Here is a 72,089-nt window from a genome sequence, read left to right as displayed (position 1 = left end):
CTATTTTAAGATACTTTTGAAAACAAAAATGTGAGGAATAACATGCTGGTCATCTATGCCCCCATTCATTATGAAGTTATGAACTTATGTGCTATAAAAGGAACCCAGACTACTTTGGGACTAAAAAGTTTTCCCCCCTAAATTAATCTAGTTTGATTATGAGTTGAATATTCTGAAATAGTATTGGTCAATTCAGGAAGAAACTTCCATAGAGGGGAAGAGGCATGGTTTGCTAAAGTTCCCACAGACTATTCTGTATTCTAAGTATTCAGCCACCAGTTTTTAAATTTACTTTGTTATTCTAAAGGTGATGTACAGAGGGCTCACTCTCTCACAGTCCCTTCCCATCTCCACCTGTGAGTTGTATAGTTCACTATCATTAGTGTCCTGTGAGCTCCAATAGTGCACTTTTGTACCTTTTTCCCTCAAGTTCTGTGCCCTCCCAAAGATAGACACAAGAATAAATCACACAGAAAGAAAATAAAACAGAACCAGCAACAAAAACGGAGATCTCTTGTTTCCATATTGTGGAGCTCATTTCCATATATAATTTTATATAAATATAAAGAGGATCATAGGCATTGTGCCTTTGTGTTTCTCCCCTTAAGAATATCCTCTTTTGGTCTCACTGTGTGTGAGAGTCTAGAATCCTGTATGATTTATCATATCCCAGTGTATTTTATATTTAACTTCTTCGGCCACCATTTTTAACCCAGCTTGATAAATCACTGTTTCATAAAACAAGTGATTTAGACCTGCAGTCTCTCAGGCTCCATCTTCTACTCCTTCACTTCATCACACTCCCAATATTTGGGAAAGAAAGTACTGGCCAAGCACTCATGTGAACTCATTCTATTGCAGTCATGTGATCAGAAAAAAAGGAAGTAATATGGTTATACTAATTTTAAGTCCTCATTTCTTCATCCTTTCCCAAAGCTGTTACCACTTTACTGTTATAAATAGTCACTGGTCAGGAAAATAGCAAGACTTCTGTGGGCCAAATCAAAATTTCTACTGAAAGTAACGTAAGTTGCTGATGTAAGATGGAAAAGGAAATTTGGTGATATCATAGCAGCCATTGCCAAGGATATTAAAATGTTTCAAATTTTACTTAAACCCTGCCTACTGCTATTATTTTGGTCTTCACTTATTTTACTTTTATATTAGATTAGTGAATAAAGTAGTTCAAGATATTAGTTCATGATTTCATATTCTCAATAATTAATTTGTATATTTACTTTTTTATTATGTTACTTAACAATAGATAAATGTCCCTATTTATCTGGAAATTCTCCCTGTTAAAATACAGAAGGAAGGGGGCTGGGAAGGTGGCTCAGTGGTAGAGCGCTTACCTTGCGTGCTTGAGGCCCTGGGTTTGATTCCTCATCACCACATAAGCAGAAAAAAAAAGCCAGAAGTGACGCTGTGGCTCAAGTGGTAGAGTGCTAGCCTTGAGCTGAAGAGCTGAGGGACAGCGCACAGGCCCAGAGTTCAGGTCCTATGACCAGACCCAAAAAAAAATACAGAAGGAACTATCCTTCAGTTATTCAATATCAGGAGACCATGTTGTTGACTGGCAGCTGAGGGGTCACGCCTGTAATCCTAGCTACTCAGGTGGCTGAGATCCAGAAGAGTGAATTTTGAAGCCAGCTTGGGCAGAAAAATCATGTGGGAACAATGAGGCATGACTCAAGTGATAGAATGCAAGCTCAACAGGCAGGCTATCCTGCTTTAAACCCTGATGGAAGGAAAAAAAATAGTCACACAAAAATATCCTGTGTATATTTGCATGAAAATGCCTATATTTGCATGAAAATAAAGCATAAATGAATTTTTCACTTACTAAATCCTTACAAGAATGCATTATTAATTGCTAAACACATGAATAATTATTGAAAGAATTAAATATCAAAAACAGAAGGAAATATTACTTCTAAAAACATATTTATGGTATAGATTTCTGTTTTGTTATTTTTATTTTATTTATTATTCTCTAGAATTATTATTAGTATGATAACATAAAATAAGTGTATATAATTTGTAAGTGTATATAAGTTGAAAAGTCTAATAATTCAAAAGACAAACTTAATGTGTTATTTTTCTTTTGTAGATACTGGCACAGAAATCAGTGAAATCGAAACAATATTCTCTCTTTTTCCAAAGACTATTTCAACCTGTTATATTAAAACTATTACTTGCTCTACACTGAGTAGCTTGTGATACTATTTTTAAACTTGACTTACACTAGAATGATATTGGTTTTATTTCTTTGTAAAAAGAAAAACCTACTTCATAAATATAAAGATACTGATAGGAATTAAAACAAATTTAAATAAATGATATAAAAATATCTTCTGAGCGTTATATAAAAGCAGATTACAGATTTTTGTTTCCAAATTCTTTCTCCTGCATATACATGGAAAGCAGTTAAATTACCTTCAATCCTGACTCTCCCAGCTCCTTTAATCCTAAAATGTATCAACATCTTTGGGAAATGTGTTTATTTCCAAGTTATATAACACTTTTAGTTCTAGGAGCTTCTTTGAGCTCCTTATAAATATTAGCTTATCAAGCTCTTATAATTATGAGATAAATAATATTTTTCACTCATTTTAAAGATTAGGAAACTGAGTGGAAGAGAATACAAATGTTTTGCCAATGATTACATAGCTAGAAAGTGTCAGATGGCAGATGAGAAAGCATATTAAGAAAATGAGGAAAAGAAAGCAAGCCAACCTAAAGTTTGGCATGTTGATTGTTTGGTTGCTGCAACACATTACCACAAAGTTGGTGGCTAAAAACATAAATTTATTTTCTTTTATTCTTTTCTTCTTCTTCTTCTTCTTCTTTTTTTGTCAGGCGTGGGGGCTGAACTCTGGGCCTGGGCGCTGTCCCTCAGCTCTTCAGCCTAAGGCTAGCGCTCTACAGCTTGAACCACAACTCCACCTCCAGCTTTTTTTCTGCTAATGTGGTGCTGAAGAATAGAACCCAGGGCCTCATGCATGCAAGGCAGGCACTCTACCACTGAGCCACCTTCCCAGCCCCCATAAATTTATTTTCTTACAATATGGAAGCCAGAAGTCCAAAATCAGATTTCCAAGGTGGAAATCAATGAGTAGACATCATCAGTACAATAGCATTGTCTTTTTCTCTTCCACTTTCTATGGCTACTAGCATTTCTTGGCTTCAACCCACTTTCCCTTATTTATTTATTTCTGTATTTATTTATTTATTTTATTTGTTAGTCGTGGGGCTTGAACTCTGGACCTGGGTGTTGACCCTCAGCTCTTTAGCCCAAGGCTAGTGCTCTACCACTTGAGCCATCATGGTTTTCTGGTGGTTTATTGGACATGAGTTTCACGGACTTTCCTGCCTGTGCTGGCTTTGAACCGAGATCCTCAGATCTCAGCCTCCTGAGTAACTAGGATTACAGGCATGAGCTACCAATGCCATGCACTTGCCCTTATTTAATAGACATGATTTTAATGTAAAAAGAGAGATATCTGAGACAAACTAGACTGGTAAATATACAGCCAATCTCTCTGCATCTCACCTCACATTCTATTTCACCCTCCTGCCCAGCACATGGCTATCATTTCCTTGTCAGGTAAGATAAAATTCAGGATTCTGACTGCCCACCCTAACATAAAGAGACTCTAACCATTCCTGAACATTGAGGTAAGAAGATGGATCATCTAAACCCTAGATTTACTGTTCAATGATAAAACTCAGAAAGGATAAACACTTTCATTTAGGAAATCCTAAATATGGTGATTTAAAAAAATCACTGAACAGAGTAGAGACTCAACTAAAGAGAGAAACTTTATGATTTCTTGATCTGGAAATAAGCACCGGATTTACGGTTTGCTCTAGTCATACTTGAAGTGGATCTGCCATCCTAAGTGTCTCAAGGTCCACTTTCTGCTCTGAAATTCAGAAGCTCAGGGAAATAATTGTTTTATAGGGAACAGGGAATTGTTACCTGTGGGTCAAGGCTGGAGAAAATGAGGACTGTTCAAAGATGGCAAATTTGCAATCTGGTAACAATTACTAACCATATTGTGCTCTTGAAATTTGTTCAGAGAACATACTATTAAGTATAATCATTCACTGCCCCAACTCCTGTCAAATGCAACTGAATGGTGAAAGGTCAAGTAGCTTTGTTACAGTAATTATTAAGCTATGTGTGTATGTTCATCTAGTGTGTGTAAATGTACCAAAATACATACATTAAAGATATAAAATTGTCACTTATCTCAAAAAGATGGAAGGAAAGGGAAAAAATAATAGCCTATTCAAGCAATAAGTGAAAAACAGCTAAATATATATTTTACCAATAAAGAAAAAATTGTTAAAAGTCTCAGATAGACAAAAAAGTTTCTCTGGTTTGGTTGCAAGATTTCCTTGGCAATCTAATTCAACAGACATTCTGTAGGCCTCTGAATCAGTTTGTCTCCAGTAACTTTCATGTGCAAATACACTGAATTGTCCTTTTTCTAAAGATAAAATCTGCTGTTTTCTCTTACTTTAGTAAGTTCAAAAACTTCAGTAAGTTTCAAAAATAATATATGGCAATATAAAACCGTGTGCCAGTCTTTTTCTGAGTCACTTTATTCTACTAATTAGAATTATTTTGACTCGATTCCTGAGCCTTTTAAATCATTTTACTTATTGCCTGAGTAAGGAGTAAATAGAAATCATTTCCTCACTTGATAAAGTCTCAGCACTGTAATTTATCTATTCATGTAATATCTACTTGTAAACCAAACATTCTTAAATTCATTTCTTCAGTTTTCATCATGTGCTCTTAGTCTCAGCTAACACAAAAGAAATGAGTTATATCTTATTTGAGATGTGGTCTCCATCTGTATTACCTTCAAGAGTCAAATCAGTTTATATGGTAAAATGCTCTGCCAATCTACCCTCTATTACCTATGGGGTTGTAAATCTTTATTTATAAATATTCATGCATTTCTTCCATTGTTTGAGTAAATAATACAGAATAAAACTGGGTTCTGTTATATTTAAGAACAAATCACATTTTATTTTTGTTGAATTCTATTATATCTAAGAACAAATCACATTTTATTTTTTTATTTGTACAAACCAGGCAAAAAAATTTCTCAGGTGCTTTATGAAAATTCTAAATCAAATGAACTCATAAAATACTATAATCACTTTCCTCATCAGAGATCTAGGTAAGATAGAGCTCTTTAAATAATGTTAGGTACAGTGATACAAGACAATATGTTGGAAATGAACTGTACAGTGGAGGTGGGGGTGAGGGGAGAGAAAGTGGGACAAAAATGAGGGGGCAGATGACAAGAAATGTACTACCTTACTTATGTAACTGTTACCCCTCTGTTCATCACCTCGACAATAATTTTTTTATAGTTGCTGTTTTCTTGAACATAATTATTCTCTTTTTGTTTGGTTTGGTTTGGTTTATCAGTCATGGGGCTTGAACTCTGGTCCTGGGCACTGTCCTTCAGCTCTTTAGCTCAAGGCTAACACTCTACCATTTGAGCCACAGTGCCCATTCTGGTTTTCTGGCGGTTTCTTGGAGATAAAAGTTTCACAGACTTTCCTGCCTGGACTGGCTTTGAACTGTGATCCTCAGATCTCAGCCTCGTGAGTAGCTAGGATTACAGGCATGAGCCACCAGCGCCTTACTGACAATAAAACTTCTTTAAAAATAAAATAAAAAAGGTACTAAAATGAGGCTTGGAAGGTGGCTCAGTGGTAAGCGCTTGCCTTGCATGCATGAGGCCCTGGGATCGATTCCTCAGCACAACATAAGCAGAAAAAAAAAAAGCCAGAAGTGGCGCTGTGGCTCAAGTGGTAGAGTACTAGCCTTGAGCTGAGGAGCTGAGGGACAGCGCCCAGGCCCAGAGTTCAGGCCCCACGACCGGATCCAAAAAAAACAAAAAAAAAAGTACTAAAATGAGTAATTAGCATATAACCATAATTTCAAAACTGTTTGATGGTGTGTATCACATGTGTTTCATACTCTCCAAGCCCTTGTACATTAACTAGCACATAAAGCTATTGTCCTGGTTCTCTTCGTAAAGCATTTGTCTTTACCCCACAAATAAATAAATAAATAAATAATGTTAGCTAACTAGAGCACCACTATTTCAAGGTTTTTCAATATTTAAAATAAGTTTACTTCAGTATAATTATTACTTCAGTATAATTATTTTTTTCTCTTTGTAATCCTATGTTTTTATGAATTTTAATTTTTAACTTTTTACTTATTAACATGTAGTAATTCTACAAAATGATGGATCATACCATTTTCTCTGTTTATTTCCCTCTCGACCCCCCTCCCCAACAAAGTTGTATGGTTCACTTCCAATACAGTGTCTAGTGAGTATCACTGATGATTTAGCTCACCCTTTGCCCACCATAATCTAGGTTCCACATATGCGAGAAAATATAATTGTCAATCTGAGTCTGGCTTACTTTGTGTAACATGATGATGTCCAGTTCCACCTATTTTCCTACAAATAACATTAAGCTGCTTGCTAGCTGAATAACATGTATATGTATATGTATATGTATATATATGCATATGTATATCTGTATATGTGTGTGTCAATATGTACATGGGTCCATACACACAAATATCTTCTTTATCAGTGGGTAACTAGACTGATTCCATAACTTAGCCATCAGGAATAATACCATGTTAAATATGAATGTGCAAGTTTTGCCATTATATGCTGACTTTGATTCCTTCTACTTTTTTATTTTTTCAAGAACCTCCACATTAATTTTTATAGTGACTAGCTAATTTATTTCCCACCAAAATTATATAATGGTAATCTTTGAGTTGCATTTCCCTGATAGGTAATATGCTAAATAGTTTTCATATATGCATATATAGTGAGACACCATTTGTACTTGTTTTAAAACATGCAGTCACACACACACACACACACCTGTGTATATATGAGAAGAGTAAAGAGAGTTGCACAACTCTTAATCCTCTCCTTTGTTCTATTACTAATTGAAATTCTAGAGTCTCTTCCTGCATCAGAAAAACAAGGGGAAAAAGTCTCTGAAATATGAAGATATGAAATAGTTGTAAAGTTTAAAATTTACTAATCAGTTAAAGTGTTGAATAACAGTTATGTGAAAACAGCCTAGAAATTGAAACTGAAAAGTTTACCATGGGAAAATATGAGATGTCAAGAGACTTAACTTGATAAAAGTACTTTCTTGTGTGTGTGTGTGTGTGTGTGTGTGTGTGTGTGTTTGTGTGTGTGTGTGACAGAGAGAGAGAGAGAGAGAGTGAGCATGCAAGTGCACATGCACATGTGAGTATGTATGTGGAATGTTCTGGGTCTTAAACTTAGGGCCTGGGCACTCTGAACTCTTTTGCTCATGGTTAGAACTCTACCACTTGAACCATAGCTCCACTTCAGGCTGTTTTGGTGTGAATAGGAGATAAGTGTGTGAACTTTCTTCCTAGCACGGCCGATCTCAGCCTCCCAAGTAGTTAAGATTAGAGCCATGAGCCACCAGTATCCAAGTGGAAAAGAATATCTTAAGAAATATGATAGCTGGCATTAAATACCTGAAAATTGTATTTTCATACTCATATATGTATTATAACTATTTTATAATAAATCACCAGAACATATGTCTCACAGTGGGAAATGGAAGTACACACTTGTTACCCAAGCAAATGGGAGGTAACAATTGAGAACACTGTGGAGCCATTCTAGCAAAAAAAAAAAATACAAATGCAAATCTCATGAGACCCCTTCTCTACAGAAAAAGTTGGGCATGATGGCAAATACCTTCTAACCCGGCCACAGCAGGAAGCCAAAACTAGGAGGATCACAGTTCAGACTATCCTTCAAAAGAAAACAAAAAAATAAATAAAGGGACCCTATTTTCAAAAATAAAGTAAGAAGGTCTGGAGGTATGACTTGAGCAGTAGAGCTTTTACCTAACAATCATGAATCCCTGCTTTCAAATCACAGTATCACCAAAATACTTTTGCCATAGATCAGAAAACTTTTGGCTGTGTATATAATGAACACATCTCCGTAAAGCGGAGTTCAAATATTAAGTCCAAACTTTTTCACCAACTTTTCACTCCCAGCATATAATCATATATTTGCAAATCCAGTTCGATTTACCTTCACAATACACTGTTAGGTGCTACAATTTCAGACCTTCTCCATTGCTGAGAACCCAGCTCAGGATTCACGAGAGCATCCTTCACAAGAGCAGTAGTCTCCTAGCTGCTCTACCTGCTTCCATTTCTGCCCTCCCTAACACTCACACATATGTTATCCAATAGACAATCACAGTCAGGTGTTAAGTCAAATGTCATTCAAATCAGATCATTTCTTTCTTTTTAAAAGCCTTTGGTTCTTTCTCATTTTACACAGACAGTGTCCTGAGCCCCGCAACATGGACACAATATATCCCTGCTCCAATGATTTTCTTGACTCCACTTCTCTCCACTCTCTCCACATTTGACTTTGTTTCATGACTATGTTTTTCTTAAATATGTATATAATGTATATATAGATATATGACCTATCTCATAATCTAACTATATATAATCTACATGACTATAAATACCATATATATACATATATATACACACACACTATATACTTTACTTAAATAAGTCCTTCTCAGCCTATTTCTGTAGGAAATAGAATATGTTCTTTATGGAAATGTTTATTCTCTTCTAAGCTTTTTATTTATTTGTTTTTGTCTTTGTTGTTGCCTTTTTTCAATAGCCACCAAATATGAGCCTCATAAAGACAGAAATTGTTTGCATCTTGTTTACCATTTTATCAGCAGGGTACCTGGGTGACACTAGGTAAGGTGGTAATATTGTGGGGAAAATAAGAAGAAAGGAAGAAACTAAGGAATTAGAGTTGAAGAAAGCAAAAAAGTTTACAGACAGCATATTTCTAACTTGAAATCATTTCTTGGTAATGTCTCTCTATGAAATATTTTTGCAATCTCATCTTGGACAAAAATATAAATTAAGTATATCACGAGGTCATAGTTTTAAAAGATGTGAAATTAACTTAGGAGAAAAATGGTTAACTTGAGGAAAGTTTGTTTCCATCGACTAAAGTAAAATAGGGAATAATTTTTTTATTTAGCTTGTAATTGAAATGAAGACCAATGGTAGTATTGCTCTTTCACATATATTCAATATTCACTTTAAAATATTATATAATACATTTGCGATCACATTTGGCAGTCAGTTGTAGTGATTATGTTGTCAAGATTCAGGCTGTTTCTTTGGTATAAATTAAAGTTTTATGGAAGAATTTAGAAATACTAAAAAGATAAAACATATCAGGAAGAAAAAGATGAACCAAAGTGGAATTATCAAGAAGCCGCAAAGGTTTGTCAAAATATACTCATCGATGGGGCTTTGTGTGCTTAGTAGTATCATATTTATTTCATTTGTGTTTTTGTTGAGCTTTTAAAGGAGTAATTTTATTCAGGAAGCCATTTGACCTTTTTAATAAACACAATATTTTATCATAGAAGAAGATTCATATTTTTACTTTTATTACCAAATACTGTGAAATGCTCTAGTACCTCAAATCATGATCATAGGAAATGTGAAAGGTAAACAACAGCAAATTGAATTTATGTCATTTCCAAAAACAAACTGCTAAGATGAAGAAAATAAAATCATACACACAAGATTAGGGAGCTGCTTCAATTACTCTGTTACTTGTTGCACTGAATTTGTCACAAATCTTGAGTATACATTTTAAAGACTCTTTTTTTTGTTAGATCTACATTTTAAAAGTCTATATAAATGCTATAAATAAGTGATATGTAATTATAACCATTTTATTCTCAATTATATTCAAATGCTATTTTGTGTACCTCTTCCATACTTGTAGACTAAAAATATCTAGTGATTTAAAGTAATTCTCTTTGCATATTCTACTACTTTCTCTCATGCATTCCTTAATGCTTTTCAGTCTTGTCTATTTTTATAGGTTTTCTATAAATAAATATTACTATGTATATTCTTTCAAGCATGTTTCTTTTGTTAGTGTGTCTCCATGTCTCATAGTATTCCATTTTGCCATGGAAGAATGATGTTACACCATTGCTTGTGGAAAGTGTCTGCCTCTTTATAGACATATAACTATTCTTCTTGGTGTTTAAGGAATATTAAATCAAATCCATGAAATGCTGTTGTACTCCACTCAGATTGACAGATGATACACTGCCTATGTTTTCCTGCTATATCTTTCTTGTAATGGGAGGTCAGAGATTTAAGGAAGTATACTGACTGACTTATTTAAATGTGTATCAAATGAGAAAACATTTGTGTCCCACATGAATGTTCATAAAGATTTCTAGCGCATCAAGTGCTCCTGGAACCCATTGTTTCTAACCAACACAGTATTGTTCAAGTATTTATATATACAGAGTGGCCTTGATAAGAGCGATGAAGTCTAGAAATGGATTTCAAATGTGTACTTTCTCATGTGAAGGCTGACTTCATTTGGCCATTTCTCAAGTACCTGTAGCATAGATCAAAACTGAGCCCTTGCTTATAACACAGTTCACTGGAGGAACCAACTAACTTACCTAAGGTTAGTTCAACTTTTTTTGTTGCAAAGGATCAGTATTTGTTCTCACAGAAAAAAAAAATCTCATATTCCAAATAAAGATTTACTTTCCCATTCACACCATTTTGGCTGTACTTCCACGCACCATGCTCTTACAGCATGCCTAAAAATATTCTGTATAATATTATCTGTTATTGTCCAGGAATTCATCAAATGCAGTGTTAAAAATGAACTATACAATTTGTGGAGTAGGAGGAGTTGGGAGGGTAATAACTGGGAGAAAACAAGAGAAGCTGTGATACTGCTCAAAGAAATATACTCATTACCTGACTTACGTAACTGTAACTCCCCTGTGCATCACCTTTATAGTATAAATAAAGTACATTGCCCATGTAATTGTAACCCCTCTATACGGTATTTTAACAATAATAAATAAATAAGTAAAGTACAGCAATATACTCATGACTTAAGGATTAATAAATCTCGTGTAACTGGTCAATTGATGCATCTTCTTAACATAGCCACATTTTCCTACTCTGTTCATTTACACATCAGTAAAAATGCATCATTATTGATTAAAAATGTTTCCGTTGAATTGAAAACTGAGATAGTGTCAGGTCATTGGGCCACTCCAACAAGTGAGCAAATAAGAACAAAGAAAGAAAATTCAGGTTGTACCTAGACAATGGCATCAAGATGGAGTCTGATAGTGCTTCTCTGTTTGAAAGGAGAACTAAGCAGAAAACTGTGTCATTTGGAGAAAGAGAGAGAAAAAAAAAAAACAGTGAGAATTCTGACCCTCCAGTTGATGATGCAATTTTGGCTCTCTGTTCCAATGAGGTATAGAGCAGCAATCACTTGAAGTGTATGGTAGGAAACAAAATAACCAGAAAAAGAATAGTCAGGCTTCACTGGCTGAGTACTCCAGAGGCTAAGATCCAGAAGATCATAGTTAAAAGCCAGCCCAACAGAAAACTCCGAGACTCGGGCTGGGAAGGTGGCTCAGTGGTAGAGCATTTGCCTTGCATGCTTGAGGCCCTGGGTTCAATTCCTCAGCACCACATAAGCAAAAAAAAAAAAAAAAAAAGAAAACTCCGAGACTCCACTCCAAAATAACCAGCAAGAAGTTAGGCTAGGGGAATGGCTTAAGTAGAATATGCCTGCCTAGCAAATATGAGATGCTGAGTTCAATCCTGAATATTGAAAATAAAAATCTGAAGTCACAGCCACATTGGCTATTTCTGTCTTGTCAGCCTAGGTACTGGGGGCAGCAAGTGTCCCAGGGCGGTCCTTGGATTACATTTATTTCCTAGTTGATTTATAACATCACATGATTTAAATACTATTTATGTTGTTAACTTAAGGACTAGATCTATCAACTGAATTCAAGACTCATATATCCAAGACGACTACCTGACTTTTCCACTTAGCTATCTCCTAAGCATCCCAAATATAGTACCTGTATAGAATGCTAATCTCTTGATTTCCCCATATGCAACCTCTTCCTTCTATCTTTTCTCCAGTAAATATCAAGGGTTTCTTTCAACTTCTGAAAACTATATATTTGTGCTGTCATGAGGGTAAGAATTTCTATAAAGAATTCTCATTAAAAAAAACCCTGGTCTGATCATTCAACACATCCAGTCACCTGAAACTCTACATTATCTATAATTCACTTATATGTTATCATACCTACACTGACACCACCATGGATAACATTTCTCATGTTTTTATGCAACAGCCTCCTATCTTACCTGCTTCTAACATTGCACACCACATACCCCAGTTTGTTTGTTTATTTGGTTGTAGGACTTGAACTCAGGGTATGGTTGTCCCTGAGCTTCTTTTTGCTCAAAGACAGTGCTCTACCATTTAGGCCACATCATTTCGGCTTTTTCTGAGTATAGTTTATTGGAGATAAGAGTCTCATGGACTTTTCTGCTCAGGCTGGCTTTGAACCATGATCCTTGGATCTCAACTTTCTGAGTAGCTAGGATTACAGGCATGAGCCACAGGTGCCTAGACATTCTTTTATATTTTTAATGTAAGACTAAAAAATGGTCATTCAACTATATTCCTCAGATCTCATCATTTAAAGATACCACAGAATGCCATCAAATCCTATTCAAATCATTATAAAAATAAGAAGTTACAAAAATTGAACATTCATAAAGGTGGTTTTTGAAATGAGTAAATAACACTTGCATTTTACTGAGGAAATATTTCACTTTGTATAGAGAAAATGACGTAGCTTTAGAGATACTTACCTAAAATAGCATAAAGTGACATTTCAGTTTAGATTTGCTATTATTCCACACCATAATAAAGGAGATTAAATTGTCCTGAGATAGATAAACATTGTGAAAATGTAGTTATTTGACGGAACATCTGAAGTTCTAGTCATGCTTCAATGAAAAGATTAGCACAGGACAACGCACACTGAAGTATATTAAGAATTTAAACCATGGTAAGGGTAAGTCTCAGATCATACAAGAAAGTCTCTGTTTCACAAAGCTTGGAAAGATGATAATACAAAGATTTCCCTGTTCTGTTTTCTTTTTGGCATTTTCACAGAGGGAAAGTATTTATAGGTCAAGACTGAACACTCAGGTGTTTGTATAAGCCATCATATTTATTTAAATTCTTTTTTTAATTTTATTGCTAATGTGATGTACAGAGGGATTACAGTTACATAAGTAAGGTAGTAAGTATATTTCTCGGCTAACTTGTTACCCCTTCCCTCATTTTTCTCCTTCTTTCCCTTCCCCCCACTCCCCCCTGCAAGTTGTAAAGTTCATTTCCAAAATATTGTCTTATAAGGATCGCTGTTGCATTGATTTCCCCTTTGTCCTTTGTCTCACCATTTTGTTGTTCCCCTTCCCTTCCCTAATTCAGATAAACATATATACAAGACACAGGGCACCAAAATCAAATACAGTGACAAAAGGAGATAAAACAAATGAAAAAGAAAAAGAAAACTAACTTTACACAGTATATTAAAAACAGCAACAACAAAGCAAAACCTCTTGTTGCCATATCTTGGAGTTGATCTGAAAAGTAGAAGAAAATGCTGAAATCAGAAAACAAGTTTCCATAGGATCTTAGGAAATATTCTTCTTAAATGATCAACCATTATTGAGTGTATGTAATTTCAATATTCATTTTGGTTGGGATTACATAATCTGAAAAGAATACAAATATTACATTAATACCATACTTATAACAGTACATAGCATTTTATTTGACAATAAAGTAGCCAATAACTGTTTAATGATTGGTTCAAGAAACTTACTTTGCCTTTCTGTATTTTTCTTTCAAAATGAACTGATTGTTATTGTATGGATGCATATTATCATTTTACCTGTTGTTTAATGATCAAATGAAGATGAGGTATTATTTTATTCATATAAAATTAAATCCCACAGTTGACAATCTAGAGCTTTATTTGTACCCTATAAATTGTCTTACCTATTGTCACTAAAATGTATTCCTTCTACACATTAACATTCTTTCTGCTTTATTTATATCATTATTGTTGATGATAGTAGATAACTTATTTAAGAAAAAAAACCTTTATTTGTCTTATAAAATCTTATACTAGTTTAGATACTTATGGGTAAATAAGGATAATTATAATATTTATTTCACCTAAGACACACTATTACAATTATGTGCAACCTTGGTAAATCAGATAAATAGACAGACAGACAGACAGACAGACAGACAGACAGACAGACAGACAGACAGACAGACAGAGAGCAGCCATTTAAGCTAAATTTGAGGAGCTTAACAACAGTCTTAAACTGTAAAACATTTTTGCCTGTTTGTGCTTTTCTGTATAAAATAGCTTTATTTTCAATACCAAATTATAGTCTAAAGATGCTTTAAATGCCAAAGGCACTAACATGGATAAAACATGTATCAAAGAATTGATAAAGTTTGATTATCATTGGATTAATTACATGCAGAAAAAATATTGAGGAAGTCTAAACTGAGGAAATATGGATTTTACTCTTACCAACACTATATATTTTAAGGTGTTATTTAATTATTTTGATTAGCAATTCAAAAAATAGTCCTAAGTAACTTAACTTCCAGGGACATAGGACAAAAGCATGCAAGGAAGAGTGGCTTTCAGATAACCTTGTTCCAAACAGAAATGACTATATAAATAGAAAATATTAGATAAAGTATGTTCCTTGGAGGTAATATATTATTTTCTTTAAGTAAAATTTTAAAAATAAAATAAAACTTTGAAAATAATTTTGCTATTCCCCTTCCCCACCCCAAATTAGGTAAATGTCTATACAAGATGCAATAACAAAATGCTGAAATAAGGACACAGGATGACCCATTGCAATAACGATACTCATAAGACACTATGTTGGAAATGGACTTTACAGCTTGGGAGGGGGGAGGAGTAGGGAAAGTGAGGAGGGAAGGGATAGTAGGAGAAAAACAAAGGAGAGGGTAACAATGCTCAACAAGAAACGTATTTGTTACCTTACTCATGTAACTGTAACTCCTTTGTGGTGCATCTTTATAATAAAATAAAATTGAAAAAAAAAGAATTTTGCATACCTATTAGATTATGATAGATAGTCTGACTGAAACTAATGCTGGGCTATTTATACATTACAAAACATTTACTGATGGTTCATGTGGTTACAGCGCTGGGATAATTTGTAGGAACACAAGTGTGTCTGCTTGTGACACAATCCATAACTCGTGAAAATATACATATGCCAATTTCTTAAAGTAAAAATCAACAAACATTTAAAGAAATATTTTGAGTGTGTCATTTGAAGGATAATGATATGTAATATTTTGAGGGATGATGATCCAAAGCTTTCTTTCTCTTGTGAGAAAATTAATCCTTGATCATCTAAAACAGGAAGAAAAGTCCCTTTTAAATAGAGAAGCAATCTGCTTCTCTATGTAACGATCTCAAATGTATGTTTGAAACGGGTGAATGGTGTTAAAGGTGACATCACACAAAAATTGTCGTGTTCTAGAGATGTTCACCCACAGCAGCCAATCAAAGATTGGCTAGGATAGGATTGGCTAAGATAGGATTGGCTAAGATTTAGGCTAAGACAGCATTCCCACACAGATGCTTTAAACTTTTAGCCTCTCAGACTGAAATTAAGTCATGACAATTACAAAGACATCATTTATGTCAGAGAAAGTCTCTTTGCAAAGCTGTAATCTTGCCCAAGTCAATTTTAGTTAGTTTTAGTTCACTTATGAGTTTAAAAGAATAGTTTGACCAAAAAATCCAGGTATCTACATGAAATATCTTAGGTAGTTAAATTTTACATTATCTCATTCATGGTCCTTATGATCAGATGATTTTCTGTAAATATAAATTCTCTAATTAATTAATCAGCAAAAAAGCAGAAGTAGCTCAAATGGTATAGTTCAAGCCTTGAACAAAATAGCCAAGCAAGAGCAAAAGGCCCTAGGTTCAAATCCCAGTGCTAGCCAAACCAAAACAAAATAAAATAAAATAAAACCATAGAGTTAAATATAGACATTTTAGAAAAATCTATACCTAGAATTTGTATTTTATGAATGTTAAATTTTCCCTGACTTTAGTGTTTTGTAGTTTTTTTTTAAAAAAAAAAAAAAGCTACTATCAATCTTGCTAAAAATTTCCCTCCTAACCCCATTCAAAAATTAAACCATCCCTGATGGGTGAATATTTGGAAGTTAGGAAAGTAATAATACTAGGAATAGAGTTAGAATGTAGCTGCTGAGAGAAGGGAAAGTATGGGAGGAGAAATCGTATATGGAAAATAAGGGAAAGAGTAGTGGAATGTAATAGAAGCAAGTACTTAATATCTATGTGTATGTATGTCATTTGGATATTGAAGGTTAAACACCAGAGACAGTAAATAGGAATAACACAATGACAGAGAGTTAGAGACTAAGCTAGTAGGGAAAGAGAAGAAAATAAGATATGCAGGGCAGAGACAAAAATGGAGCTAAAATATAAGAGAAATACAATAGGCTTATTATAATTCTATTATACTATTATAATTATAATTCTATTATCTTTGACAAGATAAGTTGCAATAAAACAAATACTAAAATGATAAAACCAGAAAATCTGCAGTTTTGCTTTTAAGAGATTTTTACATATTTTATAATTACTACAATATATATGAGGACTTTTTTCTTCACAGAAATAGCATCAAACTCTATATAACTGGTCTTTCATCTCTTAAAATTTTGTATATTTTTCTTTCTCTTCTTTAGTAGGCTTAATTTTAAAAGTTAATGATTTTCTATGTGAACTATCCTCATTTTCTTTTGATAAAAAATATGTAACTGTAAAAGAGTATTGTTATAGTTTAAAATATGTGGTGGTATTACTTCCTTGAAATAAATATGCTTAATTTGAAAAACAACTTTATAAATTGCTTTATTTAACCATGCACTTTGATTTCCTAAACCTTCTTTCTAGGATAATTTCAAATGCAGTACTCAATGTCTTACTATACTAAGGCCAAAAGAGCTCAATCCTTTAACCTTCATGCAGAAATCATTTCCTCTGACATTTAATTATATTAATTTATCCCAAAGATATGGCATGAAACTGAAGAGCTTCTGCATGGCAAAGGACATAGCTAGCAAGACCAATAGAAAGCCCACAAATTGGGAGCTCTTCACTACTCATACAATGGACAAGAGTCTCATATCTAAAATATACTTAGAACTCAAAAAATTAAATCCCCCAGCAACAAATCCTCAAAGAAACAACTGCCTGATAAATAAGTGGGCTGTAGATTTAAATAGAAATTTCTCTGAAGCGGAAACAAGAATGGCCAATAGACACATGAAGAACTGTTCAACTTCTCTAGCCATAAAAGAAATGGTCAGATAAGATGATGTTAGGCAAAATGAACCCCAAAATAAGGACACAATTGGTTTTTCTTTGTTGCTGTTGTTTCTAACATATTTATAAGCTGATTTTTTTTGTTGCTTTGTATGTCCCTCCCCCACGGTATAACCCCTGTTTTCATTGTATTTGATCTTGGTATAATTTGTGGAGGGCAAGGCAAAAAACAAATTGTTTAAATAGGGATACAGGTGGACCCATTGCAACAATGAGATGTACAAGACTTTATGTCGAAAAACGAACTTTACCACTTTGGGGTGGGGTGGCGAGGGGTTGTGTAGTCGTGGAGATGGGAAGGAAAATCAAAGGAGGAAGCAACAATGCTTGATAAGAAATATACTCATTACCTTGCTCATGTAATTGTAACCCCTCTGCACAGTATTTTCACAATAAAAAAAACTTATTAAAAATGGCTATAATCAAGAAATCTAATTACAACAGATGCTAGAGGGGATGTGGACAGAAGGGAACCCTACTGCATTGTTGTTCAACCACTTTGGAAATCAGTATGGAGGTTCCTCAAAAGACTCCACATAGAGCTCCCCTATGACCCAGCAATCCAACTTTTAGGCATTTACCCAAATGTTTACAAACAAAACCATATTAAAGCTACCAGCACAACTATGTTTATCTCAGCATTATTTACCATAGCTAAGATATGGAACCAACCCAGATGCCCCTCAGTAGATGCATGGATCAAGAAAATGTGGTCTATATACACAATGGAATTCTATGCCTCCATCAGAAAGAATGACATTGCCCCATTTGTTAGGAAATGGAAAGACTTGGAAAAAATTACATTAAGTGAAGTAAGCCAGGCCCAAAGAAACATGGGTCCCATGATTTCCCTTATTTGCAATAACTAGTATATGTCTGAGACAAACAGAAACCGTCAAAACCAATGTACCTATGACCATATAAGATGATGTTAAGTGAAATGAACCCCAAGAGAAGGACACAAGTGATTGTTTTTCTTGCTATTTTTTAAAGTATTTAAAATGTACTATGTGATTTTTTGTTTCTTTTGTATGTTCTTCCCTCACTATATAACCCTGTTTTCACTCTTTTTGATTCCAGAGTCCTGAATCTTATATATACATTTTTATAATGGGGGGGGAAGGGAAATAACAAAATGCTGAATAAAGGATACAGGCTGACACATTGTAACAATGAGATATAGAGACAATATGTTGAAAACAAAGTTTAGTACTTGGGGGGGGGGGCTGATGAGGAGGTAGGGAGGGAAAGGAGGGCAGGGGAAAAACAAAGGAGGAGGTAACAGTGCTTGATGAGAAATGTACTCATTATCTTACTCATGTAACAGTAACCCCTCTGACAGTATTTTTACAATAAAAACATATATATATATATATATATATATATAATTTATCCCAAAGCTTTCTCATAAGTCCTGCACATTTACGAATCTAGACATGGTAAATATTTGGTTTTTATTTGCCTAATTTAGAATGTGATTACCCTTGCCACCTTAAGTCCAATTACTGAACATGTCAAGAAAATACTTGTACATAAAGGACAATTACTACTCATACAACTCCAGAAATAATTAGATATGGTGTCCGCAGGCCCACAAACCCTTCCATCCCAATGTATATTCACTCTGGTATTGCAGTCCTCTGGATCTAGTCTCTCAAAGGTACATGGTAACAAGAGTGACTTCTGTCAAAGCACTCTGTTCTTAGTGCAGCTTAGACTTCTACTTCTCACACCTTGGGATGTTTATTCCTTAGCATTTATTCATTTAAGTAGATAACTGAGCATTCCTTTTTGAGGAGAGGCAACCCTTTTTCAGGGACAAAGTTCTAATATCAAAAGAATATGGAATTTCAAATGATCTCACATAAATGAAACCAAAATCTTCTGGGAAAAACTGGCATCATTGAGCAGGTAGTAAGTAGAATGTATGACAGAAAGAATTTGATCATTGCAATCACCAAGCCATGTGGAAAACTGGTAAAAATTATTCTTCAGTTTTGTTTCTGGGTATGCATACAGGTGGCTGGCTTCTGATGTGTCTTCTTAAGCTCTACTATACTCATAATGCCATTCATTGTCTGTGAAGGAGTTGAAGTCACTTGTTTTATTTGAGATGGATTCACTTCCCCTGGCTTCTCTTCCTGGATTTATTTCTTTTGGCTTGTCTCTGGTTGGCAGAGTACTTGTATTCTCTGTATTCTTGTTTGTGAATACCTTTATTGATTTCCATTGCCACGTCTATTTTCCTTGTACTAAAAATTAATCTCTAGTATGTACCTTAGGTGAATTTATCCTTTGTTGTCCAAAATGACCTTTTCAGTGGAAATTCTACAGAAGATAGATGCCCCTCTTAGTATTTTCTTAAGGCTTGAGGAATCACTTTGTAAGCCTTGCACATTGCATTACTGCTAGCATTTAACATTATAAAAAAACTGCATATTAAAAATTATTCCTACCAACCCAGATGCCCCTCAGTAGATGAATGGATTAAGAAAATGTGGTATATATACACCATGGAATTCTATGCCTCCATCAGAAAGAATGACATTGCCCCATTTGTTAGGAAATGGAAAGGCTTGGAAAAAATTATAGTAAGTGAAGTAAGCCAGGCCCAGAGAAACATAGGTCCCATGGTTTCCCTTATTTGCAATAACTAGTATAAGTCAAGGAGCAGAAAAGGTCAAAAGCTATGTCCCTATTACCATCTAAGATGATGTTAAGTGAAATGAACCCCAAGAGAAGGACACAAGTGTTTTTTTTCTTTCTCGCTATTTTTAATGTATTCAAAATGTACTATGTGATTTTTTTTGTTTCTTTTGTATGTTCTTCCCCCACGATATAACCCCTGTTTTCACTGTCTTTGATTCCAGAGTCCTGAATCTTATATATACATTTTTATAATTTGGGGGAAGGGAAATATCAAAATGCTGAAATAAGGATACAGGTTGACCCATTGTAACAATGAGATATACAAGACACTGTAGTGAAAATGAACTTTTCAACTTGAGGTAGAAGGAGGAGTTGCAGATGTGGGGAGGGAAGGGATGGTAGGGGACAATCAAAGGAGGAGGTAACAATGCTTGATAAGAAATGTACTCATTATCTTACTCATGTAACTGTAACCCCTCTGTACAGTATTTTTACAATAAAAATATAAAAATTATTCCTGTGAAATCTCCTGTACTATTAACATTGGCCAATGAGAATAATTTAAAAATTATATACAAGATGCAGGGCACCGCGATCAAATACAGTGAAAACAGGGGTTATACCATGAGGGAAGAACATAAAAAAAATCACATAATACATTATAAGTACATTTAAAAAACAGCAATAAAAATAAAACCTCTTGTATCCCTATCTTGGGGTTCATTTCACTCAGTATCATCTTATATGGTTATATGTACATAGCTTTTGACCTTTTCTGCTTGTCCTAGACGTTTATTAGTTATTGCAAATAAGGGAAACCATGGGACCTATGTTTCTCTAATTTGGAGAGGAGAAGGGAAATAACAAAATGCTGAAACAAGGATACAGACTGACCCATTGTAACAATGATATGCGCAAGACACTATGTTAAACTTTACAAATATGGGGGGGAGGAGTTGAGGAGATAGGAGGGAAGGGATGGTAGTGGGGGAAAAAAGGAGGAGGTAACAATGCTCATGTAATTATAACCCCTCTGTAGAGTATCTTTACAATAAAAAGTATAAATGGAAAGACTTGGAAAAAAATATATTAAATGAAGTAAGCCAGGCCCAAAGAAACATAGGTCCCATGGTTTCCCTTATTTGCAATATCTAGTATATGTATGAGTCAAGCAGAAAAGGTCAGATAAGGTGATGTTAGGAAAATGAACCCTTAGATATGTATTTAATTTTTTTTCTTTCATGTATTTGTTTCTAATGCAATTATAAGATTATTTCTTTGTTACTTTGTATGTCCCTCCCCCACAGTATAACCCCTGCTTTCACTGTATTTGATGTCGGTATAATTTGTGGAGGGGAAGGGGAAAAACAGTTCGTTTAAATAAGGATACAGGTGGACCTGTTGCAACAATGAGAAGTACAAGTTGTCATGTCGAAAACGAACTTTACAACTTGCAGGGGGGAGGATTGGATGGGGGAGAAGGGAGAATGGGAATGGATGGGAAGGGTAAACAAAGGAGAAGGCTAAAATGCTTGATAAGAAATGTACTCATTATCTTGCTCATGTAATTGTAACCCTTCTGTACAGTATTTTCACAATAAAAAAAATAAAAATAAAAAGTATAATGTTAAAAAAATAAATTAAGGCTGGGTTGTAGAGTGCTTTCCTTGTATGCATGAAGCCCTAGATTCGAATCCTCAGCACCACATAAACAGAAAAGCTAGAAGTGGCACTGTGGCTCAAGTGGTAGAGCACTCGCCTTGAGCTGAAGAGCACAGGGACAGAGCTCAGGCCCAGAGTTCAAGCCCCACGATCACCAAAAAGAAGGAGGAGGATGAGGAGGAGGAGGAGGAGGAGGAGAAGAAGGAGGAAGAAGAGGAAGAAGAGGAAGAAGAAGAGGAAGAAGAAGAGGAAGAAGAAGAAGAAGAAGAAGAAGAAGAAGAAGAAGAAGAAGAAGAAGAAGAAGAAGAAGAAGAAGAAGAAGAAGAAGAAGAAGAAAAGAAGAAGAAGAAGAAGAAGAAGAAGAAGAAGAAGAAGAAGAAGAAGAAGAAGAAGAAGAAGAAGAAAAGAAACAATGGAAATGGGAAGACTTGGAAAAAATTATATTAAGTGAAGTAAGCCAGGCCCAAAGAAACAGGTCCCATGAGTTCCCTTATTTGCAATAACTAGTATTTGTCTGAGTCAAGCAGAAACGGTCAGAAAAGTTGATGTTAGGTGAAATGAACCCCAAGATAAGGACTCAAATGTTTTTTTCTTTCTTGCTATTGTTTCTAACATATTTATAAGATATTTCTTTGTTGCTTTGTATGTCCCTCACCCACGGTGTGATCCCTGCATTCACTGTATTTGATGTTGGTATAATTTGGAAAAAAAATGTTTAAATATGGATACATGTGGATCTATTGCAACAATGATATGTACAAGACATTGTGTAGAAAAACAAAGTTTACAACTTTGGGAGGGGTAGAGATGGTAAGGGGAAACAAAGGAGGAGGCAACAATGCTTGATAAGAAATGTACTTGTACTCATTACCCTTGCTCATGTAATTGTAATCTGTATAGTTTTTTCACAATAAAAAGCATAATAATAAAAAAGAAAAAAGTAAAAAAAATTAGTAAAAGTATGTGTAGATTTTAACTGACTTGCACTGCAAGACATACATTACATTACCTGATCTCTTAAGTGGTCTTATTGTCTTAGCATCACATAAAAAACAGTGCAAACAAGACAAAGGGCATTTGTCCATCACATCTTAGATTTAATAATTAGATTTCAACTGAACTTCAATTTGAATATTTTCTGACATTTACATCTCCATACTTACAGAAAAGAATCACAAAAATGCATCCACATTTAGGATTACTAATTGGCATCCTAACCATAACTAATCCCTCGAACATCATTTGTTCCTTAGCTCTACAATCTGTGGTCTTTCAGATTTCTTCAACATATCTAGCTGACTAAAATAGTTTGAATGATCCATCTACAGTTATTTTAGATATGTATTTGCCATGTAAATTTGATTTCCACAGGATAGATTACAGGGAATGCTTTTTATTAAGAACAATAGAATAACAAAGGTAAAAAAGCAAAACACCAAATATCTACAATGGATGAAGAGTGAGTCCTCATGTGTTAGTATACCAAGAGGCATGTGAGTGCACTGACATATTTAACCTGACTTATGACAGTTTTATCATGTCATAAGGTCTAGACTGTGCCCATTAAAGCTATAAAACTGATGTGCCCTTAACATTCGTCTCAGCATAACATTCTAAGAAGCTGAAGCATTTAAGATAAATTTTTGTCCCTTTAATTAACCACAGTAATATTTATTTCTGATTTCCCAAAGGCAGTTGTATTTTTTATTTAAATATTTTTTAAGTTTTAAAAATTCCATCTTTTATGACAAAACTAACAGGGCTTAAGAAACAAAGAACTCCCACTCATCTGGTTGAACCACTACTAAATATCCCCATGCTGCTGATCACATATATGGTATATAACATGTGAACACCGTTATATGTTATAGACTGTGATAGACAATTTGCTCCAGGAAAGTTAGAATGAACTTGTGACTTTAAAAGAACATCATTATTCCACAATACTGTGAAATTCCGGAAATTATGTAATCACTTAATCACAATTAAAAAAAAAAAGAACCTTGGGGAAGGGAGGGAGGGGGGGATGGTAGGGGGAAAACAATGGAGGGGGTAACAATGTTCAAGAGGAAGTGTACTCAATACCTCACTCATGTAACTGTAACTCTCTGTATAGTATCTTTACAATAAAAAAATCAAAAAAAATTCCATCTTACCTTTTAAATTTAAGTGGAGGCACAAACATGCACATAGTAATCAAACAGCAAAAACTAGTAAGACCTTTGCTCAAAGACCATATTCTGAGTTTATATTTCACTTATTCATTTTCATTCAATTTTAATATTACTATAGGAAAGAGCTGATTGCCAAAAACAAATCCTGACGTTGTAGCATGCAGCCAACCATATACTTTGCTTTTTTCTCACATACTATATACATGCCTGTGAATAGGTATCATTTCATTCAGTGAATCATTCAGACTCTGTTCTGTATCTTATTATTATCATAAAGTACCTAAAAAGTTTTACTCTACTAACATTCTGTTAAAGAACTATCACAAACAACACACATGTTTATAAAGTTTGGTAGATTTGACTCTGGTTCTATGCATAGTTCATGAACCTGAGGATGTTGTTTCTCAAATTAACATCGTCAGCAGAATATACATAGCTGGCATGAATAGATACCCTCAGTCCCTGGTAGTGCTTCAAGACAGAAGCTGCAATTAGAAAACATAATGGACTGGTAACATTGAAACCACAGATCACCAGAGTGTTAAGAAGTGCTGAGCCATGAATAACATATGACTGTAAGCTTAAAGGAAGACGAGTCACTTAGTAGATTACATGTTACAAATAGTAAGTCTGTGGTATTACCGAATAGTAGGAATTGAGAGGTTAAGATGAGCTCATTGGAAATATTTGCAGCATTAAAAATAATGATGGATAGGGCTTCTATTTAATGAATACTCATTATATGTCAGAGAATGTACAAACCATTTCCTAGAATGTGATTTCTCATAGTAGTCCCACAAACAAACCTTATCAACTAATAATTATCATAATTATTCACTATCATTTTGAGAGTAGAAAAATAGGGTCTGGATAGATCAGATCTCCTACTAAAAATAGGTAACGTTACAGAGCTGGGGTGATTGAATGTCAATGCAGTTTACTGCCCCAGTAGAAAATAATGGAAGAACATTTTCTAGGATAAAACTTTAGAGTAAAATTAAGGAGGAAAAATCATTTGGTTTGAGTATAAGGATGAATTGATGTCAGGGGAAGTAGAAAGAGATAAAAAAGACATAGTCTTTCTTATTTAATTCATGATTCAAGTTTTAACTATACATATTAATGTTCATATGCATTCATATACACCAGAATATGATTGTCCCAGTTATCCATAGTTTCTAGTCATTGTGTCTGTATAATCCACTATAAAATTTTAAAGGTCAATAAATAAGTTTCATATGAAATCAATAATTTCTTTAAAGGTGCCAACTGACTCCTAGATCTTAGACATGAACACTGCAAAGTCAGAAACAGAACATAGTTTGTGTCCTGAGCTGTTCCCCAACCCCAGGTAGAAATGGTGTGTTACATTCTGGCTAGCCTTGCCCAAGACTAACATCTGTGACACTGTCTTTGCAGAATGATGTTGCATCAAACCCTAAGAATAAAGAAAGCTCAAGATGTTGTAACCAATTGTCCAAAATCTTAGTGATTTGAAGCTACAAAATTTATGCGGAAGGATTCAAAGATCTTCTTTTGATTTGTTCTCTCTGGAGGGATCCAGACTGAAGAGCTCAGGCTAATGAAACACTGTCGTAAGGCATAGAGCCAGTGGCCACAGCAAAAATAATGTGGTGGGTGCATTATCTCAAACCTTCTCGCCAGAATTTGCACATGCTCTTTCTCATTCATATTTAACTGGTCAAAGCAAATCACCAAGTTCAAAGGCTTAGAAACTACAACTTAATATGTGCTCACGAGGAGGAATGGAGGTATTTTAGTAGACATTACTGATGGGTAACACATATTTCCTTGCTTAATTAAGAGATATCAGCTTCCAACAGGATAAAATTCAATAATACTCATTTAATCCTCTGTGATGTGATGTCTCCACCTACCTACTCTACCTCATCTCCTATCAGTTTAACAATTATCTTGAATTAGTAATTATCCTCCAAAGCTATGTCAAGCATTTGCCCACAATGTGCATTTGCTTGGAGTTTCCCTTTCCATGTATTTCTGCCTGGTAAAATCTTTCTCTCTCTCAGATCCCAAATAAGGGGATCTCTCCACATTATGAGGTGTTATCAGATCTCTGTCCTCATTCATTCACTATGTCCTCACTGTCTTTTTTTAATCTCTTCAGCTTATATAAACCTTTTGCCTTTTGCTGTCTTTGATCCTTAGCCAAAGGTATGATATTCACACACTCATTTATAAGTTGCATACATTAAATTATAAGTTCTCTGAGTACACCATTTCTGAATCATTGCTAATATCCTACAAATATTTTGGTTAAATAAATAAAGTTTCATGCATTTTAATAGGGATATCAGGATTTAGAATAATAAATGATATCAAGTAATCAGGAAGATTTGAAGGAAAACATGAGACAGCAGAAAGATAGGTGTATCCTGCAGCATTTTTTTTCCTGACTAATTAAGCTAAAAAAATTCCAGTCCTGGGGCTTGAAGTCAGAGCCTAGGCTTTTTTGCTCTAGGTTAGAGCTCTACCACTTGAGCCACAGCAACACTGCCAGCTTTTTTTTCATGGTACTGAAGATAAGATAGTCATGGACTTTCCTGCATGTGCTGGCTTCCGATTGTAATCTTCAGATTTCAGCCTCCTAAGTAGCTAGAATTTACAGGCATGAGGTACTAACTGGCTGATTAAGCTAAATATTACAAGTACCTTTTAAACTTCAAACTGGTGGTTTTAAATTGCAATGCAAAGTCACATACATGTGAACCCATTTGAAGGTTTTATTTCAAACTTCTTTTATAGATTTCCCCCTAAAAAAATCAACATGTGAGAAATTTCCTCTAAAATGGCTTACGTAGAATTATTATTATGCTGAGACATATTTTCTCATTTACTAGCACTTATTTTCCTTAGTTAACCGCTAAACATTTAATCTGCCCAATTTCACAGGGAAGAGAACAAAGGCAGAGAAGTTAGGATGGTTATATGGCTGAAATACGATTCAAACCCAAAACCTTTTAAAAGTGAACCTATACTATCAGTTTGCCAGCTATTCGATCAATTAGAAGATATGATGAGCTACAGTTACAGTGTAACATATTCATGCTTTAATGGAAGTGGAAGTGCTATTGAATCACCCTATTATGAACTCCACTAAAAGATGTCCAACAAGGTTTATATACTAACAGCACTTACAAGTTATGAACCCTAAGCTTTATCACCTCTTCAGAGTTTGCAGCATGTGATACTTAGTGAAACGGCATTTACTAAGGAGCTCTTCATTTTGTCAGTGTAGTTTCTTCACTGACCCTGGGCTGTGTGGTGGTCACACGCACAGCACACTCATGACCATTCTGTCCATGCCAACCTGTATATGCTTCACTGTGTAGAAAATGTCCTTGCATTTTGTAATGTTTTTGACATTTGAAAGAAGAGAACAATGCATTTTGTTTCTAGGTTCTTTCATCAAGCATTTCCCAGTATTACAAGGAAACTGTCAAGAGATTTCTCAAGTATATCCTTTTAAATGCACAAGAACATCCTCCCAATGTAGTCCCATGCCAAGTCCTGACAATTATTCTTTATTAATTTTGGACTCAGACTATAACCATCTGTACCAAAATAAATTTTATCTGAAGCCTCATCTCATCTAATTCTCTGACGTACTTATGAAATATACAATAAGGAAATTTATTTCTGCCATTCAATTCTACACTCACAGACATATCTTGAGGGAAATATTATAGTTGTTTTTAATATTTTTGCTTAATACAGAGACTTTTATCTACTTCAATTGTCAGGAATATCCTGAGCTTTGAATTTGATAGAAAGGCAAGGTTGTTTTAACAAGAAAATTCAATGAGCATACTTTAGTTGAGAAATAATTAACATGAATACTCAGTAAATATTGTGCTCCATGGAAATGATTACGAGTAATTACTGATGAAAGTGCCCAGGTCATCAGCCTACTCCTATTGTCCTTGCAATCAAACAGACCAACCATGCTGCCTCAAAATTATTTCCTGTAAGTCATTTCATTCATCTTGGTTTCATTTCAGCCCAACCTAACATTTATTCAAAGTGAGGACTCAGACACTTAACCTATCCTCAGACATCTCGCAAATCATTACATAGTGTTTATTTATAAACTTCTTTAGCTCCTTTATAGAAATTACGTTACTCTTAATTGGTAATACTTTTTCATCCATTCATGCCTTATCGGTCAGACCCTACTCATACTTTCAGTTAGCACTCTCAATTGATTTATCTTAATGCACTATTTTAATACTTTTGTGAATAATAGCCCAAGAAAAATGGTATCTTCAAGGACATTGTACACTTCATAATTGAGAATATGTTAGCAACAAATTCCCAAAGTGTAACTGACTTTATTTGAATAGATACTGTAAGAGAGAGAAATTGATCTGTCTGACCCATGAGTGCATCATCTGACTCACTAAGTGAAATATTTTTCAATGTACACATCTTTGAAAATACAAACATAAAGCTTAGGACATAGAGCCTTTAAAATTGTATGTATTTCAGTATATTGTTAGTCAAAATGAGGGTTTTTGACTTAGACTTCAGTTCCTATTCAAATATTGTATTTCATCACAGTATCACTTTGGGAAAACTTTTTAGCCTGAATTAAACATGTTTCTCACTTGTAAAATGAGAATATCAATATCTAAGATTTTAAGTTTATGGGAGAATTAAAACAATTATACTAATCTATAGAAATGTTCATGGACACATCCAGAAGTTAGATAATCAATGCATTAATATTAGTATTGTCATTTAGAAAAAGATGCTATGTGTGATGATACTTTTCAGGAATGTAAAGCAATTGCATGTCTAAGATGAACATCTAAATATGGAAGAATAGAAATATGATAGGAACATATGTGCTCTTGCACAAAAGCATTTTAAAGTATGATGGTGTCTCTAATGTAGTCATAAATTTGATTTACAAAAACTAAAAACTTTTCAAGTAATAAAATTTATCAGGAATCAGAGGAAAATCTTATCTGCTTAATAGAGAAATCATATTGGTTTACAAGCAAAGCGTGGCTATTAAAGATAAAATATCCAATATAATAAATACAAAAATATAGTGTTGGTGTTTTCATGACTTTTCTACATTTCTAAAAAGCTGGCCTGGTCATGCAGCACTGCTTCATGAGTTCTTGGCTTCTGTGACATAGTGATTATTTTTACAGATGAAAACTCTTCTTGGAGAAAGAATAGAGAAAATCAAATGTCTTTCATTACAATGTGACCTAAACAATGGACACTATTATTCAGTGAACTTCATGCTTGGTACTTCCGGCTAAAGGTACTTAAACTGTTTATTGGAACAATCCTGGATTTATTTCCTCCTGCCAGACTATCTTAAACAGAAATAAATGTCTTAGTATCTTACAGTCTAAGATGAGCTTCATAAAATCCAGAAAATAGGAGATATTTAGGAAAACAACATAAGTCAGGGACATTTTATTCAAGAGATCTAGGGAAAAATATTTAAAAAAAGAGATCTAGAGAATCTTCAACAAAAGCAAAGAAAGAAATTTTAATCAAGAGAGCTATGAACTATATGTAAGATATCTAAAAAGGCATGGAAAATTATCCAACCATTCTTATGTAAACTCATAGAATATAGTATTGAAACAAGAATTTACTTTGGAAACAAGACTGTGTTCAATTCTGAGTTCTAATATTCAGATTGCTAAAGAACTATGCTGTCTTTGGCAAATTATTTAACCTCCCCACTTAAGTTTTTATTTGTAATGAAAATAATGATACTTTGCAGATGCTTATGAGGATCAAGTAACTAAAGCAAGGATTCATCTGTGATGAAGTTATGTTCTAGAGGTGGAAGGAAAAATATGAAAACAAAAGTGTTAATAATACTAAAAGGGACAATTAGCCAAAGAATAGGCAAATAAATATTCCAGTTATAAATAAATGGCATGGGCCTTTTAGAGAACTAAAACAGAATAATATGAGCAAAGTAATTGCCCTAATCTAGGTAACCTGGGAAATGACTTTGGTAGAATGACAAAATGTCTTTTGTGGGGTGATAACTAAAATGTGAGCCAAGTGACAAAAAGAGCCAAGCTCTGAGTAACAGGAGAGAGAGAGCATTTCTGGTTTAGGGAATAGCAGGTATAAAGTTCCTAGAAAGAAAACCTAACATGGTTGGAGATAGGTCACCAAGAAAAGAAGTGAGAAAAGTAAAATGGAGAGTAACCAAAAGGCACACGATTGGAGTCTATAAACCAAATTAGGAAGAAGAAGAGGAAAGCAAATGGAGTAAGGATGAAGGAAGAGAAGAGGCGGACAACAAGGGGATGGAAAGTAAATGAAAGAAACAAAGGAAGAAGTTGGAGGGAAACATTTTTAGTAAAATTTCAGTAATAAAATACTACAAACAGTCAAGTTTCCAGTATAACAAATGTAAGAACATTCGCCAGGATTCTAAGGAACAACTATGGCTTGGAAATCCTTTGCTTGACAAAGACCTTCACAAGGGAGTCCTGTGACCGAAGCGTGAGCTTGGCTGGGTGATGTGAGGGGGAAATGTTAGTAACTGGCCGAACATTCATGCACATCCTTAATAATACCCCTCTCAAGTTACGAGACAAGATAATTTGGGTTAAAATAAAATCATTTGCAGTTTTCCTTTGTTTACATGAGATGGCTGCAATACAGAAACAAATTATAGGCCCCAAAGGAAACATAGGGGTCTTGAATTCATTTAAAAAAAATATAAAACAAATACTAAAGAGATTTAGTAGAGGTGGAAAACATTTCTGACTGGTGAATAAAAGAAATGATTTCACAAGAAATATAGTAGATATATGCTCAGGAGGAGCAGAATTTGCGTGTCTTCCACTGACTGATCTACTTGTCACATGTCAGGGATAGTTTATAGTCATAGGATCAATCTTAGCTATGCACTGCTACATCTCAACAACTATGAAATCTCATGGATCTTTTGGAAAAGGGAAGATTTATTTTATTCAGTTTACCATCACTATTGCTAAAACACACCACTGAAAACTAAACTTTATACCTATAAATTGTATGCACATAACTACAAATCTTAAATGAAATAAAATCAGACTCACATGGTCAAGTTAAAAACCATTAAGTTAGCATGCATTATTGTAGCCGACATGCAATAATTAATGTATCCAGTGTTTTTATAATTTCACACAGAAAGGACTACTTTAGTAGTCTCCTTGAAGTGAAACATAAACTTAACATAAAGAGACTAGAGCCAAAGCTAACTTTATTATTCTTTAGTTTACTTATTCTTTAGTTTCTTTAGTCTGTAATGAAATAAGTCTTAGCTATAAAATCTACTGGCCCTATTGGGTTGTGATTTCAAGTTCATCGCTGGTTATATATAAAAACACGCACTTTTACCATTTCCTTCTGATAGTTTTATGTGTTGTCTTTATCATGTTACTATGGCTCCCACTCTAGTTAGATATCTACATGTCTTACCAAATATACTTGATTAAGAATCAAAAAAGGATCATATGTACATAGCAACTGAGCCACTGTGAACTCAAAAGATATTGAAACAAGAGGTTTTGTGGTTGCTGACTTTTTTCATGTACTGTGTGAAGTTATCTCTTTTTTCTTTCATTTCTTGACTTTTGGTTTATTCCCTGTTGTCACTGCTTTTGATTTTGGTACCCTGTGTCTTGTATATATATGTTCATCTGATTTGGGGAAGGGAAGGGAGATAAAAAATGGTGAGACAAGGACAAAGGGCAAACCAATGTAACAGTGATACTCACAAGACAATATGTTGGAACTGAACTTTACAACATTGGGGGGATTGGGGTCTAGGGAAAGTATGAGAAAAACAAGGGAGGGGTAACAATGTTAGACAAAAAATGTACTCATTACCTTATTATGTAATTGTAATCCCTCTGTACATCACCTTGACAATAAAATATTATTTTTAAAAAAAGAGTCAAAAGACTTGAATTCTAACCATAGTTCTCATTTTTTAATTGAATTTTATTGTAAAAGTGATGTACAGAGGAGTTACAGGTACATAAGTAAGGTAATGAGTAAGTACATTTCTTGTCAAACATTGTTATGCCTTCCCTTGTTTTTCTCCTTTTCCCTCCCCACCCCTCATTCCCCTCCCCTCCCCCCCAGTTGTAAAGTTCATGTCCAACATAGTGACCTGTGAGTATTGCTGTTGCATTGTTCACCCTTTGTCCTTTGTGAAAACAAGAGTGGTGTTTTTTTGTTGCTGTTTTTAATGTACTGTGTGAAGTTATTTCTTTTTTCCTTCATTTTTACCCCCTTTGGTTTATCACTGTTTTTGGTTTTGGTATCCTGTATCTCATATATACATTTATCTGATCTGGGGGAGGGAAGGGGAATAACAAAATGTGCCAGATGGTCACTTGTGTATGGTTCCAGAATGGCTCAGGGAAGACCTTACCTGTGGCTGATGATTACCAAATGCATGCATTGCAGAGTCCAGCTCTGCCCTTTGCTGTCAAATTACAATTTTCCTTTCTTCAAGAAAATGATTGTTCAGCTTTCCAGAGAGAAATTTTTTATTCAGGTCTTAGAAACCCACCCCAGTGGAAGACAGCTGATGTGGGAAGTCACTGTGATCTTGGAGGCTGGCTGAGTGTGCAGCAATGATTTATTTTGTCTCATTTTTCAAGTTGATTTATTCAGAATAATTCGACTTCATGAAGATTAAGCCTGGAGCATTAGATGAGAGGCCCTCTCTGGACAATCTCTTCTAGAATGTTTTCTCCTCGCAGCTAGGCCAGCTATTCAGACAGCTAAGTTGGATTCCAAGGAAGTAACATTTCCCCAGCTGGGGAGATATGATGGTTAGGAGAGCTTTCAATTTTTTTGACAGTAAAGGAAAGATAATTTCCATGGAGGATGGAACCATATCCATTCTTGCTAATACCACAGGCTGCAGAAGTTGTACCTAACAAGAAAGAAAGAAAGAAAGAAAGAAAGAAAGAAAGAAAGAAAGAAAGAAAGAAAGAAAGAAAGAAAGAAAGAAAGAAAGAAAGAAAGAAAGAAAGAAAGAAAGAGAAAGAGAAGAAGAAAGAAAGAAAGAAAGAAAGAAAGAAAGAAAGAAAGAAAGAAAGAAAGAAAGAAAGAAAGAAAGAAAGAAAGAAAGAAAGAAAGGAAGGAAAGAAGGAAGGAAGGAAGGAAGGAAAAAGAAAGAAAGGAAGGAAGGAAGGAAGGAGGGAAGGAAGGAAGGAAAGAAAGAAAGAAAGAAAGAAAGAAAGAAAGAAAGAAAGAAAGAAAGAAAGAAAGAAAGAAAGAAAGAAAGAAAAAAGAAAGAAAGAAAAAAAGTTGTTGTACCCTTTGTTTTCCAAAGATTGTCTCTCAAGTTCCTGTAGATTATAGTTCAAGCACAAGGAAATCAACTTTATTATAAGCATTCCTGAAATTAAAACTTAATTTCATGGACTACAGAACACGGATTTTTTTCCTTCGCATTCTGTCGGTCTCTTGATTGATATTTTCAGAATAGAGGGGGAAAAAAGCAAAGATAACATTTTGAGAAGACTAATATAAGCCATTCATCATGTATGTTGTTGGCACGGAACAACAGATACATAATCCAACAGGAATATGCACTTGGCATTATGATGTGCTGTTGTACTTTTGTTTGAATGAAGGTTTGTCTAGTTCCAGTAACTGAACTAAAACAAAAGAACAAAGTTATATTAACATTTTTTCATCCAGGATTTCCTCCTCTTGTTTCCCTGAGCCTTAATCTGTATAGATTGATATTGTTTTAGATCTTTTAGATCTCGTTCCTTCCTTGAATGAAGTAAACCACTTATTTCATGGAATTCATTATCTTGTAGGTAATTGATATGAGGAAAGAAATTAGTATGTTCAATAGATTGAATGAAAGAGATATTTATAAAATCTGCATTACAATATGATTTAAAAAATAGAAACTCTTGTTAACTTCTTTTCTAACCCAGATATAATTTTCCCCTAATAACATAACTATCACAGGTTAAAACATAAACTGTTCTTTCCTGCATTCACTATTGTATAGAGTTTCAATTATTCTTCTTTTAAATATTCAAGTGTTGAAAAAATTTAATGACATAAATCACATAATTACCATCAGGTTTCATGAATCTATAGCTCGAGGAAATAGTTCATCAATATAATTTTTAAATTTCTGCATTCTGGCTCTGTAACAGTTTCTGACCTGCTCAGACAACTCTGTGGCTCAGTAGTAGAATTAGCTGCTTGCACCATTGCTGAATGTAACAAAAATCTCAAGAGACTGAAAACATGAAACAATGTATTTAATTTGGCAACATTCAATATTCAAAACTACTCTCTCCATATATATATACATATATATATATATATGCAAACATATCAGTAATTTAAAGCCATACATCTTTATAATAACAATAAAAATAATTTTAAAACTTTTACCTAGTTTATCTTTTTACCTAATTTGCTGTATTTTCCAGGTAACCATCAGTTAACCATCAAGGTTTAAAAGTAAAATGTGCCATCAATGCCTTTGATCAGCTAACAAGCTAACCTAAAACAACAAATTTCATAAATCATTTTCTTTAGTAATGAAAACGGTGTATTATTTTAACTAATGTTTGAATCATTGTGGAGTTTTGCTGTTGTTTTTGGTTTTTGTCCTGGTATCAGGGTTGAACTCATCAGCTTGATTGTTCACCTGGTGGCCTACAACTTGAGCCATGCCTCCAGCCCAAATTTTTGTTAAAGTTAAAAGTCTCATGGATTTTTCTGCCCAGATTGGCTTCAGGTTCCAGATAACAGCCTCTTAAGTAGGTAGGATTACAGGTGTGATCCATAGCACCCAGCATCTTTGCTGTACAGAGGGGTTACAGTTACATGAATAAGGTATTCCCTCCTTTGTTTTTCTCCTCTTCTTCCTCCCTCCCCCTCCTCCTCACCCCCAAGTTGTAAAGTTCATTTCCAACATAGGGTCTTGTCTCATTTTTGCAATAGATCATCCTGTGAGTTCTTTGACTAAACAACTTTTAACTAAATAACCACTAACATAATCATTGATATTAATGAGTACTAAGAAGCATACAAATTGTGTGTTTCAACTTATTAACACAAACTAAGCAATAACTCTTCTACATAATAAGGCTATCATTAACTGTTCAAGATATATAGCTAAATAACTCCTCCATGATAGAAACTAGTTGGTAATATATTGCCACACTTGTGAGCCTCAATTGTCTGCTACAGTCAAGTAAATATTAACAACAACAACAACAAATCAGGAATTAGATTCCTTTCAATAAAATCTTAGTAGTAACAATAAACAGTTGAATGTTAAAGTTACATTTATCAAAAGACAATTCGAAACACAAAACATTAATTCACTATTTTTTTAACGTAGGACGTTATTGTTATGTCTGCAATGTTAAATTTCCCCTCTCCCCCGCCCCCCCAGAGAAAATACCCCCTTTGCCATTAGTTCTTCCTGGGTGCACACGTGGTCAATTCCCTATAGCCCCAGCCCAGCTTTCTAACCCAGGTAACTGATACACCTGGGGACAGTGGGAGGCTCTAAGGTCTTCCTTGTGGCCACAACTCCTCCCTGCCCTCTCCCAGTACATCAGTCACCATCATTACTTCAGCCCCTGGAACCTTTGCAGCCTTTGCCTTGCCTCTTGCCCCTTTCCCGCCTTCCCTTCCCTCTCCCTTGCCCTGCAGCCTTTGCACAGCCTGCTGCACCTCCATCCTGTGTAGGGCGGCAGTATGCTCTCCCCTCAATAAACTTTTTTCAGTCTGAACCATGTGGTGGTCTCTTTCCGGCTGACCCTTACAATCAGGCTTCTCATTTATTAATTTACTACAAGCAACATGACCACATGGGAGCATTTATTTTATAGATCTAGAGAAAGTTAGTGATTTTTATCTTGTTAGCCATAGCCAGATGCCCCTCCGTGAAAGTGTGATATGTATACACAGTGGAATTCTACTCATCCATTCATAAGGAAATGGAAAGACGACTTGGAAAAAAATATACTAAGTAAACCAGACTCAAACAAACATAGGTTGCATGGTTTCCCTCATTTGTAGTTACTAAAATGTGCCTATAATTCTACAAGCAAATACAGTGGAAGGTAAGAAACAACTAAATAATTAAGTAACTTGATTGATCAATTATACAGGTCTCTAAGCATCCACACAGAAAGAGACCAAAGGAGGATATTCTTAGTAGAGGAACACAAAAAGCACAATAGCTATGCACAGCTGATCATATAAAATAATATTTTTGAGGTGACTTCCAGGAAATTGAAACAAGAAGTTCTTTTTCTTCTTTGTTGCTGTTTTTGTTTTCTTTTCCTTTTGTCTTGTTTGTTCTTTTATCTGTCTTTGGGACAGAAGATGAATACATGCAGCAGTGATACCCACTAGACACTATGTTGGAAATGAACTACAAACTTGGGGGTTGGGACAGGAGAGAAAGCCTGGAGGAGAGAGGGAAGGGGTAATATTGTTCAAAAAGAAATATACTCAGTACTTAACTTAAGTAACTGAAATCCAGTTGCACATCACCTTTATAATAACAATAATTTTTTTATTTTTTTAAATTTTTTATTGTGAAAAAACTGTACAGAGGAGTTACAATTACATGGGCAAGATAATGAGTACATTTCTTATCAAGCATTGTAGCCTCCTCCTTTGTTTCCCCTTCCCATCCATTCCCATCCTCCCCCCCCACCAATCCTCCCCCCCCCCAACCAAAGTTGTAGAGTTCGTTTTGGACATGACAACTTGTACTTCTCATTGTTGCAATGGGTCCACCTGTATCCTTATTTAAACGACTTGTTTTTCCCCTTCCCCTCCACAAATTATACCGATAACTTAAGTAACTGAAATCCGGCTGCACATCACCTTTATAATAACAACAATAATTTTTTTAAAAAACATGAATAGTGAAATATTTCTTAAAAAGGAAGTTGGTGATTTTTTAAAGGACTGTATTCCATAGAAAATGAGAGATGTGGTTTTCATATTTCTTCAGTGTTGGAGCACTGAAGAATCTTTATTCTTACTAGGTTTGAAGTTATTTTTAATACCTATCTATGCCTCCCTCTCCTAAGTCTGTATTTTGCTCACAAAATAAAATAATGGCTTATTTACTGTTGAATTTAATAAAGACCTCCATAATTCAAGTGTTGACTTTAAAGAAGATCAAAGGAGCAGAATAAAATATATCAGAAGAGTTAGTCATAACCAAGGAAAAGCCAGAAGCGGTTACAAGAAAACATTCCTCAGGGGGTAATTTAACAACATTACTAAAAGTGTGGAAACCCTAATCATCCAGATGATGAGGAGAGGGGTGATTAGCTAAGTCATTGTCTGAAACCCACTGAATCACTGGCCCTTTTGAAAAATGATTGGTCCTTTTTTTCTAAACATGGGTTTTAAATTTTAAGAGAAGTTCTGAGTAGCATCTGAGAGAGAAAGAACACAGAGCTTTCATGATCCTAGATTTCTTAAGCCTGAGAATACGGTAAGATATCAAACACTTGCTTTCATAATTTTAAGAAATAACTGGGTAAACTGCAAGACAGACTATCAAAGCCACCTGAAATGTTTGTGTAAGGCCTATGAATTGATTGGAAATATGGGGAAAAACTTACACATTGAGGGCAAATGATAATATATGTCTATGAGATATGCTATATTAATTTTATAATCCATGTCCCTAAATTAGAAAAATATTGTCTGTTGATGCCTATAATACTTATTAATAGCATCAGGCTTTACATGGAAATTACCTATTTTAGATCTTTATAACAGTACTTTTTCAATGCAGATTCTAAAGTCATTTACATAATAAGAACCCAACCCAGTTAGCTGGCCCCTATCATGGACTTCCTGTGACCTGCGGGGTACAAGGGTGAGCGGTCTTATTCTCTACCCCTTTCAATGATACTGGATTCCACTAGATGAGCTTATTGGTCAAGCAAACAATTTTGGATTCAATAAACAGCTTCTCTGAGAGAAAATAGAGTTACAAATATTCTTATGTATACATTTATTTAAATCTTAGGATGTAAATAAATACTGATTTTTTTCCTCAATGGCTCTAATTGACAATACTTCCTAAATATTTTTGACCATGTCTTTGATTATGATTTTTTAAAGTAGAGAATCTTTTTTAAAGCTAAGCATCACATCTTATTTTCTAGGTATATTATCTGAAAATGAAAGCCCTAATTCTTCTTGGACTCCTGGGAGCCACACTGTCAGCTCCAGTATGTGATTTCTCAATACTCTTCATTTCATCATGAAAATCTGTAATAACCCAATCTCTGATCATTGTCTTTCTTTATTCCTTCTAGCTTATTCCACAGCGTCTTATGTCTGCCAGCAACAGCCATGAGGTTAGTTTAAATAATTAAACCAATCCAATCTACTTTTAAATGAAAATACAGTGGGAAGAGCAAAAAAGCTTTCACCTCATGTAGCTTGAACCTTAGCCACTAGCTCTTACACAAGTCCAAACCAACTCTAAGCTTCATATGTTTGCTCTGTACAACTTCTAAAATATCATTTTCCACCATCTGCTTGTTTAATTGTAAGTTCTATAAAGCCAGAGACAACATCTATATTTTTGTTCTAGTCTAACAGAGATGTACATCAGTATATAGAAGTATAAAATATCTGTACTGTCAGAGTAAAATTGTGCAATCACATACACAGCAAGGATGAAACTGCTACATCCTAACCTGCTTTCATAATTTCTAATCATTGGGATTTAATAAGCATCATGGGAAAGGATTATACAAAGTGGATCAGCCACCTCTGACGTTTGCTGCATTAATGGTACACTACGTACTTCATCACTTTAGCCTGTGTAACTAATCTAATTTTCATATTATATTTCCTCTTCCAGTTACTTCTGAACCTCAATAATGGTCAACTTCTGCCACTACAGCTGCAGGTATCTCTGCCATCATGATCAGTTCAAGAGGATATTCTTAACTGCTCCATTCTTACAGCATTTTGTATAAGAACAAGATATACCCTGACACTATTTCTGAAATCTTAAGTTTCAACGTGATTAATTCGTCCTACATACACTGATGATTTATTTGAATACTGAGTTAAAAACTATAATCAAACTTTTTCTTGTTAAGTAGTAGTCTTCCCACAACAATGAGATAGTTAAATTAACTATTTCACACAAAATCATATTCAGTAAACCGGTGAGGTGTGGGAAGAGACAAAAACAAAATTTAAAAGCAGCCTAGCAATGGCAGAAATTATGTTCTTTTATCACTCTTATTCTGCCTGTTAGGAATTTAACACTGTGTATGGCTCATGATGAATCAGGATACTGTCCTTTTTTATTAAGGAGCACTAAAAAAAATGTTGGTTTGAGTTTTTTCTGTTGGGAATGATTTAAATTATGATTAGCATGAAAAGAAAATTCTTTCTTTTGTTTCCTACTAGGGTCCATTTAATTCTTGGATTCCTCCCTTCTCTGGTATTCTACCACAGCAACAACAGGCTCCAATTGCAGGACGTCCCCAATTCCCATTGTCAATTCTAGATGGATTTGCAGGACTGTTTCCAAATCAAATACCTTTCCCAAGACAAGTGAATTTTGTCCAAGGAGCCCAGGCAGGCCAGCTGGACCCCTCACAGCCTCAAACACCATCGCAGACCCAACAGGGTCCCAATCATGTAAGTCTCTTCCATCTTGTGGTCTTGGGGAGAGGAAACTGTACATTGAATGCAAAAATGAATATGAGTCAGCTTCGATCCAGGACAAAAGTATTCTCTAATATGTAACTACAATCATTGAAAATACTTTCACCTATTGTCTGATTTTTTACATGAAAAATGCTATTCAAATTAGCTATTCTAGAATCCAAAGGGTTAATATCCTTTTGGGACCAGTTATTTAGGATACCTTTGTCTAATGAGTTACATTCATGATACTTTATATAATAGCTGACCTTTTATGGAAGTTTATTAATGCAAATAATAAAGTTATATGTCTTACCTTTTTGAAAAGCAGCTTGGAAATTTTAGATAACAAATTTAGGTATAAAATTCTTGTATGATTTTTTTGGCAGATGATTCCCTATATAGTTTCCTTTAAATTGCCTCAAGAACAAACACAGGTAAATGAAAATAATTCGTGTGACTACTTACACTTTCTTTGCTTCTTTTAACTCTACCACTGTAGAGCTCTCAATAGCCATATAGCACTCATTACGCTCTAGATACTACCATTGCTGGGTTGGCATCAGTTTGTTGATATGAGGCCCACTTAAGTCCTTAAGAAAAGGTCAATGACTAGAGTCTCAAGGACTTTTGGGTCTCCAGGCATTGCCATGCTGAGAATGAAGTGCTTGCTGATACTCAGCATGTCACCTATGCATCTAAGGGCTGTCACTGAGGAACAACTCAACAGAAATATCATGGGCTGACTTTGGACAATCTTAAATTTTGTCAGCAGGTGACAGATTGCTAGCTCTCATATAGTGGGACTATAAAAACTCATAGCCATTAAATTAATAATATATGAATACTAATAATATATGAGTAGATGTAGAAATAAGACACACTTGACATTATTTGGCAGTTGTAAAACATTCCTAACTTCTTGTATGTGGTATTTTCTATTTGAGTCCATATTATAATTGAATAGTGATTATTTCCATTACAAAGGAGAGTTACTTTAAAAGTAGATGTAAACTAGTAAGATTATTATATAAACATGAAAATCTTTGTCAGTTTCAGTATAATCAGTTTTATAATATCCCAAATTCACACAAAGAAGGCTATAGACAGATTGTATTATTCACTAGTTTAGTATTAATCTTCTCATAAGACATTATACCACTTAGTTTTTCTATAATTATGCAATTTTGTTTCAACCGCACCGTCATTACAAAACAAAACTTGTTTCTAGACATTATCTCATTGTATACCCTTAAGTATTTAAAGCATTATGTGTCAGGTAGAATTGCTTCATTTTAGGAATCAGGAAACGTTCTTAATTAAGATTAAATTCCTAATCCTAATGAAGTAGTTGGGTGAGACAATATAAGTCTCCACCTTTTTTCTAACCACTAAACCATTGGCTCTCCACCTAGGATTTACATCAAATCCTCTGATGGTGATTTTCAAGTTACGAATGTCTGAACTCTTTACACAGCCTAGTAAATCTAAACCCTACAATTAGATGACAAATGTGACTATCTTCCAAAATGCTCAATAGGTATTTTTGATTACTAAGGTGGATTAAGAATCATTGTAGGAAATATATTCCTTCTGGAAATAAGGTTGCTTTTGATGTTTTTTAATTCTCAAGGCTAATACAGTCACTTAATGATACAAAGAAATAAAACATCATTCAAATATATATATACATATATGTGTGTATGTATATATATATATATATATATATACATACCATGATCCTCATTTTCTACAACACATATGCACTATGATCCTCATTTTCTACAAGCATATCAGATACCTAACAATGCCAACTCATGATAAACTGGATGATGGCAATTATGTTATTTGGTTATTTATGGGTATTTCCCAGTATTCTAAAATGCTTATGAGCCAGGCACCGGTGGCTCATGTCTATAATCCTATCTACTCAGGAGGCTGAGATCTGGTGATTGTGGTTGAAAGTCAGCCTGAGCAGAAAAGTCCATGAGACTCTTCTTTTGAATAAACTACTCAGAAAAAGCCAGAAATGGTGCTGTGTCCCAAGTGTTAGAGCACTATCTTTGAGCAAAAAAGAAGCGCAGGGACAGCAACCAGACCCAGAATTCAAGCCCCAGAACTGGCACACACAAAAAAATGCATATAGTTTCCATTAATAAAGTAGAAGTTATTATTCTTTTTTTTTGTCAGTCGTGGGGCTTGAACTCTGGGCTTGGGCACTGTCCCTGCCCTCTTCAGCTCAAGACGAGCATTCTACCGCTTGAGCCACAGTACCACTTCTTGTTTTCTAGTGGTTTATTGGAGATAAGAGTCTCCTGGACTTTCCTGCCCGGGATGGCTTTGAACCACAATCCTCAGGTCTCAACCTTCTGAGTAGCTAGGATTACAGGAGTGAGCCACTGTCGCCCAGCTTGGAAGTTATTATGCTTAAGAATTTAAAAAATAACTTTCACATTCATTATACCTATCCTGCTTAAAATACTTGTATATGTATATATATATATATATATGTACATATACATATTTATATGGAAAATGCTAGGCATACTATCCTCCTTTTTGGTACTTGCAAATTTATTTATTTATTTATAAAGTCTCCAAAATATTTTAAATGCTTCTTTTACTTATTTGCATCCTAGGTTTCCTAAATTGTTTCACAAAATAATGTCCACTATCACGAAGAATACAGGTTACTTGTAAAGTTTGAGAAGGGTTGTTCCACTATCATGCAGAATACAGGTTGCTTGTAAAGTTTGAGAAGGGTTGTTTATCCACTCTTCTACGCGTGTTTCATAATATTAAGCTACTATACAGAAAACATTTTTAAGATAATATTGACATTAGAAAAAAGCATGACTAGTACTTCTCTAATGGAATACCATATGTTTCTCTATTAACAAAAGATGTTTCAGTACTACCCAGCTTACATGATCCTGCCTTGGGACCACGCTCAACAAGTAGTCACTCAATCACCCCAACAAACAGGGCAGCAGCAATTTGAGGAGCAGGTACTACAAGAGCTTAATTTTCATCTAACTACTTCCATCTGAAAGTAGAGGAGAAAATAGTGTAATTTACAAGATAAAATGGTAACTGAGTATATTTAGTGCTAATACTCAATAATTTGACCTGGCAGATACATGAGGATGTAATGCTTTCTCCTAAAAATCATTTGCATAGACTTATCATACTCCAAGTCTAGATTTTAAGTGATAAGCTTATTGAATGGACACTAATAGAATCAGAGCCAAAGCTAAATCACTTCTGAATATTAATCCCTCAGGATTTATCTTGATACGTTATTTGTGTGTGTGTGTGTGTGTACTTATTACTAAAAGTTTAAAAAAGCAAAATGTAATAGCTATCTTCATAAAAGATAGCTTTGATCACTAGACCTTAGATACAATTAGATTTTGATACATTGAACTTGATAAATCCACAGTGGATTTTTACAACCATAATATAAATTCAAGAGGCTCAGAAATGGTTCTAGAAGGAATCTTGATAATTTAATGAAAAATTTTTACCAACTAAAATATGTGAACTTTTAAAAATAAGCACTTAACTAATGTGAGAGATATGTAAATTTAAGAAATCTTTTTTCACAAATATATGACAAAATAAGGTAAACATAACACGTTTCTTCAAAATATCTGACAGATACCATTCTATACCCCATTTGGATATGTTCCTCAGCAAGTTGAACCTGTGAGTAAATGCCTAGTTTCTATTTTTTTTAATCTTTTGAAATTACCTACATAATTGTATATTCAGTCCATGAGTAGCTTTCAAAGACCACCAAGACAGCAATGTTAGTTGAACAAAGTTTTGGTATCGCTACATAATTTAAAAAAAAAATACAAAGGGAGTCTGCAGAAATCTTAACAGGAAGATTAGAGTGGATTTTCACAGGATTTGTGCTTGTGTTAGCATAATGGGAAAGGAATACAAAGACATGGTGGATATATAGTAGATATTATCAAGTATGTAAATATCATAGGAACTCTTACCATGAAGGAAAGAGAATGAGTCAGGACAAAGGCTCTAATTAGTGAAGCATCCACAACCACCAATTTTAGCCAGAGTGTCAGGGTATTTATGAGAACTTACATGGTGTCTACACTCTATATGAGATTATTTGTCTAACTTTTTCATGTGTAATGACAATTTTCCCTTAGGTCAGAGTTGTGTAGGGTTATTTATGCTAAATCAGGAAACATGAAGGACTAGCAACAAATGTTAGGAAGCAGAGCTTATGGAACTGAAGCATAGCTGCATAGGTAGCCAGATCTCTCCTACTAGGATTTGTTTTTCTCTTGTCAAATCTAAACTCTTGTCATTGCTTATAAGAAAATAATTTAAGAAGTTGATGAGTGTTTGACATTTGGGGGAGCAAAAGACAATATGTTTATCTAACACTAATTTAGATGCCTTTAAATTTCCTATTCTTTCAGGGTGTACAAGGAGGACAGCAGCAATTATCTTTTGACACATTCTTGGGTACAGCTCCTGAAACTGTGGGGATGGTAAGACTCCTCACAACACTTTGCTAGCAGCTAGAAATCAACATCTGTATGTTCCTTCCCTGGTGCTCATTTAAATGTAACCTTCCTTATTCTTCCATCAATAATTACTGCTTCTTTCTCCTGTAGTTTTTTGCTAGTCAAGATTCATGACACTCAGTTCCTCCGATATTTATTGAGGAATCCCTACTGAGACTTTTAGACTTCTTTGTTGAAAAGCAGGTATCAAGCTGGGTGTTAGTGGCTTACACCTATAATCAAGAGACTGATATCTGAGGATTTATAGTTTAAAGCCGGTCCTGGCAAGAAAGATGATGACGGTCTTATCTCCAACTAACCTCCAAAAATCTAGAAATAGAGCTAGGGCTCAAATGGTAAAGTAGTATCCTTGAGCAATAAAGTTCAGAGACAATCCCAGGTCCTGAGTTCAAGCCCCATATTGGTAAAAAACCCAATTGCTTCTTTTCTAAAATTAGCTTTAAATCTAAAAAAATAAAGCCACTAGTTTCTTAAATACATACTTGTTTTGCATGTCAGTCCTGTCATTTTATATTCTCCCCAGTTTTGACCTTGGACTTAAACCTGTTTTCATTCTCATTCTCTATAGCCAGCTGAAGGAGGAGTACCATATTTACAAAACGAAGTAATAAGCTTTAGGCATGAGAGTGCAGGAGTTCTCATACCTTCAACTACACAAAAACCCAGCACCACCGATTCTTTTACTGCCACTAAAGACCCAACTCTTGCCCGACTGCTTCCAGAAGAGAAGGTAGAATAAATCAAAGATTTCATTTTATGCAAAGAACTGTTGTCTAATGAAAATTATAAATTTAGAACTTAATTCAAAAGATTCTGTTATTGTAAACATAATAATGCACCTAATGAAATAATGTGATATATATACATATATATATTATATATATCGTGTTAACCCTGGGGAAAAGAGTCAATAATTATTTTTGATAGAAAAATATTCATCACAGTAAAATTTAACTTTAATACAAGCTTCTCATGACTGATCTTTTCTCACTAGGCCAAGACTGACAGCCATAGAGAACCATAAGCTTCTGTCTTAGCCATTAGGAGGGTTTGGTAAGTATTTGTCAAAGTCAAAGATTAAGTAAGTGCTATGACAATTCATACAAGCTGGCAGTACTAATAAATTGTTATAAAAATGATTACAAATAAAGAAACTACTGTTTCTATCTACCTACAAAGGATAATAACTCTGAGATGCCAAAAATATTTTTAAATGAAATTAACTTTTCAGAGTCATATATACCATTCTGTGCAGCATCAGCTGTGACAAAAGCTGAATGTCTTACGTTCCTATGGAATACATTCTACATCATTTCCCCTTGCAAACCAAACATTGTAATAACATCAACATCTCCATAAGCTTGAAATAAAATAAACTCTGAGAATAATATATAAATTACACAATGACAAAGGAATGTCATATGTAATGACCTGTATATCAAACGTACCTTGATTGTTGCCTGTCTAAATGAGCCTTGTTGGCTGTTGAAGCTACAGTGGGCAGGCTCGGTGATATTAAACAAAAGGGAACAGAAGGGAACAATTTGACCTGAAGGTTAAACTAAACAATAGAAGCTTTATATTTTTGCTCTGCTATATTTTAGCCTCTTCTGAATCTTAAGTTTATGAAATAGATTATTCAACATTCTTTTATGAAGATAGTATATTTTCAGTCTAACAAGGAGACAGAGATTGCAGAGACATATAGTAAGCTATAAAGTGAGATAAACAACTACAACCAGGAGTAAACAGTATCAAAGCTTCCTGAGAGAAGTCATCTCCCTAATGTCTAATTTGTACAAAAAAAAGTCAATTCAAGCTATATAAATCAGAAATACTGGTTCCAATACAGTGTGACCTTTGCTCAAAGAGAAATCTGTGCCAGTCTTTTTCATTCTAAACTTATTGGAGCTATTATGGTGACTATACCTGTTGAGGAAACAGAAAGAAAGATTTTACTATTTTATAGTAAGAAATTATAGAATTCTCAGAAAATTATAGACTTATATAGAAAATTATAAACTAGAAAATATTACACAAAATAGTCTAATGGTACTAAAATGCTCTTCTACTTTAATTTTCAGAGAATAGAATGTGGTGGTGCCTTGGATATCTTTTACATTGTTGCTTCTTCAAGGCTAATAGCAGCCTTCGCTCTTCTCTGAGTTTGTCTTCACTTAAAAGTAATAGCATACTCTTCAAATTGTAATAGAAAAATGATGCAATCATGTTATAAGTTCTTTTTCACCAACTTAAATTTCTTTTCAAAGAATTAATCATGGTATAATCTAAAACAAAACAACACTAAAAAAGGCTACTATCATTATGCTGTTGGATATTTGTATTAATAAAGGATTCCTCTACAAAATTGTCTCATCTCTGATGAGGAAGATGTTTTGTCAATGGATTGTGGATGAGTGTGATGTTGGGGAATGATGAACTAGAATATGTACCTATTTTCATATATCATCATCTCATTTTTAATTCAATTTGAAGGCAGGGAAGGTGGCTCAGTAGTAGAGTGCTTGCCTTGCATGCATGAGGCCCTGGGTTCGATTCCTCAGTACCACATAAGCAGAAAAAGCCGGAAGTGGTGCTGTAGCTCAAGTGGTAGAGTGGTAACCTTGAGCTGAAGAGCTGAGGGACAGTGCCCAGGTCCCACAACTGACAAAAAGAAAGAGAGGGGGAGAGGAGGGTGGGGAAAGAAAGAAAGGAAGAAAGAAAGAAAGGAAGAAAGAAAGAAAGAAAGAAAGAAAGAAAGAAAGAAAGAAAGAAAGAAAGAAAGAAAGAAAGAAAGAAAGAAAGAAAGGAAAGAAAATCAATTTGACTGATTTTGTAATGGATATTCTCAATGCAACACAGCTACAAAAATAACTACCTTCACCCAAAAGAATGAACCCCAGGAAGATACATGTTTGTTTTGAGACGTAGCATTCTATAGAGAATAGAGCACAAATGTTGCAATTCATCAGATTTAGCCTTGATGAACTTTTTAGACTGAAAAAAAGGCCTAGAGAAGTAGACAGAGATGGCTCAACATTAGCACAGGTTTTATTCAGGGAAAGGAAACCTGGAGAAGAGCGTCTCCAACCCACCACTACTTACAGACTGGCTTTAATGGTTGATCAGTGGAAAAGTATTAAAAGCGCTCTTTAGATGAGGATTTTTTGTCATTTTTCTATGTGATAGATTGCTCATGGAAAATAAGGATGTATTTCTGTGCCAGGCCAGAGGGTATGAGCAGATGAGGATTGTGTACCCTAAAGAAGAAAGAGTGAAGATGGTAGAATTTTCTATATGACCAACTACAATTGGTGCCAAGCAACTCTAAAACTGAACGCTCAAAACTGAATCTCCATTCTCTCAGGCAAAAAAAACTTAAGGAATCCTTACTCAACTTTCAAATATTACCTCATGAACTTCTGGATTTACAGTGGTGTTTCTTATCATTGACATGGCGCTTTAGCTCAGTAGCCAAGCACCCATACAATATGCTTATGTCTGCAGTGCCACTCATGAAAACAAAACTAATGCTTAAGTCTCACCATTCATGAGAGGAAAAGTAGTTGCAAAAGGCAACCCACTAACAGACTAACCACTAGGAAAAAAAATAGTAGTAACCAATTGAAAACAATCACTCCAATAAGTTTAGAGGGGAAAAAAAGGACCAAAGATAATGCTGTATGTAGTACAAAAACAGTAGCAAGAAAATGAGAATACTCATATGTAGCTTTAGCGAAACAGAAAAAAGAAAAGAAAAGAAATAGAAGGGAATTAAGAGAAAAGAATGGAATGGAATTAAAGGATAGAGCTCCAAGCTAAAGCTAAAAGTGGAGTGAGAAAAAAAGAAAAGTGGCAACCAACTAACTAAAAGCAATAAATATCAAGAAGTGCAGAGGAAAAGATTAGAAAGAAGAGCTGATCTAATTGGAGGCAAAACGAATAAAAATTATGGAGGATGAGATGAAGAAGTTGGAGGAATCAAAATCAGTATTGAATGTATGTCTACAATTCCAGCAACTAGAGAAATTAGGGCAGGGAGTCTGCACTCCATAAGTCAGCAGATCATAAGCTCTCTGTTGTCAGGTCACAGTTGCTGGTGCCTTCAAATGTTTTCTACACAGAAGAACTCTAAGAACATACTCTTTCTTCCAGGTCTCTGACTTTCTGAAACTTAACTCCCATTTCCCCTGTTAATGAATAGTCACTCCTTCCTGTTGCTTTATGTAGCTTCCCTGCTTGACTAGATAGAAAGGTTCCTCCAAAGATCCACATAGAGCTCCCCTATGACCCAGCAATCCCACTTTGGGGCATTTACCCAAATGATCACAAGCAAGGCCACACTAAAGCTACCAGCACAACTATGTTTATTGCAGCATTATTTACCAGAGCTAAGATATGAAACCAACCCAGATGCCCCTCAGTAGATGAATGTATCAAGAAAATGTGATATATATACACAATGGAATTCTATGTCTCCATCAGAAAGAATGACATTGCCCATTTGTTAAGAAATGGAAAGACTTGGAAAAAATTATAATAAGAGAAGTAAGCCAGGCCCAAAGAAACTTAGGTCCCATGGTTTCCCTTATTTGCCATAACTAGTATATGTCTGAGTCAAGCAGAAAAGGTCAGATAAGTTGATGTTAGGGAAATGAACCCTAAGATATGTATTCAAATTTTTTTCTTTCATGCGATGGTTTCTAACACATTTATAAGATTATTTCTTTGTTGCTTTGTATGTCCCTCCTCCATGGTATAACCCCTGCTTTCACTGTATTTGAGGTTGGTATAATTTGTGGAGGGGAAGGAAAAAAACAAATCATTTAAATAGGGATACAGGTGGACCCATTGCAACAATGAGATGTACAAGTTATTATGTCGAAAATGAACTTTACAACTTTGGTGGTGGGGGGGAGTGGGGAGGATTGGGTAGGAGGGCAGGGGGAGGATGGGAAGGTCTAGGAAGGGGAAACAAAGGAGGAGGCTACAATGCTTGATAAGAAATGTACTCATTTTCTTGCCCATGTAATTGTAACCCCTCTGTACAGTATTTTCACAATAAAAAAAATGAGAAAAAAAAGAAAGTGACTCCCATTCACCAATATGTCTCGAAACTGTTTCCCTCAACAGTTTTGAGTCAATGTCTTTACTCGGTAGCTAGATCAACTCTAAGTGGATAAGTAACTGAGCTAGAACCCTAATAGATTAGCACCCTACTTTATTAACAGACCCTCCAAATTTTATCTGCTTACACAGAATGATCACTCGAAAATAAAAGCCTAAAGTGTTGGGGATATGGCTTAGTGGTAGAGTGCTTGCCTAGCATGCATGAGGCCCTGGGTTCAATTCCTCAGTACCACATAAACAGAAAAAAAACAGAAGTGGTGCTGTGGCTCAAATGGTAGAGTGCTAGCCTTGAGCAGAAAATAAGGGACAGCACCTAGGCCCTGAATTCAAGCCCATAACCAACCCCCAAAATAGATAGATGGATAGATAGATAGATAGATAGATAGATAGATAGATAGATAGATAGATAGATAGATAGATAGATACCTAATTAAAGTGTTTCTCCTGCTCAGAATCATTCAATACCTTTCAATTCATCTCTGTTTAAAGAGATGAATTTCAGACTCCTTTACTTGGCTTAAAAATTCATCACATGACCTTGGTGATATTTTCACCATTCATCCCTTGACCTGTGCACTCTAGCCAAAGTAAATCCCTTTATATTCTGTGGGATATTTGTCTATCTCTGATCTCTGAACCTTCACTCCATCACCTCTGTCCAAATATTGTGCTGCCTAACTAATCTCCTTCATTTGGCTAATGCCTTAATCCTAGTCCTTACTTCCGTGTGTTTTTGTAGGACCTGTACTTCCTCAACCATCTCACAAATAAAATCTACTGGTACTTTTTAGTTAGCTTGTTCTAATAAAACGTAAGGTCATGGAAAGCACAAATATGGACAATGTCTTCCCTGATTACACACAGTGTCTGGCATGCAACCCAAACACAAATCAATGCTGAATAAATTACTGAATGTAACCTAATCAACATCCAGAATTGTATAACTTAAAAGAAAAAGGCCAACAGCTGAGCTGTCCTATTACATAATTCTGCCAAATGATAAAACATGAAAATGTGATCAATATGTCTTATACACCACAACAAAGTCTAGTAAACATTTTGCAAATTTGCTATACTATACCTTAAAAATGATAATGCTGAGGTTGGTATGGCTCAATTAGTTGAACACCAGCCAGTGAGTGAAAGCATCAGTTTAAGTTCTAGAGTTGGACCCCAAAAAAGAAAGTATTAATATTTCCCATCTAAGATATTCAATGATCATTTAGAAAAAATATGGCTGATTCCAAAATTTCCTTTAATCCAATCAAAATATAGCATGTTTTAAAATTATTTATTTCAAATTCTGATAGAATGCTATATTAGATGGTAACACTTTGTTCAAAGAAGTCTGAATATAAGTTCTTGTAAAATAAAAACAATTTAAGAATAAGATTATGAAATGGTTCAGAATTTCTACAATCATGTTGAATCCTTAAGTACCTAATTTCCTAATTCATTTCATTTCAGGTTTCTTACGTTGTAGTTAGGAGCTAAGTCTGAATTCCAGTTACACAGTTTATTGCAAATATAATCTTAGATGCTTAACTCTCTAAGCCCATCTTCTTCATCTGTAAAATAGAGACAATTTTAGAGTTAAATCCATAGACCTGTAAAAAATGTGTTTACATGTGTATATGTGTGAGTATACATATAATATGTAAAGAATTTGTCAGTATTTGATTCATTTGGTAATGCTACTTTAAAATATAAAGCAACATAATTTTCTAGTTATAAGCTTTAGAACAATTACAACATTTGTTAAATGCAGAAATTTTCTTATAGCTTGATGATTTAAAGAGGCAAAATCCTTGAAATTCTGAACTATGAACATAGAAATCAAATATATGTCTGAAGTAAACTATCCGTTCAAGTACAAACCCTTCACTATCTACATACTGTCTTATTCAAATTACCATTTGCTACAAGTGCTGATTTTTTTCCTCTGTGGCAAACAGGAAAAATTATGGTATTTTTAACACTGAATAATTTGGGTGGTTATATTTATCTTTAAATATTAAATCTGCTAATGGGGAAGGTTATAGTTAAGACCAGGGTGCATGATTCTGCAAGCCATTTCTCAAGCTTTTGCAAAAAGAGATACATGTATTTATGGGAAGGGAAATGTCCCTTCTAAGAAAAATCCCAGGGAAATTGTTCACAGAGTTTTGTGTAACACAGCACAAGTACTATAAGCTGTGTTTTATTTTAAAATATTTAGATTTTTTTCAAACACTTTAGAAAAAATTATAGCCTATAGGAAAGTCTTTACACTAGATAATTATAACATGCATGGTATTTATATGTGTTATATTTGCCAGGAAAAAAAGAAGTTTTAAAATAAATTGTATAGGCTACTTATAATACTAATCAAGATGGCCATTTCTAGCACTTAAACCACGTGAAATATATAAAATTGTTAATAAAATCTACAATAAATTCAAACTATACTGATAGAATCATATTTCATAAGTGTGAGGAATATTAAGTACAATCAATAGGCCTTCTCAGCCTTTGACCTTTGGGCTTCAAGCTATGGTATAATTGATAAAGCCATGAAGGATAGGGTTTAGCAGTGGACACAGATTGGCTTGCATTATCTCTGGGCTTCATACTATACCCAAGCACAAGAACTTTACAACTTCTCCATTTACTAACTGGAAGGCAAATGGCGAAGGAAATGGAGAACTGACTCAGAGAACATTGGTGTACAAGATTCTAATTCTTTATCAGGATTTCACAGCCAGTTAATTTATTTCTAGGTGAATAGAAATATTTGCAGAAGTCTCAAAGAGAATGCACGGATTAACTTTTCTCCATTCTTATACAGAAAATGTACCACAGCTCTTTTTTGCATTTTTATTGGTATTGTAAAGGTGGCATACAGATGGGTTACAGTTATATAAGTCAGGTAAAGAGTACATTTTTTTAAAACAATACCACCCCTTCCCTCACTCTCCCACAGTTTTTCCCTCCCATCTCCACCCACAAGCTGTATAGTTCATTTTCAACATAGTGTTTAAGAATATCATGATGCATTTGCCCACCCTTTGTCCCACCATTTCTGTGGCTCCTTTACCCTCCTAAAAATAGATAAAAGAACAGACAGAAGGAAAAAGGGAAACGAAAACAGCAACAAAGAATAATAAAACCTCTTGTTTCAATTCCCTGGTGTTCATTTTGATAAATATTATTTTATGTGATCAGATACACATAGTTATTGTGCCTTTGTGATCATCCCCATAGAAGATCTTCCTTCAGTCTCACTTTGTGTAAATGCTTAGAGACCTGCATAATTTATTATGTCCCAGCCTACCAGCACAACCACATTCATTGTAGCATTGTGTACCATAACCAAAGCATGGGATCCAACCAGATGCCCTTCCATGTATGAATTAATCAAGAAAATGATGTGTATATATTCACAATGAAATTCTACTCATCCATCAGAATGATGTATCATTCATAAGGAAAGACTTGGGAAAAAAATTATATTAAGTGAAGTAAGCCAAACCTAAAGAAACATAGATTGCATAGTTTCCCTCATTTGTAGTAATCAGAATGTGCCTATAAAACTATAAATAAACACAGTGGATAAGGAAAAAACAGCATTTTTAAATATAAAATACTACTGCTTCTTTAAAAATTAAAATCCTCAATATTGCATATACAGGCTTAGTAAAGGTTTGATTTTTTATGGTTTTTCATTTAAAGGAGATATAAGGACCTTAAAAGTATGCATGTATTGAATGAGTATAAATTTCTCAAGCTATAATACATTTTTGTTCTCATTGAACTAAGAGTCAGTTAACTCAGTTCACAGATCCATCTCACAATATGGTTTACTATGTGTATTTCTCTACCACTAAGTCTAATCCCTAATGATACTAGGGCTAAACTAATCTGATGATATCAGCGCTTTTTTGTTTAATTCATTGCCAAACTTTTCCAGTATCTATTCTTCTTCCTGTACCACCCAGTCTGAGTATTACAGTTCAAAGGGCATAGGAAGAAAATCTAGCAAGTTCCTTGGCTACACAAAAGTCTCATTTGGCACACCTCAGCCTGTGGTCACCCAGTTGCTTCCTAAGTATGTGCAGCTATGGATGTTTGTGACCATCAGAAAGTTTTTCTTATAAAGTATTTAATAACTTAACATATTAATATTTATTTCTTCCATCTAAGTGATCTCTTTCCTATGACAACCTGTCCAATCTCTTTCATAGAAGTCATTCAAGCTCCTGCTTTTTAGGTAGACATCCTAAATGTCCTTTCAAGGAAATACTTTTTCTTCCATAAACAAATGAGCTGAAGACTGGCCAAAGGGGATTTGAACTTTTATACTGTTAGATAAGGCTTAACTATTAAAAACCATTTCTAAAATATGAAAAAATATTCCATACATCTATTCTGAGGTCAAGAATACATTGTATCACCTCAAATAAATATATTAATCAATTTTTCCACATTCATATCAAAAATAGTGTCATGAAGTATTATATACTTTGCTAGCAAACTCTATTATGGCAACATTCACATTTTCCTACAAAGAAGTCTTTTTTGGGGGGGAGAGGGAAGGAACTAAAGAGTGAAGACCAGATTTGGAAACTTAAAAATTTAGAGTAGGCTGGTTTTGACAAATTCATCAGACACCTAAATGGAAGAGTTGTAACTAAAAGCATAGTTTGTGAAGCCAGAAGTAGGTTCTACTTAGCAGTGCAGGAGTTTATTTTAGTATAGTAGGGAAAACAGAAAACAAGACCAACTTGCTAATAGATTTTAATAGATTCTAGGCTTTTAGAATGTGAATAGTCATTGCCATTAAATGTCAAAATATGTAACTTAACAAGAAAGACAAAAGGATTTATGGTTTTCAAAATTGAATGGTACTGGATGCAGATGGTTTGCATTTATAGTCTTAGCTACTCAGGAGTCTGAGATCTGAGGATCAAGGTATAAAGTCAACCAGGACAGGCAAGTCTGAGATTCTTGCCTCCTGTTTACCAGCAAAAAAAACTGAAAATCTTAAGATGTGTCTCAAGTGGTAGAGCACCAGACATGAGTGAAAATTACCAAGTGAGAACACAAGGCCAAGAACTCAAGGCTCAATATTTACACACACACACACACACACACACACACACACACACACACACACACACACACACACACACAAAGGTGATTAGCAACTTTTATTGACTCAGGATAAGTAAAAGAAACTTAAGCACGAATTTTAGACTGTATATAGTATAATACACACACGTGTCCATGTACATTTTTATATTTAAGGCACTTACGTTTGTGCCTGATAAGCTTTAAATATAAAAGATTCATTGTATATGCCACAAAATGAAGAAAAGTGAGGGAGGAGTAGATCAAAGGAGGTGAGAATATTGAAGAGGGTGACACTGATTAAGATGCATTGTGTTCATAAACTGCTTTGTTAAATGGAACCTCTATTGTACAACGAAATCTTTGAAAAAAATTACAAAGGGAACCACAAAAGGAAGTACTCAGCAGTCATTCAACCAAGTTTCCATGAAACTGCTAATGTCAGTTATTCCCAATTTCAACATAGGGATAACTGGTGGTTCAACAAAGTAGTAAATAATCCTAAGGGAGCAGCCTTCAAGCCACAGACTTCTCAGACCAGTGGACTTTTACGTATATAAAGTAGCTGCAGCCTTCAGTCAATCAGCTACCATCTCTGAGAGCTACCATCTCTGAGAACATCATCAGAGAGAAGGAGGAAAGTGGAAAATGTTCAGGTAAGAAGAGTCTTAAATATTATTGAAAGCTAAGATTATAAACCTTTTCTTTAATATATATCTTTACATATTTATTTAAATATGCATCTTGTATAAACTGTCCAAATTAAAAATATTGAACCTTTTATGTAATGTTTTCTTAAATTTGTAAACTTAGCAATTAGAAAGTCATTTGGAGTATTGATTTGACAATGTTTCTTAAAATAGCTATTCTTTTATAGTAAGGCACAAAGTGACCATAAAGAAATTTTTGTAGCAGTAAGGTGTTGATCTGATGGGGAGTTCACAGAGGCTTCTAATACTTCAGTCTCATCATTTTGAATTTTATACAGCTTAAATGAGCAAAGGTAATACAGATTTTCAGGGATACTATAAGCATAAACAATGTCAGATTCATTTGTGGATCATGTTTTATATATGTACACAGAATCGTATTCCATTGTATGGCATGTTCATTGATTTTAAGGTCAAATTATGTAACTCTTTCTGTCAATCCTTGGATGAAATTGATTCTCCAACAACTTATGCATCCAATTTGTCCAGACCTTTCATACACTCCAGCACATTGTAATAGGCTACTGATACTTGAGAAGTAGAAAAATAAAAGGAGGTAGTTCATAGTTGTGCTATGTCTTGATAACACAATATGGATTAAACGAGTCTACAATGTAGTTTATCTGTTTTGTTCTATGTGGTTTCAATACTTGGAACCAGTTAAAAATTGTTTCATTGTATAAAACCTGCTTAAATTTTATTCTTTCCAATCTACCTCAATGTCTCTTTTGTACACTCTCCCAATATTTTGCAATTTACATATATTTTCATATTTCACTTTATGATATGAAAATATTTGCATCTGTTTTTCAAGCTAGTGTTGATATGAAAGAATTCATGTTTAGCAGTAAATCTTTGGCCATGAATAGCGGAATTCCTTACACATAGAAAGTAGTCTGGGTGTGTATGTGTGTGTGCAATATTTATTATTAATTTTCTTTACTGGAAATCTGCCTTAAGAATTCTAAGCTTAATAGAAATTTTAAGTTCACATCTTAAAAATAAACATCATTTGTTATTTTTTATTTAAATTCTGGTCAATATGATTAAAAATATAAACAGTACAAAACTTTGCCATGTTTCATTTCACACTTATTCTCATTCATAAATAAATAAGAAACATAAAATAGTGATGATGAATTTTTCCCAGGATATCCATTCATCATCTCAAAGTCATGGTATAAAAAATGGACAACTTCCTTGATGTAAATCATTAACTGTATAATTTGTTGGCCAGTAACAGTTAATTCATTAAAGTTCTTAAAACAGAATGCTAAAATAGTGTCCAAGTTCAAGAATCATCTATCAAGAATTACTTTATAAGTAAACTAAAATGACTAACTTCAAGAAAATCCACTACTTAATGCTTTTCCCAGACTCTTTATGTATTCTCTAATAGTACTGCAAACAGACCATGACAAAGAGGAAAAATAATAACTACTGAGACATATCACAGACAAAAATCAGCAATTATTGGAGATCAAATAATTTATAACTTTTTATTGTATTCATGGCAAAATATTTTAAAATAAAATTTAAAACTCTGCTTTATTAATAATACAATCATTGAGTTAATCTTTAGCTCAGTTTTCTCAAATATTTATTTGAAAACATGGTAACTGATACACAATATGTCTAAAATTAAAATAGAGCTAAATGGTTTGGAAATGTCCTTTCCCAAATACCTAAAATAGATTCTCCTAAGTAGCACTGTAGAGGGAGAAAAGGAGGAATCAGATTCTGTCACCTACAGTAATTTTCAGGATATTGTTATTTGTTGTTTTGAGCTTCCTAAATCACTAAATAATTGCTTGCGCCAAAACACCATCCTTTGTACAAATGAATGTTCTACTTCATTAAAGAACTCTTATCACCAATTATGTAATAGGTGAATGTAAATAATTTATGTGATGATTGTAAATTTGTGGAGCATCTTTGATTTTATCTTCATTAAACCATATTATCTGTTAATAGGTTGATGATCTAATATTGCAAATGACTGCACGAGGTTGATACATAATATACTAAACTTGTACCTTCTGATCTTATGTTAACATTTTAGTTTTTCTACTGCCTTCTAGGATGTTTCTGAATAAGATGAAAGCTTTCTTTCTGATCACTACCATCTTGGCAGTAACTGCTGGATTCCCAGTGAGTATTCATACTTGCACACTAAAATATTTATGAACTAATCTTCTAATTTATAAACCACGGTGTTGCTTTTCCTCTTTATACACTTTACCCTATGAAGATACCTAAAACCTGACCCTTAACATTGCATTCCGAGAAATATTTTCAATTATGTACTGTTAAGTGCCATAATTCAATTCCTATAGCTTTGATGCAATGGTGATTTTAAGCCATTTAACATACATGTCAACATTTTCCAAAATAGTCTTTATAATATGTCCAGACTAATAAAATTCCATATTTAAAAGAAATAGGTATTATAATAAATAATGTTTTATATCTTTATCTGAATGAATTAAAATAATTTTACTGTTTGGCCTTTAGGTCTCTCAAGACCAGGAACGAGAAAAAAGAAGTGTAAGTAACTTTCCCTCTTTTTTCTCTATGAGAAATATTTAGCTACAGTTAAAAGTAATTCATTACTTTATGGCTCATAAAGATTATTGCCAATGATTTTCCAAATATATTGTTTTAAATAATAACCCCATAAGTAAGTGTAGTAGGAGGGAATCTATCTCATGGCATGCTGTTAGTGATTTTTACAAACTACAAAAATAAGTTATGGCTAACTTAGGAACAACTCGGTGAGAAGATACTTTCATCTATGGTTGCTTGAAGAGTAATTAAAGTATTATTCCTTTTTATTATTTCATTTTTTCAGTCAGTTATCTCTTTATGTCTTTAACAGTTGTTAATATCTTAACTTTCTCTTATTTATAACTATGGTCACCTAAAGGTCCAGGAAAACATTTTGTTCAACCAATCTATTCTATTTACAATTTTAAAAAATAATTCATTTTTCAAACTTCCAAACCTCCATAGAGATTCTTATAGAATTTTGGGATCAACACTACAGCGTTAGACTTGAGAACTCTGCCCTCTCTTTGTATGTGTTGGTTATTCTTTTTGTATCTCTGACCACAATAACTGAGAGAGCAATTTAAGGGACAAAGGGTTTATTTTAGTCCACGGTTTCCAAGGATTCAGTCCACCATGGTGGGTACAGCACTGCAGAGATGGGCATCTTGTGTCATAGAAGCCAGGAAGTAGAGATACAGGATGGGAAATGAGGACCAAAGACAAGATGCAGCCCTCCAGGACTGTTCCCAGTAACCCACATCATCTTCTTATTCCATACCTCCTAATGTTTTCACTGCCTCCCCAGGAGCTTGCATATTGAAACCATAACTTTTCACCCCAACCCCCAAAGTTTCAAGGCCATCTTACAATGCAAAATTCATTTATTCCATCTCCAACGCTCCTCATAGTCTAAACAATGTCAGCATTGCTCAATAGTCGAAGTTCAAAGAATCCTCTGAGACTCAAGACAAAACAGCTTGGATCCCCTAAAAAAAAAACGAATTATATACTTCTAATAACTTCTAATATGCAATGGCACAGAGCAAACATTCCTATTCAAACGGGAAGAATGGGGAATAGAAAGGAAGGAAAACAGCAAACCTAGACAAAAATCCAGCAGAGTAAACATACTGTAGCTATATGTCCAGCATCAAGCACATGTGGTTATCTCCAATGAACTTGGGCAGCCCAATCTCTAATAGCCTTGCTTTTTGCAGCCCACATGACCACTATTTTAGGCCCCACTTGTTGCATATGGGTTTTCCTGACATATCCAGCAGCCTGAGCCCTCCACTGAAACAAAGGTTTCACCCATAGAGCGTCACCTATTGACCTCTAAGAAGACGCCTGCAGGGACTCTGACCATGTCATATTTATTGCTACATCTATCAGGCTTTCCTTGGAAATCTAAGTGGAAGACTAGATGACTCCGCTAACTCCTGCATTTTGCATACCTACAAGGCCAGCATAGTGGGAATGATGCCAAAGTCGGCATCAGCTCAAGTGGTAGCTAGGCTCCCTTAGACCTTACCTGCAGTGACCTCTGAGTGCTTGAATGGCTGAACTTGAAACACTTCCCTAACCATCTCTGTGTGGGCAAGTTGCCACGAAGCTCTTTTCTTCCAAGTCTTTTAAATATATTAAATCCTTTACATCCTTCACTCTGTGATGAGTACAAAAACCAGCTATTTCTGAGGAAGAATACTTCCTATTGTTCTGATACAAAGCATGTGGCTTGTTTCTGAGGACCCTAATCAAACAATCATACCCTCCTTGCCTACAAGTGCAAAGGAAGAACTTTTCTGACCAAACTACTGTTTTTCAATCTCTTTAGCTTTGCTTTTTGCTTACAGCTGTCACTGAAGATTTGCTTAAAGGCAGCTAGCAATAATCATGCCACAATCTAAAAGTGGGGCTGCTTTGAAACTTTCCTTGATCAGATTAATTAGCCTATCACCTTTAATTCGAGCCTCTCACCAAGTTTTATGGCATGCACAAAACATAGACAAGTTTGCTGCTACTATGTAGTCCATTCCTTGCTACCTTCCATCTGAAACCTCAATAGCACAGTCTTTACTGCCCACATTCTTATCAACATTCTGGTCTTTTGAGCTTCAATCAGAATTTCCCATTAAGCTCTTCTGATAGCATGCGAGGGCTTCTCCAGCACAAAGTTTTCCAAATTTTTCCCACAAGCCAGGTCCAAAGAATCTTGAATCACACTGTCAGATAGTCGGCAACATTTCAACTTCTTGGTTCCAATTTTCTGTGTAAGTCAGCATTTTTCTAGCCATGACCAAGAGTAGAGGTTTAAGGAAGAAAAATATGTTAGCTCACAGTTACATGAGTTTTAATTTCTCATAGTGGAGAGGACATGGCAAAATAATGCCACACCATGGAAACTGGAAAACAGAGAGAAAGAGGAAAGACAAGATATAACCCTCTACTCACCCCACAGGCCCAAGGGAATTCTCACCAGTGACCTTTTTCCTTTAGCTTAGTGCTACCTCCTAATATTCCTACCATTTACCAAAATATCACCACTAACTGGGGAATTGAACATTCAATGCATGAGCCAGTGGAGAGTATTACATAGACCAATCATAGCATTTATAAAGGGAAATATCTTCACATCTCATGCAGCAATTCTATCAAGGTTTAAACATAAATCATTCTTTTGATGACTAAGTTACAAAACCTTTGATAGAGCCATTTAACCTCATAAAGATACATAGATTCTCATTTATTTATTAGGTAGTTGTTTCTTTGAGGATTTGTGGTTGGGGGATTTAATTTTTTGAGTTCCAGGTATATTTTAGATAGGAGACCCTTGTCCATAGAATGGCTAGTGAAGATCTTCTCCCAATTCGTGGGCTTTTTATTGATCTTGCTAGCTATGTCCTTTGCCATGCAGAAGCTCTGCAATTTCATGGAATCCCGTTTATCCAACCTTTCTTTGATTTGTTGTGTTTCAGCCTGTGCCAATGAGACCTAGGGTTTCTCCGATTCCATCCTGTAATGTTTTCAGAGTGTCTGCTTTGACTCCAAGGTCTTTGATCCATTTGGAGTTGATTCTGGTGCAGGGTGATATATAAGGATCTAGCTTTAGTTTTCTACAAGTGATTAACCAATTTTGCCCGCACCATTTACTAAAGAGGCTGTCTTTCTAAAAACTTAAAGAGAAACTTCTCCAAAGAGGAGAGAGGGATGTCCAATACACACATGAAGAAATGCTCAACCTCCCTAGCCATAAAAGAAATGCAAATCAAAACAAAATTGAGATACCACTTCACCCCAGTTAGAATGGCTGTAATCAAGAACTCTAAAAACAGAAGACTTGGAAAAAAATTATATTAAGTGAAGTAAGCCAGGCCCAAAGAAACATAGGTCCCATGGTTTCCCTTATTTGCAATAACTAGTATATGTCTGAGATAAGCAGAAAAGGTCAGGTAAGTTGATGTTAGGCAAAATGAACCCCAAGATAAGGATTCAAATGTTTTTTTCTTTCTTGCGATTGTTTCTAATATATTTATAAGATGATTTCTTTGTTGTTTTGTATGTCCCTCCACCACGATATAACCCCTGCTTTCACTGTATCTGATGTTGGTATAATTTGTGGAGGGGAAGGACAAAAACAAATCATTTAAATAGGAATACAGGTGGACCCATTGCAACAATGAGATGTACAAATCGTTATGTCAAAAACGAACTTTACAACTTTGGGTGGGGTAAGGGGAGTAAGGGAAGGAGGGAGATGGGAAGCAATGGGAAGTGGATATAAAGGAGGGTGCAAAAATGCTTGATAAGAAATGTACTCATTACCTTGCCCATGTAATTGTAACCCCTCTGTATGGTATTTTCAGAATAAAAAAAAAAAGAAAAAAATTATCTTAAAAAAAAAAGATACATAGATTCTCTTTCTCCAACACTACCTTAGAATTATTAAGCCTGGCTCAAAGGTAGTTAAAAAATGAAACAAGAATTAACAGATATGGATGTGTTAAGTCTCTTTTCATTGTTATAACAAATGTCTGCAAAAAAATCAAGTTGAAAAGACTAAGGGTATGACAATTGCTCACAGTTTTCAAGATGTCAGTCCATAAACAAGTGGCCCCATTGTTTTGGGCCTGTGACGCAATACATAGGAAGCATGTTCCACAGGTGGCAAAGACCAGCATTCCACAGTCACCTTCTAGTACACACTTGACCTAAAACTTCCCACCAAACTCACCTCTTCAAGGTTTCTCCCACCTACAAAAGCATCAAGCTGAGGAGCAAGTCTTTAATATATGGGTCTTTAGTACAGTCAAAGTCCCAACTCGAATAACAGACTAGCTTTATTTTGGTCTGAAGAGGTAACAAAAAAAAGACAGTTTAAGAAAGGGATAGTAGGGGAAACAAAGGAGGAGGCAACAATGCTTGATAAGAAATGTACTTGTTACCTTGTTCATGAATTGTAACCTCTCTGTACAATATTTTTGTAATTAAAAAAAAGAATACATATCTTAAGGTTCATGGAGGGTTGGGTGGGGGGGTGGGCGGTGGATGGGATGGGAAAGGGAAACAAAGGAGGAGGCTACAATGCTTGATAAGAAATGCGCACATTATGTTGCCCATGTAATTGTAACCCCTCTGTACATTATTTTCACAACAACAACAACAAAAAGAAATGATATTTTAGAATATAGTCTTGTTTATAGGTATGTTTAAATTTGTGGTGATTCTGTTTACCTGAAAAGCATGATTAGGAGGCCAAAACTATCAACCAAGTATTAAATATACAGAAATTGACCAATCTATGCACAGATAATAGAGCAGTAGAGGGGAAAAAAAGTGAAATTCAAAGAGAAAGCATGTGGGTAAAGATCTTACATAAATACAAAAATAGAACTACTATGGATCTTAAGGTACTCTCATCTTTATAGTTGTCAAAGAGATTAATAGAAAGTTTTTATTTTGAAAATTAAAAATCCAGAAACATGGATTTATGCAATTCAATTTGAAAATTTAGGCAAATTAAATCTCTATTCATTGTACATATAGAAAAGGTAAATATTTTAGATCTTTTTAACTTTCTTCTTAAAAATAGAAGTACATATTTTAAATATGTTTTTTATTGTAAACATACTGTACAGAAGGGTTGCAGTTACATGAGCAAGGTACTGAGTACATTTCCTATCAAGCATTGTTACCTCCTCCTTTGTTTTTCCCTTATCCTCTCTTCCCTCCCACCTCCACAACTACACCGCCCCCCCCCCCCCGTCTCCCTTCCTTCCTCCCCACCTAAATTGTAAAGTTCATTTTTCAACATAGTGTCTAGTACATCTCATTGTTAAAATGGGTCAACCTGTATCCCTATTTAAGCTTTTTGTTTTTCCCTTCCCCTCCCCAAGCTAGAGAAGTGTATATACAAGATGCAGGGCACTGACATCAAATATAGTGAAACAGAATTTATACAGTGGGGGAGTAACATACAAAGAATCAAAAAAATCACATGGTACATTATAAATATGTTAGGAACAATAGCAAGAAAGAAAAAACTACTTTTGTCCCTATCTTGGGGTTCATTTCACTTATATGTACATAGCTTTTGACCTTTTCTGCTTGTCCCAGACATATTCTAGTTATTACAAATAAGGGAAAGCATGGGACCTCTGTTTCTTTGGGCCTAAGCCCATATTAAAAAAAAAAAAAAAGTTTTTATCCTCTTTGTGAAGGATAAAAAAGCCTTTTTTTCTTTCTTTTGACAGATCAGCGATAGTGATGAATTACCTTCACGCTTCTATGGGTTCCCTAACCAATTTCAACCTGGCTTCTACCCACCTGGAATATATCCACCTGGAATATATCCACCTGGCCTATACCCACAATTCCTAATTCAAAGATATCCATGGCTTAGATATTATTTTTATCCTATCCCAATACCTGTGTCTCGCTCTACACCTTCCCCTATTAATGGATAAACACCAAAGAAAAGCCACACTACAATTTAAGGTGAAATAAGTGGTAAGTATTTATAAAACATTTATCCCTATTAAGTTCCCATTTGTTTCAGTTTTTTTCTTTTTTTTTTTTCTTTTTTTTTTTCTTTTTTTTTTTTTGGTTCCGGTCATGGGGCCTGAACTCTGGGCCTGGGTGCTGTCCCTCAGCTCTTCAGCTCAAGGCTAGCACTCTACCACTTGAGCCACAGCGCCACTTCTGGCTTTTTTCTTTTTGCTTATGTGGTGCTGAGGAATCGAACCCAGGGCCTCGAGCATGCAAGGCAAGCGCTCTACCACTGAGCCACCTTCCCAGCCCCTGTTTCAGTTTTTTTCTTGGGTAGAAAATCTTGGCCATTCCATGAAAAGATACAAATATGTGACTCTTATGATCCATTCATGGCTGGTTAAATACCACATTTGCTGTGGATTTATTAGAAAAGAAATGTTTTTCTATTAAATTAAAATGTATTTTAATTAAAATACTTTTGCCAAATATCTTTGAAATTTTTAGCTATTATCAACATCTATTCATTGACTGAATTAGAGATGCAAGGAAGGTAAAACTTCAATTAAATTAATAAACTTGTGCACCTAGAGTCTAAAGTAGATTTTATCCTACCCCTTAGAAAATTCTGTGATATTTTGTATTACTAAAAACTTAAAACTGTCTTTTGAGTGTGACATTATAATAATATCCTAAAGGCTGCCTGTTCCACCTGATAGAAACCTTGTTATAGCAACACAACAAAAATAAAGCGAATAGTCTGCCATTTATTAGATGGATTGAGAAAGAGTAGACTATACTATAATTTAAACTAGGATTTATAGGATTGTTTTAGAGTGCTGAAAACACTTTTTAGCTAACACCTACTACTAAAACTTTGTCTTCTACATTAGGTAAGTCTTCTTGAGTAGAAAGTTTCCAATCTTTTCGCTTTCTTTTCTTTTTTTTTTCTTTTTTTTTTTTTTGTGTGTGGGGGGGGTGATGCTATTACTTGGGCTTGAATTCAAGAACTCCAGCTCGAGCCACTGGCTCACGCCTGTAATCCTAGCTACTCAGGAGGCTGAGATCTGAGGAGCGCAGTTCAAAGCCAGCCAGAGCAGGAAAGTCCATGAGACTCTTATCTCCAATAAACCACTAGAAAACCAGAAGTGGCCCTGTGACTCAAGTGGTAGAGCACTCGCCTTGAGCTGAGGAGCTGAGGGACAGTGCCCAAGCCTAGAGCTCAAGCCCCATCTCCTCACATTTTTTCACTTGAGACTGGATCTACTATTTAAGCAACAAGTCTCAGATTTTAATTTGCCTGAGCTGATTTTAAAACTAAATCCTCAGATCTTAGCTTCCTGGGTCGCTAGAACTACAGATGTGAGCTACTAGTATAGCTGGCAAGATTACAGTCCTTTAATTTATATAATTATATGTATATATATATATATATATATATTATATATGCCAGTATTTGCAATTAAATATAAAAAGTTCACAAATTCTCTTTTAAAATTACCTATTTTAGATTAATAATCGTGTACATATTATTCATTTCAGGTTACAGTAAAATGGAATGGGAGCTACTTCCTTGAAAATCAATATTCCTGCTATAACGAAAGAATAAATATAACTAAATAGCACATAATCTTTTGGAGTCTTCTTTAATAAATTTGAAAGGGAATATCTTTGTTTCTTATTTTCTAAATATATATTACCAATTACAATAAGATAAGATTCAGCATATTTTTTTCTTTTCTAATTAGTTTTATTTATTTATTTTATTATAAAGGTGATGTACAGAAGGGTCACAATTACATACATAAGGAAATCAGTACAATTCTTGTCAAACATTGTTACCAGCTCCCTCAATTTCTCCCACTTTCCTTCCCCCAGCTCTCCTCCCCCTCTAGTTGTGAACTTCATTTCAAAGGGTACCAAAATCAAAAACAGTGACAACAGCAGGTACCAAAGAAGAAAGAAAGAAAGAAACAACTGCATACACACACACACACACACACACACACACACACACACACACACACACACACAACCTCTTGTTTCTGTATCTTGGGGTTCATTTCAATTTGCATCATTTTTAAATTGTGAAAATACCATACAGAAGGGTTACAATTACATGAGCAAGTAAATGAGTACATTTCTTATCAAGCATTGTTGCCTCCTCCTTTGTTTCCCCTTCCCATCCCTTCCCATCCTCCACCGACCTCTCCCACCCAATCCTCCCCTCCCCCAACAAAGTTGTAAAGTTCCTTTTTCTTTTTTTTTTTAATTTTATTTTATTTGTGAACATACTGTACAGAGGGGTTACAATTACATGGGCAAGATAATGCATACATTTCTTACCAAGCATTGCAGCCTCCTCCTTTGTTTACCCTTCACCTCCCTTCCCAGCCTCCCCCCTCCCCCCCCCCACCCTAAAGTTCCTTTTTCCACATAACATCTTGTACATCTCATTGTTGCAATGGGTCCACCTGTCTCCCTATTTAAACAATTGTTTTTTTTCCCTTCTCCTCCCCAAATGATACCAACAACAAATACAGGGAAAACAGGAGTTATACCATGGGGGAGGGACATACAAAGCAACAAAGAAATATCTTATAAATATGTTAAAAACAATAGCAAGAAAGAAAAAATATTTGAGTCCTTATCTTGGGGTTCATTTCACCTAACATCAACTTATCTGACCATTTCTAAGATTCAGCATACTTTTAAACACATTTCTCATCAACAAACATTCTATACAAAGCATGAGAAGTAAAAATAATCAAATCAGCCAACCTGGACAAGCCCTGAGTAAAAGTTCATGTAGAAAGTTACATCATATAGATGCAATGATTACACTGACATGAGCCAGCAGTTTAATGAATTAAAGTATGTTACAGTGATTAAGTCTGTACTTTATGAACAGAAGAGTATTAAGCTTGATGTATTGATAAAGATATTATAAACAAAGGAGTATTGTAACCTCAAGAAACTTACAATGGGCTCTCCCTCTCTCTCCCTCTCCCTCTCCCTCTCCCTCTCTCTCCCCATGTTCCTTGTTTTTCTGATTGATCTTTCCAGCACTCTTTCTAATTATAAAATTACACTTAAATGGGATCAAAGTAGAAATGAGAAAGCCTAATTAAGTAATAAAAATAAAAGGTATATATAAAAAAAGAAACTTACAATGGGTAAAATCTTTAAAAGAGCATTGAAACCATCCCATGGGTGACAAACTGCTATTTTCAAATCGTTTTAAGACTAAAATCTTCACACAAGCTTGTAAATTGTATTTTATGTGAAGAAACCAAAGATGAAGCAAGTCCTCTAGACTTGCATGGTCACCAACATTGCACTTAACAGATAAATGCAAAATCACATCTATCCAACTCCTCTGCCTTGCTTCCAGCAGTACATCTACTAAAGTGAATCCAGAATCTAGGAGAGTAATATAGAAATTGCAAATTCTGGGAGGAAAATTCAAACCCTCACCTATAAGGGCAATTTCCATTTCTTCCTGTGGTAAAGTAGCTGCCACGCTGCTACCCATTATTCCTCAAACTAGAAGTTGGACTTTATTTCTGGTGTGTTTAATTGCTTGAAAGCTCCTCATTGCCTACAAAGTAAAATTCATTTTCCTCCAAATGGAACCAAAGCCTTTCACATACTGAGCCTGAGCTTTTCGAATCCTCTGCCACAATCCCCCCATTTCTCAGACACTGCAGGACATTGTCCTTCCCCATCACAAGACTTTACTGACACCATTGTGCTTTGGTGCTCCATAGATCCTCCTGATGAAGGAGCCAATCCTATGTTCAACTGTTCAGATTCAGAATATGTTTCAAGGCTCTAGATGTTATAACATTCCTGGAAATTTTTTTTCTTATCTCTTCAAATAGAATGAATTATTTACCGCTCATACTTCTTTCTCAATGTTTTATTTCTACTAATTTTTTTGTGGCACTGGAGCTTTGAACTCGGAGCTCCCAGGGCTTTTTACTCACATCATAAGGCTTGCCTCCACTCCCCTGGGTCTGCTAGTTAACAAATCTGGAGGAAGTGGTGCTATGACTCAAAGTAGTAGAGCGCTAGCCTTGAAGGAAAAAGCTCAGGGAAAACATGCAGGCCCCGAAGATATGAATTTCAAAGTTCACTACCAAACTCTTACTATGAAGCCATCGTGCCCCTCATCCCAAAACCAGGCAGGAACTCATCAAAGAAAGAGAACTATAGACTATTTATTTGATTAACATCAAAGCAAAACTTCTCAAAAAATTTTGGCCAATCAATTTCAACAACTCTCAAAAAATCATACACTACGATCAAACAGGATTCATTTCAGGGGTGTAAAGCTGGTTCAATATATGCAAATCAATTAATATAATTCATCACATCAACAAGAGCAAGGATAAGAAACACATGATTACTCAATAGATGCAGAAAAAACATTCAACAAGGTCCAACACCCATTTATGATGGAAGGTCTGGAAAAACTAGGAATCAATGGCACATTACTCAATATAATAAAGGCTGTGTATGACAAACCTACAGCCAGCCTTATACTGAATGGCAAAAAACTAAAGCCATTTCCTCTAAATTCAGGGACAAGACAAGGATATCCACTCTCTCCACTTCTCTTCAATTTAGTATTAGTATCCAAATTCGAAAAGATGAAGTAAAACTCTCCCTCTCTGCAGATGACATGATCTTGTATTTAAAGAGCCCCATGGACTCCACTCCCAAGTTACTGATCTGAAACTTTGGCAAAGTAGCAGGGTATAAAATTAACCCTCAAAGGGCTGGGAAGGTGGCTCAGTGGTAGAGCGCTTGTCTTGCATGCTCGAGGCCCTGGGTTCGATTCCTCAGCACCACATAAGCAAAAAGAAAAAAGCCAGAAGTGGCGCTGTGGCTCAAGTGGTAGAGCGCTAGCCTTGAGCTGAAGAGCTGAGGGACAGCGCCCAGGCCCAGAGTTCAGGCCCCACGACTGGACCCAAAAAAAAAAATTAACCCTCAAAAATCAATGGCTTTTTTGTATGCCAACAATGAGAAGAGTGCGGCTGAAATCAGGAAAGCAACCCCTTCTGTAATAGCCCACAAAAAATAAAGTACCTAGGAGTTAACTAAAGAAGTGAAGGACCTCGATGATGAAAACTGTAAAAACCTGAAAAAGGAAGTTAAAGCAGAACTTAGGAAGTGGAAAAACCTCCCATGCTCCTGGATTGGGAGAATTAACATCATGAAAATGATAACACTGCCAAAGGCTATCTACAAATTCAATGCAATACCTATCAATATCCCAACCTCATTCTTCAAGGAAATAGAAGAGGCAATCCAAAAATTTATATGGAACAATGAAAGACCCTGAATAGCAAAAACAATCCTTAACAGAAAGAACAGTGCTGGAGGAACATCAATACCAAGCTTCAAACTCTACTACAAAGCCATAGTAATCAAAAAAAACTTGGTACTGGCAGAACAGAACTGAGGACCAATGGAATAGAACTAAAGACCCAGAAATAAACCCACAGAACTATAGCCACCTAATCTTCGATGAGGGAGCCAGAAAAATAGAATGGAAAAAGGCCTCTTCAGTAAACAGTGCTGGAAAAATTGGTTAAACACCTGCAAAAAACTAACTAGATCCTTATTTATCACTCTGCACCAGAATCAACTCCAAATGGATCAAAGACCTCAAAATAAAATAGACACTCTGAAAATATTACAGGAAGGAATAGAAACTCCAAGGCTCATTGGCACAGGCCAAAATTTTCTTAATAGAGATCCAGAAATACAACAAATCAAAGAAAGGCTGGACAAATGGGATTGCATGAAACTGCAGAGCTTCTGCATGGCAAAGAACATAGTTAGCAAGATCAATAGAAAGCCCACATATTGGGAGAAGATCTTAACTAGCCATACAACAGACACTGGTCTCATATCTAGAACTTAAAAAATTAAATCCCCCAAAAACAAATCCTCAAAGAAACAACCACCCCATTAATAAGCGGGATAAAGACTTAAAGAAAGACTTTCTGAAGAGAAAATAAGAATGGCCAATGGACATATGAAGAAATGATGCTCAACTTCTCTAGCCATAAATGAAATGCAAATCAAAACAATATTGAGATCCCATCTCACCCCAGTTAGAATGCTGGAGGGGATGTGGACAGAAGGGAACTCTACTGCATTGTTGGTGGGAGTGTAAACTTGTTCAAACACTTTGGAAAGTAGTATGGAGATTCCTCAAAAGTCTCCACATAGAGCTCCCCTATGACCCAGCAATCCCACTTTTGGGCAATTACCCAAATGATCACAAACAAGACCTTACTAAAGCTACCAGTACAACTATGTTTATCACAGAACATTATTCACCATAGCTTAGATATGGAACCAACCCAGATGCCCCTCAGTAGATGAATGGATCAAGAAAATGTGGTATATATACACAATGGAATTCTATGCCTCCATCAGAAAGAATGACATTGCCCCATTTGTTAGAAAATGGAAAGACTTGGAAAAAATTATATTAAGTGAAGTAAGCCAGGCCCAAAGAAACATAGGTCCCATGGTTTCCCTTATCTGCAGTAACTGGTATATGTCTAGGACAGGGAGAAAAAGTCAAAAACTATGTACATATGTCCATATAAGATGATGTTTAGCGAAATGAACCCCAAGATAGGGACACAAGAGGTTTTATCTTTCTTGCTGTTGTCTTTAATGTACTTATAATGTACTATGTAATTTTTTGTTTCTTTTGTATTTCTTCCCCCATGATATAACCCCTCTTTTCACTGTATTTGATTCTGGTGCCCTGCACTTTGTATATATATATTTTTTTTTTCTAATTTGGGGAAGGGAAAGGATGTAACAAAGTGCTGAAATAAGGATACAGGCTGACCCATTGTAACAATGTGATGTAGAAGACACTATGTTGAACTTTACAACTTTGGGGGGGAGGAGTTAGGGAGGTGGGGAGGGAAGGGATGGTAGGGAAAAAAAACAAAGAAAGAGACAACAATTATCAATAAGAAATGTACTCATTACCTTGCTCATGTAACTGTAACCCCTCTGTACAGTATCTTTACAAAAAAAGAATTTCAAGGATCTGGCTGGCTGGCCTGACTTTCAACATCATCCATATATTTCAGCCTTCTGATTAGCTCTTAGGAATGAGCTACAAGTGTCTGTCTTTATTTCTAATTTATGAATTGTACTATACCTTACCTTTTAGTAGAGTAATTCATCGGCCTTTCTGTATCCTATGAAAGCACCCTGAATATCACAACGCAACTATTCCTCAGTATTTATTATAGTTGAAGGTATTCAGTAAGTGTTTAATGGACTATAGAAGTCTTTTAAATTCTTAATTTAAAAAAAAGAGCTTTACCATACCTCGTACTAGTAAATGTGTAAAAATGTCCTTATTGCATCAAAGAAATCTTCTTAAAATCAATATTAAATGTTAAGAGTTCTCTTCTACTCAATTACATTAGTGTAGCTAATTGAATAATTCCTTGGCTACATATACCCTGTTTTAGAAATATTAGGACCCATAAAATTTCAAATTATAAATGAAATTCTTTCTCACAATACAATTTCTCCTCTGTGTCTCTGTTTCTTTCTGTCTCTCTGTCTCTGTCTGTCTGCCTATCTGTATCTCTGTCTCTGTCTCTGTCTCTCTGTCTCTCTGTCTCTCTGTCTCTCTGTCTCTGTCTCCCTCCACCCCCGCCCCTCTCTGCGTTTCTTAACATTTAAGCTTGGTCAGCTATGACTAAACCAAGTTCAGAATTCAACTTTTATGAAGTATCCTCTTCCATAGCAAACTTGGGTGAACTTTACAGAACCATGAGTTTTATTCTTATAAAACCCATGATAAACATGTGAAAAGTATGAGTCCTGAAGAAGTGAATGTAGCAAGTGATGAAGAAAATAAACTATCCTGCAACAAATAACAAAAGTTATCCTACAAGATCCTACTTGTACAATAAGCCATAGGTATGTCTCAATGACTGGCTTTGTCTCCACAATTTAATTACCAGGAAATTAGGGGGGGAAAATCTCTTTGAACAAAGATCATATGCCTCCACCTCCAAGGTCAAATTGTTCCTAGGGGAGAGAGAGACCTTTCGCGTCAATGATGGAAAGTCCTCCTCATTCATGTGTAAACTGGCTGAAAATCAAGGTCAGTCTCATGAGCCATTTGGCATAAATTGAGCATAAAAATCACTGTTTCCCTTGGTCATTTTAGGGATTAAAGATTCCTTTATGTGAATAATGATTCCTTAGTATTGAAGTCAGTGATCCCAGGTAAAACCACAAGAGAAACAGCAAGAAGACCCAACAGTTTTTATCCT

The 72,089-nt window shown here is 34.9% G+C and overlaps 2 protein-coding genes across 7 annotated transcripts in view; both read left to right on the top strand.

Moving 5' to 3' along the window:
• Positions 1-2,196, top strand: part of Prr27 (proline rich 27) — a 24,979-nt gene extending 22,783 nt beyond the window's left edge. For all 6 annotated transcript variants that reach the window (XM_070012209.1, XM_070012205.1, XM_070012207.1 and 3 more), the window contains one exon: positions 2,111-2,196. The gene's annotated coding sequence lies outside the window, so the exon portion shown is untranslated. The remainder of the gene's footprint in view (positions 1-2,110) is intronic.
• Positions 2,197-38,212: 36,016 nt separating this feature from the next.
• LOC138820633 (odontogenic ameloblast-associated protein-like) lies at positions 38,213-63,728 on the top strand. The gene is made up of 11 exons (XM_070012390.1): positions 38,213-38,263; positions 38,351-38,392; positions 38,905-38,952; positions 39,465-39,698; positions 40,094-40,141; positions 42,608-42,712; positions 43,365-43,412; positions 44,159-44,230; positions 44,835-44,996; positions 57,730-57,762; positions 63,516-63,728. Exons 1-11 carry the CDS (start codon positions 38,213-38,215, stop codon positions 63,726-63,728), a joined length of 1,056 nt encoding a protein of 351 aa, XP_069868491.1.
• Positions 63,729-72,089: the final 8,361 nt, after the last annotated feature.

Source organism: Dipodomys merriami, unplaced genomic scaffold (genome assembly GCF_024711535.1).
Source record: "Dipodomys merriami isolate MVZ:Mamm:240054 unplaced genomic scaffold, mDipMer1.0.p SCAF_9, whole genome shotgun sequence".
In the NCBI taxonomy this organism is placed as follows: domain Eukaryota; kingdom Metazoa; phylum Chordata; class Mammalia; order Rodentia; family Heteromyidae; genus Dipodomys; species Dipodomys merriami.
This window is presented reverse-complemented; position numbering and strand designations above follow the sequence as displayed.

Bases quoted from the DNA above. Each gene is read 5' to 3' on its own strand.
- LOC138820633 (XM_070012390.1), top strand. From the start codon at position 38,213: ATGAAAGCCCTAATTCTTCTTGGACTCCTGGGAGCCACACTGTCAGCT. The intron at 44,997-57,729 runs GTAGAATAAATC...TTTGGCCTTTAG, and splicing joins GACTGCTTCCAGAAGAGAAG to GTCTCTCAAGACCAGGAACG. The intron at 57,763-63,515 runs GTAAGTAACTTT...TTCTTTTGACAG, and splicing joins AGGAACGAGAAAAAAGAAGT to ATCAGCGATAGTGATGAATT.